Consider the following 61,864-nt stretch of genomic DNA (forward strand, 5'->3'; position numbering starts at 1 on the left):
ATATAAATAATTCACGTGAAAAAAGTAGGTTGTCCACGTCACTAGGAGATTAAGACCTTATAATATATATGTGATATAATATATATTTAACTTTTAAGAATATTATATTATAAGGTATTCTCTATTGGGAAAACCCTAATTTTTTTCCTCCAAATCATTTTTTTTCACTTTGTTTTTGCCTAGAGGTGGTGTTAGCCTCCAGGCTAGTTGCTGCCCGCCTTTTACTACTATCCATCAACCCTCTTTTTCTTTCTTCTTTTTATTCACTTCATACGTCTTCTCTCTTTTCAGTTTACAAATCTATTTTACGGGTATCTTTGTTGTCTTCACAAGTTGCGATGGACAAATGACCATGCCTATCATCGTTCAAACACCACTGACCACTGATAATTTCTTTTAGAAAGTGGGCAGCCCTTCGTTGGCTTCTTAATTTGTTTCTGTTTTGAGAGTTTCAGAATAATAAATGATTTCATGAGTTGGTTTGGACTTGTATTATCTCAAGTTTTATATGCTTTTTGTCTGTTTTTCCCTTGTTTAATAAGTATTCACTTTTAGAAGTTTTTGTCTACTCCTATAGTACACTTTTTAGCCTTGCTTAAGCATGCAGTCTTGCTTTTGCAAGTAATTTTAGAGTTGGTTTTGTCATCGTCCCCTCTAGTTTGGTAAATGCTCTATTCTTTTGCCAATTTATGCCCGTCGCTTTAGACCATTCGGGGTTGATTTTCTTATTATATTAAGTGTTTGCAATCACTCCTGATATGTTGTGCTTGAGTTGTGGCAGAGCCGATTGTCAACGTGCCGTAATGTTCAATAGATGCTGAAGCTAAAGCTTTTGTCGTAATGATGGAGCTTGTCCTTTAATGCGTACAATAGGTGTTTGTTATTGTTTTCTCCGAATTGTATGGTCTTATTCATTAAATAAATTAACGAATTTCTCTTAAAAAAGAATATTATATTATAATTCAAATTTATTATTTATAAAATTTTTAAAATTAGGTTAACAAGTGCCCATGGTTGTCACCGCAGTATAAGGGAGATGAACCTCTTTTAGAACATGGTGCATAAGGTGACTATGCAAAATCCAATAGGAAATGAGCATGATTGACAAGAATCAGACCTGGGAGCTAGTTGCAAGGCAAGCCAATAGGAAGGTCATAAGAGTGAAATGGGTGTTCCGAGCCAAGCATAATGTTGATGGAACTTTTAACAAGCTAAAAGTAAGGCTGGTAGTAAAGAGATTCAGTCAAAGGTATGACATTAACTACCTTGAAACATTTGCAACAATGGCTAGGCTTGACACAATTAGGCTGTTGATTGCTTTGGCTGCACAAAAGCAATGGCAAATACATTAACTAGATGTAAAATCAGCATTCCTCAATGTTTTTCTTAATAAGGAGATATATGTTGAGCAGCTTGAAGGATTCTGAAGAGGATAAAGTGTACAAGCTGAAGAAGGCCTTGTATGGCTTGAAATAAGCACTAAGAGCATGGTATGACAGAATTGACCGCTACTTAGCTAGCTTGGGATTTGAAAGAAGTGTTAGTGAGCCAACCTTGTATGTGAAGAAGGAAGGTGATGAAACTTAGCTCATAGTCTCCTTATATGTGGATGATCTACTGGTGACAGAAAGCAATAATACCCTGTTGGCCGATTTCAAAGGAAAAATGGAGAAGATGTTTGAGATGTCAGACTTAGGACAACTGTCTTACTTCCTTGGCATGGAAATGTCTCAAACTCAACAAGGGATCTTCCTAAGTCAGAAGGGATTTGCCTTGAAAATTTTGAACAAATTCTCCATGTTGAACTACAAGGCAACAAGCACACCAGTTGCTGTTGGAGAGAAGCTGTCAAGCCAAGGTGATTTTGAGAAAGTTTGTGAAACAACCTATAGGAGTTTGGTTGAATGTTTGCTCTATTTGACAGTTACAAGACCAGGCATCATGTTTGTTGTAAGTCTGCTATCTAGATTCATGCATTGCTGTAACATGAAGCATTTACAAGGTGCGAAAAAAGTTCTCAAGGACATCAAAGGTACACTAAGCTTTGGAATGATGTTCACCAAGGTTGATAGCATGAAGCTACTTGGTTATGCTGATAGTGATTGGGTTGGATCAGTGGATAACATGAAGAGCACCTCAGGGTATTTGTTTACCCTTGGTTTAGCCAGTTTTTGTTGGAGTTCGAAGAAGCAAAATGTTGTTGCTCAATCAATTGCTGAAGCTAAGTACGTAGTAGCTGCTAGTGCTGTTAATCAAGCTATTTGGCTAAGAAAGATCATGACAGACTTGAATCTTCACCAAAGGGAAGCAACAAAGATCAAATGTGACAACCAGTCTGCTATTGTAATTACAAAGAATCCAGTGTTCCATGAGAGAACAAAGCACTTCAAGATTAAGTTTCATTTTGTTAGGGAGATGGAACAAGCTCAAGAGGTGAAACTGATTCATTACAGTTCTGAGGATCAGCTTGCTGATATCTTGACAAATCCCCTTAGTGTGTCAAGGTTCATGCACTTGAAAGTTAAAATGGAAGTATGCATCATGCAAGCCAATGAGGAGTGTTGAAGTTGGCCTGCATGCAGCCAAGAAGTAGAGAACCAGCCCGAGCCATGCATGTTACAGCTGAAGATGGTGTTGCTGTTTTGTTTTGTTTTGTTACTTCAATTAATATTTTGAAACTTAATTAGATTCAAACCAAGTTGTTAATGTACTTGATGTAATTTTTCAATGTTTGAGTTGATAAATCAGCTTTACTAAGTATGGAAGTCATGTTTTATAAGTTTCAAGGTTACTTAGTGGAGTTAGCTGATGTTTAGATGATGTTGTCTCATTCTAACCAGCTTATTGACTGGTATATGTATTGGGATTATGACTCAATTCAAGTTAATGAAAAATACACATTTTCTTCTTCATTTCTGGTTTATTACTCAAGCATTTCTTTTCTCAAATTCTTGCCCGATTCTGTTTGTTTGCTCAAAAGTTCTTAGCTGAATTTTCTTGTTTGTTCAGCAAGCATCGAGCCTTCAAGCTCAAGTTTCTATCAAATTTCTTCATTCTGATTTCTAAGTTCCAACAACTTTTTAGTGAGAGGAGGTCCACAAAGATGATTGCCCACGTAAGACAAGTTTTCAAAGCTTTGAAGCTGAGTGCTTGTTGGGATTTGTCCTGTCAAATTGTTGTAGGACACGTTGAAGTGATTTAAGAAATTCAAATTGGAAAAACTTACAGGGATTTCACCATTCAATCAATTCATTGACAAATCAAGAGATTCTATCAACTCCATGTTGCCAATGTTGTACGGAATATTTCCTATTAGGAGATTCCCTGATAGGTTTAATGATTGTAGCTCAACAAGTCTACCAATTTCTTTTGGGATCTCTGCCGTGAGAGTATTAGTTGAAAGGTCCATGTTGGTAACAAACCCTAGTATGGAACTGTATTCATCCTTTCGCCCTTTCAGCACTAATCGTGCAGTTAAATGAACACCTCCCCTTCATACATATAGTTTCCTCGTTAGTTTCTGTTGGCCATTGAGCTCAATTTACCAAAACATTTTGGAATAGTGCCTGAAATGTTATTATGGGCCAGGTCCAAAATCAGAATATTTAGAAGATCACAAATCTTATGAGGAATACGGCCATCAAAATTATTTGATTGAAGGTTTAGAATATTAAGAAATGAGAACTTGTCTCCAATCCATGCTGGTACACTTCCATTGAAATGATTTTCACTAAGATCAAGCATAGTAAACTAGCATTTTGCAATGTGGATGGCAGTTCTCCATGCATACTATTGTTTCGAAGGATTAGCATGAAAAGTTTTGAATGCCCTAAAGATGGAATTTTTCCGATCAAATTATTGCCTCCCAAATTTAAAAACTCCAAATTCTGCCAACGATTCCAACAATCAGGAATTTCCCCTGAGATAAGATTTTTATCAATGTAAAGAACTTCCATCCATTCCCCACTTGATGAATTACAAACTAATTCAAAAAGATCAGATCCTAAAAATGAATTATTTGATAAAATTAAATATTGTAAAGTTCCTAATACTCTTGGCAATGGACTTCTGAATTGGTTTGAACTTAAGTCAACAAAATCTCTCACATTCAAATATGAAATCCCTCCAGTAAGTTGATTAAAGGAAATATTTAAATATTTAAATTGAGTGGGAAGGTGCCAAAACCAAGGGGGTATGAAATCTGAAATTCCTGCATCAGAGATATCTAACACAGACAAGTTCTTTTGGAATTTTAACCAATGGGGAAACTTTGGGCCAAGATGCCAGTGACCCAATTCAATAATTTGACATTGAAATGGGAGAATCCAGCTTGAGTTTGGTTCAAATCTAAGCCTATTGTGTGATGCCTTTAGAGTTGTCAATCTTGTGAGATTAGAAAAATGGGTTTCTAATACAACTCCTTCCAGTAGATTATACCCAAAATCCAGAGTTTCCAAACTTTCCAGTTGTCCAAAACACAAATATACATCAAATGCAAGAAAGTTTCTCCCGACAAAATGACATCGCAGATTTGGTATCAAGGAAAATTCTAATTAATTGCACTTAGTTTTCCACAAAATGTAATATGAATTTCTAATTAATTGCACTTAGTTTTCCACAAAATGTAATATGAATTTGGATTATTAAATTAAAGAAATGTTATAAAGTTCAGCCAAACAAAACAGCTGATGCCGTGGTCCCTTAATCCTAGCTTGAATTTTCCACAAAATGGATGCTAAAAGCCTATGAAGGAAGTCCCACTCCCACCTTCTTTTAAGACTTTTTAGGTCTTAAAAGCAAAAGGATACAAAAAGAAAGAAAAGAAAATGGAAGACATGGAATTTGAATAACATTATTTTTCTCTATGTTTGGCTATCATTATTTTCTAATTAACTACATAAACTTTGTTTCTTTTGGTTAAATTGATATAAACTTCTTTCTCTCTCACTATTTAATGTGGAAATTAAGGGGCTTTAAAATTTCACAAATTCAGAAAGAGAAATAGGCATAAAGTTGTGAAGCAAGTCAAGTGAACTAATTCCCATCCCATGCTTTGTTTCTTTCTTAATATTTGCTAAAAGTATTATAGAGATCCACTTATTAGAAGTTAGATTATATTTTAATTGGATTAAAGAGTAAATTAGTCCTTTCTATTACAAATTTCATCCATTTCACTTATTAAAATTTGGCAAATCCATAGATTTTCTCTATATTTTCAACCCTGATTTTCAGATTTATGTAATATTGTACCCTCATAAAGTGGACCATCACCTTAATAATTCACTCTTAATTTTTCTTTTAAAACCAAATTATTTAACTAAAATTTGAAGATTAAAAGTCAAAGTTATACAAAAAGAATAGGGTTAAGGTGAAAAATGATAAATATTAAGGGCTAAAGTTTCTATTATGCCAATGATATGAGATTTCGTTACAAAAAAAAAAAATGAAACCTGGCATTAATAAATGGACGATAAGGGTGAAGCTAGAAAAGGACAAGCAGAAGCACACCAAAATGGAAAATGTTCCTTTTGTAATTTTAGAAATTATAAAGTTTTTAATTAATACAATGATAAAATTATATTTTCATCTCTCCTATAATATAAAATTACAATTTTTAACCACTAAATGAATTATATTATTATAAGAGTGTTTTTTTATATTTTTATATAAATTAATAAAAATTCACATATAATAAAATTTAAATCTAGGCTGTCGAAACCATTTTTTGAAAAACAAAAAATTTTAGGTTATCGAATGAAAATTGGGAGTCGCCACCAATCTTTTATTGAGGTGTGATTGGATCACCTAAAAAAAACGGCTTTGGTCTACGAGTTTTAGAAAAACGGATCCGGGAGTCGGTTACGTACGAGGAAGGATTAGCACCCTTGTAACGCTCAAAATTGGTACCTAGTTAATTAATTAGTGTCTTAATGTCGAAAATTTGAAAAATATTGTAACACCCCTTACCCGTATTCAACTCCGGAATAGGGTATGAGGCATTACTAGAACACTTACAGATGTAAATGTATTAAACCGAGTTACAAAATTTCATTCAAATTTAAACTCTTCAAATTTTTAACATGCTTTTATAATTCTTTACAACATATCCTCAAAATATTATATTCATAACAAATAAGGCCTACGAGACCCGATACTTACTCATGTAATTCAAAGCTCCATTTCCATTTTATTCAATTCACAATCTTTCATGTTCACAATTCAAATCAATTTCTCAATCAAATATATATATATATATTTCAATACCACACTCTCATATTATGAAACTTTATTTTCCCATATGAGATTAAACTATGATCATCACATATCAAAGACAAATGTTCTTGACATTTCCATCACATAAACCAAATTAATCAATGCAACTCAATGATATAATCATCCATATATCATTATTATCACACATATATATATGTCATGACTAAATTTCTTAAACATTTGATCAATTGCTTTTCAATACCGCAATAGTTCCTTCAGTACCAATACGTATTTACCATTCAATTTAACATTTACCGATTATAATCGGGCATATGACCATTACACACAATTCTTTCATACATTTTATTGTCCTCCTCCTCCTCTCCATTCCACATCCTTTATGTATAAAACATGCTTAAATAGCATTATACATAATTTCACTATTAACTTATATTTAAATTCAAAGCTGTCTATTTGAGTCAGAGTCACTAAATCATTTTTATCTGAAGCTACAGAGCTCCAAATTAAGATATGTTAATTTCCCTTGAAACTATACTCACATATCTTCTTTCCATAAAATTTTCAGAATTTTTGACTTGGCCAATTAGTACAGTTTATTCTTTAAAGTCACCCCTATTTCACTGCTCAACATCTCTGACCTCTCTTCACTAAAAATGAATTATCTCATTGTACAGAACTCGGATGATATTTACGTTTGTTACCTTTGAAAATAGACTCATTAAGGATTCTAAGTATATAAATTATAACTCGTAATCATTTTTGTACAATTTTTAATTATTTTCCAAAGTCAGAACAGGGGATTCCGAAATCAATCTGACCTTGCCTCACTAAAATTCAAATATCTCAAAATGTATAACTCATTTACTTTCTCTATTCCTTTTATGTAAAAATAGACTCTTTAAGATTTCATTTAATATCTTATTCACTCTCTAATTCAATTTTCACCATTTTTGGTGATTTTTCAAAGTCACACTATTGTTACTGTCCAAAACTGTTTTGTTGCTAATTCTACTTTTCATAATTTCACTTTTTCACTTTTAATCACTATTCAATTCAAAATTCACTTTTCCACTTTTATTGTGTAAAATAAAATCAAACAAAAAAATCCATCATAGGATTCATCTCTCCTAAGTATTTAGAAAATTAGTTTATGCTTGAAAATAAAAACATCCAAAACACAACATAATCAAAAGAAATAAAAAAAAAAACTCATGATAATCTTCGAAGTAACCAAATGAGAATATTCAATCTTGATGGAAATCTGCTTCAGAATCGGCTTCAATGATGTTTTTCGAGTTGTTTCTTGAATATTCTATGACGACTCACTCCTATCTTCTTATTTTGTCTTATATACGTCTTAAAATGCCCGAAAAACCTAAAATTATGATTTTCTACAATTTAGAGTGCAAATTCGCGAAATCGACATGACCTACCACATGGCCGTGTAGATCACACGGTCTTGTCGCCAGGCTGTGTGGCTTCTATAGCTTGCTCTGATATTTCAATTTTAGCTTGTTTTTCGTTTCTTTTGCTCCCAAATACTCTCTTAAGCATAAGAATATGAATTTAAAAATTAGAGGCATAAAATTCACAATTAACATCGAATAATCATCCAAAAACGCTTTAAAAATGAAGTCAAAACATGTTACTTTTAGCACTTATCAGTAAGAGACTAATTTAGTGGCCTAATTTTCCAACTTGTAATTACTAGCCTAATTTAGTGGACTTTTTGATGGCTTTTAATGCAACCAGCTTTGACTTGGCATTAAATTTTTATTTATATATTTTTTCTAGCTTACATTGTATTGTATGGAGTGTATAAGGAAAAGGTGGATTTATTTAGAGTTGTGAATCGATTAATAGAATATTTTCTTACTAACCAACCAAAGTGACCGACTGAAAGGTTGAATTGTCTAAGTCAAGATGTTTGCAATTTGCTAAGGCATTGGTTGAATACCAACAAACAGTCTCTCTCATTTTCCCTTTGAAGTGATGGATTAAAACTATATACGTGGAATAACTGGTAATTTATGCTTAATTTTTACTTAATTAATGTTAAGATAAAATTTGAATCCTTGTAACTTGCATGCCTAAGTAGATTCGTCTCAAGCTACCACGGGTTTAAATAAGGACGTAAGAAAGGGGTAGGCCGAGTCTACTTAGTATTTGGACGAAATAGCCAACGAGTTGTAGCCAATATAAAATTGAGATCTACCCAATGATAATTTATATGTAATTTGGACGAAATAGCCAACGAGAAAAGAGAGGAATCTTTGATTTTCTTAAAAAAAAATACTATTTATTCATACAACACATATAGTAGACATGTACATATCCAAATAAGCTTATACTATAAGAATCTTTGATCCCTTGGATTCCTAGGTAAGAAGCAAAGCCCTAAAGAGTGAAAAATATGGTCAATACTTTGATTTGGAAGCTTCAATCAACTAAGTTAAATTTTGGATTTGAAATCTTATTTCTTCGTATTCATTTTTCTCTATATTGTTGGTAGATATAAGAAGCAAAGACCCAAAGAGTGAACAACATTGCCAATACCTTAATTGCATTCGTTTTCTCCTTATAAAACACAACACCAACAACTGGAACAAATGGCAAACTAAGCATGCTCACAACATTCGAGAACAAAGATGACACCAAATCGATCAATCCCACTACTCCCACTGTACAAATAGATCAAAGTTACAGTATCTTGATCTTCGAAGTAATAACTGGTGGGATATCGAAGCTACAAGTCTTCAATGGATTTCTAGACTTGCTTCCTTGCATTACCTTGGTTTGGGTTATGCGGATCTTCGTAAAGCAACTTATTGGCTACAGGTAACATTCAAAACATCCTTCATTGTTAGAGTTGCACTTGTCAGCTTGCAGTTTCGAAGATGATCCATCCCCAGTCAGTTTTAATTATACAAAATCACTAGTTGTTCTTGATCTTTCTAGGAACCAATTATCTTCATTACCAAAGTCGATATTTTGTCTTCATGGTCTTGTGTCCATTGATCGTAGTCACAATTCTTTGGTAGGCCCAATTCCAAATTATTTCAAGAACATCTCGTTTCTTGAAGTTCTTGATCTGAGTTCAAATTGGCTTTATTCATCCATACCCAACCCCTTGTATAGTTTAAACCATCTTCAATTCCTTAGGGTGGGTTTGGATGGGCGATTGGGTGCGGTGCGGTGCGTTTAGCTTATTTTTTGTCTCACGCTACAATATCACTACAGTATCTAATCTCACCGCCACCGCTATTTTTACACTAACAGCAGGTAAACGCACCGCCCATCCGAACTCACCCTTAGTTTTGGCCATAACAAATTGCAAGGTGAAATTTTGAGTGTCATCGTAATCTCGAGCTCTATTGTTCACCTTGATCTTTCAAATAATATGTTGGAAGGAAGATTACCAACCTCTTTGTCTAGATGTAGTTTGGATTGCTTGGAGTCATTAAATCTAGCAGTAAACCAAATTTCTGGCCATTTAATCAATCAACTAGGGCAATTTAAAAATCTAGCTTACTTCTCCCCTTCTCAAAACAAAGTTTATGGTCCCATTCCGTTGTCGATAGGGGAGTCATCATCTTTGAAGTTCTTTGATGTTTCAGAAAATCAATTGAATGGTACTTTTCCTATAAGATTGGGACAATTGGCAAATTTAGAAACTCTAAATTTTATCAGAAACCCACTTTTTTAAGCTCACAAGATTGGTAACTTTGAAAGCATCGAAAAACATGTTGATATTTCAACCAAACTCAAGTTGGATTCCCCCATTTCAATGTGAAAGTATCGAATTGGGTGACTGGTATTTTGGCCCGAAGTTTCCCCAATGGTTAAAGTTCCAGAAGTTGTATCATTTAGATATCTCCTATGCCCACTTGATTTTTGAACCTTCTCACTCAATTTGAATATGTAAATCTTTCCTCTAATCAACTTATAGGAGAGATTTCATATTTGAATGTGAGAGACATTGTTGACTTGAGTTCAAACCGATTCACAGGTACCCTGCCAAGAGTATTCAAAACTTTAGATTTTTTAGTTTTGTCAAATAATTCATTCTCAGGATCCCTTTCTGAATTAATTTGTAACTCATCGGGAGAGGGATGGATGGGATCCCTTTACATTGATGCAAATCTTCTTTCTGGGGAAATTCCAGATTGATGGAATCATTGGTTTTTGAATTATTTAGATTTGGCAAACAACAATTTGACTAGAAAAATCCCACATTCTTTGTTACACAAAGATCTTAGAGTGCTCAACCTTCGGAAAAATAGCATGTTTGGAGAATTACTCTCCACATTGCGAAATTCTACGAGTTTGTTTATTCTTGATCTTAGTGAAAGTCATTTCAGTGGGAGTGTACCGGCACGGGTTAGTGATAAGTTCTCAAAACTTATTGTTCTACGCCTTCGATCAAATAAATTCGATGGCTATATTCCTCATAATATTTGTGATCTTTAATCTCTTCAGAAGCTGGACCTTTCCCATAACAACATTTCCGGAGTTATTCCACCTTGTTTCAGAAATTTAAGTGCAATGGCCATAAAAACCAAAACCAATTGTGAACTTGTTTCGTGGCCAAGCATTGGTCATTCATTAATTTTTTTGAGAGCATTATTGATGATAAAAAGAGTGAGAAGATGAATATGATACCACACTAGGACTTGTTACTAGCATGGACCTTTCTGCTAACAGTCTCATAGGAGAGATCTCCAAAGAAATTGGAAGTTTTGTTGCGCTACGATCATTAAATTTGTCGGGGAATCTATTAACAGGCAATATACCAAACAACATTGGCAACATGGAGTTAATAGAATCTCTTGATTTGTCGATGATTCAATTGAATGGTGAAATTGCTCCAAGTTTCTTCAATTTGAATTTATTGAATCACTTCAATGTCTCCTACAATAACTTGACAGAACAAATCCCAACAAACACTCAACTTCAAAACTTTGAAAACTTGTCTTACTTGGGCAGTCATCTTTGCGGACCTCCTCTCACTAAGAACTGCACCACAAAAGGTTTTTCAACTGATGTTATGAATAATGGAGGTAGTGATAAAGGAAGTAAAGTGAATTGGCTTTATGTCAGCATAGTTCTTGGCTTTGTAATGCGATTTTGAGTGTGGTGGCTCCCTTGTTTTTAATTAGATCTTGGAAGCATGCATACTATCGAAAGTTGAATCATGTTGGTCGAAAGCTATATGTGTCTTGGGCTAATAGGTATATAGTTTGATGAAAAGAAAAAGATTTGTGTGTGTTTATAATTGATTAATGAAGATTCAGATCTCAGATCTTATAATCAATAACTTTGAATTTAGATTTAGTACTCAGTACATGATTGGTGTTTTTCCTTTTGCAACAATAAATGTCATTTCAAGCTTGTATAAATTATTGAAAGTATGTTTTGATAATGTATGATTGTGTTTAACTGTATTCCAATATGAAGATGTTGTTGGGTTAAAGAGTGCAATAGGGTGAATTTTTACTAACTTTTGTGCAGCTGATTAACTTCAACAATTTACAAATCTAACATATCTTGTTAAATTTATGTGTTTCTAGAAAATTTTGTGAGGAATTCAAAAAAATCATGCTGGCCTTTCATTTAGTAAAATTTATTTTTTTTCCCTAGTGATGGGCATGATAGAAAAGCCAGATTTTAGGCAAAAAAAAAATAAAAATGACAACATTTTAAAATAAAATTAGTACTAGGGTCATTCTTAGGTAAAAGTATTTTAGCAGTTGCTCAACTAAATCTCGGTCTCGGATTACATTTTGAGCCTTCTACGAAAATGGGCCAATTAATCTAGGTACGATAGATGAATGAGTCTTTGTTAAAATTGTGATGTTAAATGTTTATTTTAATGTTCTATATATAAGACATAATAACAAATTTAACCCTCGACTTTTATGTCTTAAGTCAACTTGGTCTCTACTCTTTTATGTTGAGTAAATTAGGCTTCAAACTTTTCATTGTAGATGTGACATTATTTTGTATTTTATGTCACATTTAAAAATAATTTTAAAACTATAAAATAATGTTTAATACATCATAATTTATTTCAAAAATGAAATAAACTTGACAAGGAAGTCTAAGTGAAGTCTAAGCAGTGGACAAAGACTATGGAGTAAATCCAAGTCCCATGATATGACCAGCCTTCAAAATGAAAAGAAAGGAAAATGAAAATTTAGGAAAACATAAATTTGAATGAGTTATTATTCTTTTGGTTAAATTTTTATTTTGATTAAATCAAATCAAATTTTGATGTATAATTAATTAAAATTAAGCAAATTGTTGACAATGAATGTTGATTTAATTAAATTGATATTATAATGGTAAAAACTCAATTTAGCATTTTTTTATTGCGTTTTATTTAGTTCTCAAACTTTTATGATTTGTCAATTCAAATAAAAATAGATAAATCGTTTAAGTGTTTACGCAGGATGCCAAACATTGATGCGGCATCATATGCTATAGTATGTCTGTACTTCATGTTATTTTGACATTATATTACTTAATTTCTCATCTTCGCAAATAAATTTGAAATAAAAATATTAATTAAATCTTAATTATTTAAGGGTTGAGAATGAGTTATAAGTAGTTCTTAATTTTATATAAAAATATAATGAAAGAATATATAAAGTAAACTAAAACAACAAAATATTGTCCTCAGTCCCAACGAAAGAACTTTCTTCCAAGACCCCAAATTTCCAAACTTGAATTTTCCACAAGAATTATTTATAGTCCATTGAATATTTCCTTGCATTGAAATGTTCGGTCTATATATTCACCTTAAATTTATTTAAAAAATGTTTATATTGTGAATTGTGGTTAATATTTATATATTAAAATAAATAAAGTCTCTGTTTACTTGCTAATATTTTGTTCATTATATACAGTAAGCAAAGAAGAAAGACCATCTTTAATATATTAAAATAGCATTTTCGTTAATAAAACTTATCATTTTGAAGTGGAGTTTATTTTTCCTTTTTCTTTCTTTTAATCTTTGTTTTTTGGTTCAATTGACGAGTATTTGTCCCATTTGGTTGCTTAAAAGACTTGAAATTGTCAATTAGTTTAATAGTTGAGTTGATTATACTTCACATAATTTGTCAACAAATTTAATAGTTGTTGGCTTATGATTGATGGGGTTTTTTAAGGTAATTTTCTGTCACTGTGCAATACATGTATATAAGAAGAAAACAAAAGAAGGGCAATGTTGAAAGGATGAAAGAAGAAAGAGAGATCAAATTCATCACAAAACTACAATCAACTCTAAAATAAAATATTATTACATATGTTATTGAGGTTTATTATTAAGTAGCAACATTCTATTTCAATCTTATCTTGGTTCAAGTGGAGTGATGATTAAAGTCATTGTCAAACATTCATTTAGTACGAGTTCATATCATATTAACTCTATCTCTTATCTCTAATATTATATAAAAAATTACCTTATTACACTCTTTTAAATATAATTTAAATCTAAACTTGAAGTTGGGTTAAATTCTTTAATGTAATCTCTTTTAAAAATTTTGGACACTTTAAAAGTATTACATTAGAAAATTTGATAAAGTTGAATAAAAGAGTTGAAGGAGTCATTGTTGCAGAAATGAATGAAGTTGTCCCCCTTCTCTTGCAGCGTCAAATGTTGTTCCATTTCTATGGGAATAAATGTCGTATTCGTTTTATTTTTCAAACTTAATCAAATCTTACTCATATTCGTTATTGCACTCTTTAACCCAACAACATTTTCACTATTTACATACAATTAAACACAACCATACATGTTTCTTAATTTGCAAAAGAGAAAACATGAATCAAGCACTGAGTAGTTCAGATTAATCGATTCATGTAATCTTTTTAAAATATGGCATTTAATAGATTTGAGATCTGAGTCCTATATAAAAAAACAGACAAAACTTAATTATACATGTTTCTTTTCCCATTAAATTACCTACCCGGTGTAGCCCAAGACATATACAGCTTTCGACCAACATGGTCCAACTTTTGATAGTATGCATTCCTCCAAGACCTGATGAAAAACAAGGGAGCCACTACACCCCAAAATCCCATTACAAAGCCAATAACTATGCTGACATAAAGCCAATTCACGTTACTTCCTTCACTTCTGCTTCCATTATTTGCAACATCAGTTGGAGTACTGTTTGTGCTGCAATCTTTAGAGAGAGGAGGTCCGCAAAGATGATTGCTCATGTAAGATAAGTTTTCAAAGCTTTGAAGTTGAGTACTTGTTGGGATTCGCCCTGTCAAGTTGTTGTAGGAGACATTGAAGTAATTTATGAAATTCAAATTGGAGAAACTTGAAGGGATTTCACCATTCAATTGATTCATCGACAAATCAAGAGATTCCAATTCCATGTTGCCAATTTCGTCCGGTATATTTCCTATTAGGAGATTCCTTGATAGATTCAATGACTGTAGCTCAACGAGACTTCCAAGTTCTTTTGGGATCTCTCCTACGAGTCTATTAGTTGAAAGACAAATGCTCACAACAAGTCCTAGTGTGGTACTGTATTCATCCACTCGTCCTTTCAGCACTAACAAAGTTCTCATACAAAACAAATTAGTGAGGGTAATCGACCACTGAAACATATAGCTATTTTGGTTGCTTTTGTTAGCCATTGCACTCAAATTACTAAAACATTTTGGAATAGATCCTGAAATGTTGTTATTGCCAAGGTCCAAGATCCGAAGAGATTGAAGTTGACAAATTTTTTGAGGAATGTGTCCGTCAAAGTTATTTGATCGAAGGCTTAGAATCTCATGTTTTGAGAGTTTGTCCCCAATCCATGTTGGTACACTCCCACTGAAATGATTGTCACTGAGATCAAGTATAATCAAACTCGTAGAAAGTTGCAACGTAGATGGTAATTCTCCAAACATGTCATTGTTACGAAGGTTTAGCACGGAAAGATTCAAATGTCCCAAAGAAGGTGGGATTTTCCCAGTCAAATTGTTGTTTTCCAAATTTAAGTAAACCAAACCTCGCCAATGATTCCAGCGATCAGGGATTTCTCCAGAGAGAAGATTTCCTTTAATGGAAAGACATTCCATCGGCCCCTTTCTTAATGGATTACAAACTAATTCAAAAAGTGGACCTGAAAATGAATTATGTGACAACATTAAAAATTTTAAAGTTGGGAATACTCTTGGCAATGGGCCTGTGAATCGGTTTGATGCCAAGTCAACAAATTCTCTCACGTTCAAATGTGAAATCCCTCCCGTAAGTTGATTATATGAAAGATTTAAATATTCAAATTGAGTGGACAAGTTCAAAAACCAAGTGGGCAAGATATCCGAAATTCCTGCATCGGACATATCTAAAACAGATAAATTTTTTTGGAATTTTAACCATCGGGGAAACTTCGGGCCAAGATGCCATTGACCCAGTTTGATAATTCGACATTGAAACGGGAGAATCCAGCTTGAGTTTGGTTGAAATCTGAGCCTGTTCTGTGATGCCGCTAGAGTTGTCAATCTCGTGAGATTAGAAAAATGGGTTTCTGATACAACTCCTTCCAATTGGTTACACCCCAAATCCAGAGTTTCCAAACTTTTCAGTTGTCCAAAACATTGAGGAAAAGTACCATTTAATTGATTTTCTGAAACATCAAAGAACTTCAAAGATGATAACTCCCCTATGGACAATGGAATGGGACCAGAAATATTGTTTCCAGCAAGCGACAAGTGAGCTAGGTTTTTAAAGTGCCCAAGTTGATCAATTAAATGGCCAAAAAGATGGTTATGTGCCATATCCAATGACTCTAAGCAATCCAAACAACATCTAGACAGACTCAGAAGTATTTCTGATACGTCTTGATCAATTTCATTGCTCGAAAGATTAAGGAATTGAAGATGATTTAAACTAAACAAAGAGTTGGGTGTGGATGAATTGAGTGAGTTCCCACTAAGATCAAGAACTTCAAGAAATGAGATGTTCCTAAAGTAATCCGGAATTGGGCCTTCCAAAGAATTGCTACTAAGATCAATGGACAGAAGACCTTGAAGACCAAATATGGACGTAGGTACTGAAGAAAAGCTGTTCTCAGAAAGATCAAGAACAACAAGTGATTTTGTAGAATTGACATTGATCGGGGATGGATCATCTTCCAAACTGCAAGCTGACAAGTGCAACTCTAACAATGAAGGGTGTTGGAATGTTACCAGTAGCCAATCAGTTGCTTTACGAAGATCCGCATAACTCAAATCAAGGTACTGCAAGAAAGAAAGTCCAGAAACCCATTGAAGACTTTTTGGTTTGAGATAATTACCTCCAAGATCAAGATACTGCAACTTTGAGAGATTCCCAAGGTTATGAGGAATTCCTCCCTGGAATTGTGCATGAGAGAGGTTAAGATATGTTAAACTCCCCAGCCTACCCAAAATTTCGGGATGTTGCTACGAAAATTGTTATTGCTCAAGTCCAGGGAACTGAGATGCTTCAACTCCAGCAATGAAGAATTTATTTTCCCTCTTAGCGAGGAATTGTTCTTTGATCGATGGTAAGCTTCCCATTCAGTAACTGGTGCATCAAAATGGGGCACTGAAAGAGGAGCAGCCAAGTGCAGTTGGTTGATATGGCCTGTTGAGTTATGGCACACGACACCGAGCCATTTACAGCAATCCCCACCTTCGACCCAAGAAGCAAACCTGTTTGAAGGGTCAACGAGATCATTCTTGAACTTCAGAAGGGCATTTCTCTCACTTTCAATGCAAAGCACATTGGAATTGGCATCACAAAAGCTAAAACAGATAGCTACAATGGCAAGAAGAAATGGGAATAAGGTAATTGCAACACTTTCCATGGTTGCGATGGTACCAACCATTGCTTGCAACTCCAAATATATAGAGTAAGCTTAGCCAAAACAAAAATATTGTGCACATAAATGAAGCACAAAGAAGTTTCTTCCAAATTTCCACAAAATGTATTTAATTGATAATAGTCTATCAGAAATTTCCAGTAATTTAACATTATTTTATTTTACATCTCACATCAATACATAATTTAACAAAATTATAGTCAGTAATTGCTTTGAAAGTTGTACAGCAATGGAAGAGATCGATGGGTTTGACTTTGGAGATAGGAAGGAAATTTCTTTTTTGACCCAAGCAAAAAATAAATGGAATTTATGTTCAATTGCTATATAATTATATAATACACGTGTTGATAAATAATTGGAGAGGCACAATAAGAGACAAAAGGATTGAGGAATTTGCTGACTTTAGGGCTCTTACTTACTATCCTTTTATTAATAAAATTTTATTTTGGCTTAGAAAAAATAGGATCGAAAGTTTGTAAATATACATTTTCACACACTTGAATATATAGAAATATCGAAAAATATGTAAAAATAAAAATTAATAAGAGTTATAAAATTTATTAAATTTTAATAAAATAATATAAAAACATTTAAAATTAGAAAAAGTTATAAAAAGCATAAAAATTATAAAAATTGTAAAAATTATAAAATTATAAAATATATAGAAATATAGAAAAAATTATAAATTTTCATAAATTCAATAAGAAAATTATGAAAAAATGTAAAGAAATATAAAATTCATTAAAAATTATTGTACCACAAGAAACATTTTATAATTTTTCTATAACTTTTATTATTTTTATTTTTTATCATTTTTCATCATATGTCACGTTGTGTTGCTATACTGATGGCTTTAATTGAAAAAAATCGGGGATCATTAACTTTAATGGTCAACAGTTAAAACTAATGGTTAAAGGACCTTTTTTATGATTTTTATAAAATTTTACAATTTCTTTTATGATTTTTATATTTTTTTTTTCTAATTTTTAATAAATTTATGGTTTCTAGTTACTGTTAAAGTTAATTGTTTCTAGTCTTGCTTCCTTGCATAACCTCGATTTGAGTTATGCGGATCTTCGTAAAGCAATTGACTGGCTACAGGTAACATTCAAACATCCTTCATTTTTAGAGTTGCACTTGTCAGCTTGCCGTTTGGAAGATGATCCACCCCCTATCAGTGTTAATTCTACAAAATCACTAGTTGTTCTTGATCTTTCTAGGAACCAATTATCTTCATTACGCAAGTCGATATTTTGCCTCCATGGTCTTGTGTCCATTGTTCTTGAATTGGTAGGCCCAATTCTTATTTTAGAAAGTACATCCTAGAACTCCTCTATTTTTCTGACTTGGAATTGTATTTTTACTAGATTTTGGGCTGCGTCTTGCTGTGGCTTTTTCTAAACATATTTGAAACAGAAACATATAAATATGAATGGTGGTTGAAATTGAAAGAAATTTATGCAATGATAAGTGCAAAAGTAAGTACTTAAGTAGAATAAATTAGGATTTATTTATTTATGACACTCATAGCATATCATACATTAACCCTGAATGGATGATGAACTGCATATGCGTGAATTATATACTTCGATGTAAGTAAAATCTTGAATTTTAATAGATAAGCAACTAAAAGTTGATGAGTTGGGTATACAACTTTTGCATGATGTAACATCATTCCACAATAGTAGATTTTATAGCCCAAAAATGATATCCTCTCATCGACACTACATGATAGATGAAAAGTAACATGGTCACGAGTCATTTGCCTTAGTAACAAATTAAATGCATTAATTACTATTTGTTAGTAATTGTCTTTTCATGAAAGAAGATGAAATAATTACAATGAGATAAAATATGATCATATTAGAGGAATGAATTTATACTAAAAAGATTAAGCATATCCTACGAGGGTAAAATACTTATAACTAGGTTATTAGACCATACTTAACGAGTAGCTTTCGTAATGATATAATAATGAATAACTCAATCATGATATTTTAGTGAAATACTTTATGACTAAATAATATTGTAATTAATAGGCGAAGTGCTGGAAGATCAAGTTGAAGCTCTTGAGATTAGAGTTGACAATCAGTCAACTGTTGCCATAGCAAAAAATCCAGTACTTCATGGCAAAACCAAGCATTTTAAGATTAAATTTCATTTTGTTAGAGAGGTTGAACAATCAAATTAAGGAAGTTAATTTGATTCATTGCAGCTCAAAAAATCAGCTCTGATATTTTAACTAAGTCTCTCGGTGATACAAGATTTGAAAACTTAAGAAAAAGTATTGGTGTTTGTTGCATACAGTCCAAGGAGGAGTGTTGAACTTTGGCCTGCAATGCAACAGCAGAGAAGCATTGAAGCTCAACCAGTACAGCAGCAACATTTTGTACATATGTAACTAGCTTTATTTCTTTTGTAATTTGTCTTTAAAGTTAGTAAGATTAGTTGCTGATTTGAATGATGTTCAATATGATGTAATAGCTGATATGTCAGCTAGATTTTGTGTGTAGTTTAAGCTATGTTTTAGTCAAGTAATTAGTGGAAGCAGGTAACTGCCTTGTAACATATATGTTTCAACTTAATAAAAATACGTGTGATCAGTTTTTTAGTCGTCTTCTTGTTCAAATTTCTTTTCATCCGTTTCTTTGCTTTTTTTCTCCTTTATTTTTCTGTTAATACACCAACAAAGATCAATGGACACAAGACCCTGAAGACCAAATATCGACATAGGTACTGAAGAAAAGTTGTTCTCAGAGAGACCAAGAACAACCCGTGATTTTGTAGAATTGACACCCATCGGGGATGGATCATCTTCCAAACTGCAAGCTGACAATTGCAACTCTAACAATGAAGGATGTTTGAATGCTACCTGTAGCCAATCAGTGGCTTTACGAAGATCCGCATAACTCAAATCAAGGTAATGCAAGGAAGAAAGTCTAGAAATCTATTCAAGACTTGTAGCTTCGATATCCTACCAGTTATTACTTCGAAGATCAAGATACTGCAACTTTGAAAGATTCCCCAGGTTATGAGGAATTGCTCCCTGGAATTGCTCTCGAGAGAGGTTAAGATATGTTAAACTTCCCAACAAACCGAAAAATTTTGGGATCTGTATGCTGCTGAAATTGTTATTGCTGAAGTCCAGGGAACCGAGATGCTTCAACTCCAGCAGTGAAGGATTTATTTTGCCTCGTAGTTTTGACCGCTCGTAAGCTTCCCATTCAGCTGGTGGTGCATCAAAATCAGGGGCTGAAAGAGCAGCAGCAGCCAAGTGCAGTTGGTTAACGTGGCCTGTTGAGTTATGGCAGACGACACCGATCCATTTACAGAAATCTCCACCTTCAACCCATGAAGATAGCTTGTTTGAAGGATCAATGAGATCATTCTTCAACTTCAAAAGACCTTCTCCCTCACTTTTAATGCAAAGCACGTTGGAGTTGGCATGACAAAAGCTAAAACAGATGGCTGCAACAACAAAAAGAAATGGGAATAAGGAAATTGAAACAGGAGTTGTCATAGTTGCAATTGCTTAGTACCGACCATTGCTATCAACTCCGAATATATAGATCAGTAAGCTTTAGCTAAAACAAGAAATGCATTTAAGTGATAATAGTCTATCGGAAGTTTCCTTTCACTGGAAGTAAGGCGAAACAGAAAAATATTGTCCATCGGGCACATGGAACTTTCTTCCAAGGTCCAAAGTTTCCAAAGTTGAATTTTCTACACGAAGCTTTTATAGTCTTTTGAATTTCTTGTTATACAACTCAGATTCGAAGTTAAGCTATTCCCAAAGAAGGTAAACACCCTACCAATAAACTACCGCTTGAGATTCAATCTGTTAATTATTTCTTTGCATTAAAATTTTGGCCAGCTCATGTTTTAACAATATATATTTAAATCTATTTATTAAAATGTAATTAAGCTATTTAACATAAATTTTGCAGGTTTGTTAAAGCAATGGTGGCTTACCTGCGCCGCTTCTTTTCTTTGGTTCATTTGGTTGGCTCGCAACGAGCTCGTGTTCAATAAGAAGAGATTATCGATTGATGAAATTATGTTTCTTGCTAATCTTCACTCTTTTTATTGGGTAAAAACATCCAAGGAAGGGTGTGTTGTGATTGAATCCCAATGGTGGCCGAATCCAAGATGTGTTGTGATTGAATCCCAATGGTGGTCGAATCCAAGATTGTGTGTGCCGTGTTCGAAGGGGTTGGGACCTAGATTGGGGATTGTATGGCATGCTCCTCCTTGTGGCGTTATCAAGTTTACCGTCGATGGAGCAGCGCGTGGAAAATCGGGGCCTGCTTGTTGTGGAGGGGTTCTATACGTGATCACAGTGGTAAGATTTTAGTAATTTTTTCAGGGCTTTTGTGTATTTTGGAGTCGAAAGAAGCTGAATTGAGGCCAATTATATTGGCTCTTGAAAATGCACAAAAAACTCATTGTGGAATCAGATTCTAAGGTGGTGATTTTGTGGTGTACAAGTACTAAAAGAGACCATGCAAATATTGAGATTGTTTTAAATTGATAGAAAAATTTTGTACGAGTTTGAATGTAATTGTTTTTTGCATGTTTTTAGGGAGGCTAATAGTTGAGCGAATGCGCTAGTTAAAGGAGGTGTCGATAGATAATCAATTGTTCCGTGTGTTTGCACTTACTAGTGTTAATAAAATTGATTTTGCTAATCAAAAAAGAGAAAGAGAGAAAGTAGGATTCGAGAGAAAAACAATATATCTAAGCTTAAAAATGAGCCAAGGAGAATTTTTCGCAAACATTCTTTCTTGGTTGGTAGCTACATTACTGGAGCTAATTCAAAGGCATTAAAGGTGCTAAATCAAAAGGAAGTATATGTTGTGACAAGGAAGAAAAAGGGATAAAGATAGCCTTCCTTATGCGTAGGTCTGAGGCATTAGCTATCTTTTCTTCAACCCCAAACTTGTTGAAGGTGTGGGATCGTTGTTCCACCTGTAGTTCCTTCCCTTTCTTCGCCAATTCCTCCTCCTTCCGGTCTAGAGTTTCTTGGGCTAAATCTCGCTCAGTTGTGTACTTTTCAGCCTGATCGCATAGGTAATCCAATATATAGATAGCATGGTACCGACCATTGCTAGCAACTGGGAATATATAAAGTTAGCCGAAACAAGAAAATATTGTTCACATACATTGGACCCATATTTCCAGAAAAGAAAAAGGCATTTAATTGATAGGCTGATGGAAATTTCGTTTCAAGACAAGTTTCTAATTAATTGCATTTAAAATTTGGGGCCACATATTTTGACTATATACACCTTACCCTGTTTAGTATTTATGAAAAGAACAAAAAACATAAAACCATCAAAGGAAAAAACTCATATTAACAATTAAATATATAAAATCACAGATGTAATATGAATTTCAATTGAAGAAATAATCTCCATTTTCATTTTAAACTTTTCCAACAAAAATCGAGCTTTCAAACAGGGGTGATGGCAGATCAATTTTTTAGGGGTACCAGATGAAATTTTAATTTTTTATAGTCTATATCTTTATAATTTTTAAAGAATTAAATAGAATTTTTATAATTTTAAGGGGGCCAAAGTATAGTTTTACATTTACTAATTTAAATTTTTTTAAAAAATTTAAAGGCTTAAATAGAAATTTTACATTTTAGGGGGGTCGGGGCCACTGCCAGCCCCCCCTAGATTCGCCATTGCTTCCGAAGAAGAAGAGAAATAAAGTTGAGAGCCAATTTGGAAAGGAAAAAGATTTAATAGAAAATTTTTAATATGATTTTTTAAATTTAAAAAGTATAAGGACTTATTTCCTAAATATACAAATTTAGAACATTTTAACCTACAAATTTTAACATTATACTTTGACCTAAAACTAATCAATCCAATGTAAAACATGAATAGAAAACCATACTACTAATAAAGTAGTCTTCTAATACAGCCAATCATTTTCTGTTTTCTCTTTATAATTTTATTTTTAAAAATAAATAATTGTAAAAAATGACTTACAAATTCTTCAAAGTAGAGTGTTGTAATAAAGCCAACAATTTACTCTTATTTTTTATTTTTAGAGTTAAGATTAAAGTTTACTTTAATGGAATCGGATTCAAATGAAGACTTAGTACAGGAACCAAGGTGAAGGGTTTGATGGAAGTTAAATTATTGGATCAAAACAGATGGTTTGACCTGAAGTTTTTTTGGGAATTTCAGTGAATAGTGAAAGATTCAAGCTTTCACAACAAAGAAAAATATAACAGCTCTGGGTTCTTATTAGCTTATCCTTCTAACAGGATGACAAGTTAAAAGGGTAGTCCAAAGCTACCCTATAAAATATATCTTCGTTAGGTAAGTGACAGAACGTTGGTATAGAATATAATAAACATTCATCATTTAGGATATAGGATCTATTTAAAATTTAAGAATATTATAGTATATTTCAATTTTATTATTTTTAAATTTTGTAAAATTAGGTTAACAAGTGCCCAAGGTTGTCACCGCTGTATAAGGGACATGAACCTCTTTCAGAGCATGGTGCATAAGGTGAATACCAGACTGATGCAATATCCATATTTCATAAATAATTCCAAGAATTAATTCAAAACAAGACCTCTATGGTTTAAGAATAAATTCAAATTAACTAAGTCATTCGTTGCATATTGGGGTAGTCCAAAATCAAAGTGATATGGGGTAACATAAATCTAAGATAATGAATAGATGAGGGAAAAAATTGTTTTGGATTAATTATAGAGAGTTCCCTAAGTTTTCATCAGAAGTCAAAAGAAAGTGTCATGTGTCATGTGTCATTATTCAATTGGCTAATATGTCACATAAACAATCCATTAGTGGATTAATGAAATTTTTAACGGTAATGACTAATTCGAACAATTATTTTAATTAGAGTGACTAAATTGAGAAAAAAATTTAAAGTGATCAAAGTAGGACAAACCCTATTTTAGAATGACCTTAGGTGTAGTTTACCTTAATAATTTTATGTATGTATAAAATTACTAATTTTGTTTTGAGAGAAAAGAAATTCATTTATGAGAAAGTAACAAAATAAAAGCGAACACAAAGAGGAGAGAGACTACTAAGCCCGAGCCAATAGGCTCACCCCATACACCCAAACCTATTGTCCGCAATCCTCATTCATATCAACATAAGACATAATTTCAACATTCTTCAAAATAGATACAAGCGGAAAAGCATCCCATTACGTGTGGGTTGCATATAACAAAGACGCTTAGACAAGTGAGTGGACTGCCTTATTAGCACATTGATGAGTCCAAAAAAAAAAAAAGACAGACGCTAAAACTAATCTTTCAACACTAGATGATCATGTAGCAGCACACCTAGCTTATATGCATCAATTATACATGTTTTTTTTTCCGTTAAACTACATACCCATAGTAGCCCAAAACACATACAGCTTACCACAGATTTGGTCCAGCTTTTGATAGTATGCAATCCTCCAAGACCTAATAAAAAACAAGGGAGCCACTACACTCCAAAATCCCAATACAAAGCCAAAAACAATGCTGACATAAAGCCAATTCACTTTACGTCCTTTATTTCCAACATCAGTTGGAATATTTTTTGAGGTGCAGTTCTTAGTGAGAGGAGGTCCGCAAAGATGATTGCCCACATAAGACAAGTTTTCAAAACTTTGAAGCTGAGTGCTTGTTGGGATATGTCCTGTCAAGTTGTTGTAGGACACATTGAAGTGATTTAAGAAATTCAAATTGGAGAAACTTGGAGGGATTTCACCATTTAGTCGATTCATGGACAAATCAAGAGATTCCATTAACTCCATATTGCCAATGTTGTCTGGTATATTTCCTGTTAGGAGATTCCCTGAAAAATTTAAAGATAATAGTCCAACGAGACTACCAATTTCTTTGGGGATCTCTCCTCTAAGACGATTAGCTGAAAGGTCCAAGCTAGTAACAAGTCCTAGTGTGCTACCATATTCACCCTCTCGTCCTTTCAACACCAACAATGCTTTCAAATAAAATGAGTAATCAATGAAATACGGTGTAGAAAGTTCATTATTGGTTTCGTTTTTTGTGGCCATTTCACTTAAATTACTGAAACATTTTGGAATAACTCCTGAAATGTTGTTGTGGCCAAAGTCCAAGTTTTGAAGAAATTGAAGATCACAAATTTTGTGAGGAATATAACCATCAAAGTTGTTTGATCGAAGGCTTAGAACCACAAGGTTCGAGAGCTTATCACCAATCCATGTTGGTACACTTCCACTGAAATGATTTTCACTAAGATCAAGCATAACTAAACTCCAAGAATTTCTCAACGTGGAGGGTAATTCTCCAAACATGCTATTGTTTCGAAGGTTTAACATACAAGGATTTGTATATCCCAAAGTAGGTGGGATTTTTCCTGTCAAATTGTTGTTTCCTAAATTTAAATAAGCTAAATTTTCCCAATGATTCCAACAATCTGGAATTTCTCCAATGAGTAGATTTATATCGATGTAAAGAGCTACCATCTCCTTTAATGATGGATTACAAATTAATTCAGAAAGGGATCCTGAAAATGAATTATTTGACAAAAATAAATATCTTAAAGTTGAGAGTACTCTTGGCAATGGACCTGTAAAGCGGTTGGAACTCAAGTCAATAGAGTTTGTTACATTCAAATATGAAATCCCTCCAGTAAGTTGATTATAGGAAAGATTTAAATATTCAAATTGAGTGGGAAGATTCACAAACCAAGTGGGCATGACGTCTGAAATTCCTACATGGGAGATATCCAAAGAAGACAATTCTTTTTGGAATTTTAACCACAGGGGAAACTTTGAGCCAAGATGCCAGTGACCCAATTCAATAATTTGACATTGAAATGGGGGAATCCAACTTGAGTTTGGTTCAAATCTAAGCCTATTGTGTGACGCCTTTAGAGTTGTCAATCTCGTGAGTTCAGAAAAATGGGTTTCTATAACAACTCCTTCCAATAGATTATACCCAAAATCTAGAGTTTCCAAACTTTCCAATTGTCCAAAACATAGAGGAAAAGTACCATTTAATTGATTTTCTGAAAGATCAAAGTATTTCAAAGATGATAACTCCCCTATCGATGATGGAATGGGACCAGAAATGTTGTTTTGAGCAAGGGACAAGTAAGATAGATTTTTAAATTGTCCAAGTTGATAAGTTAAATGACCAGAAAGTTGGTTATCTGCCATATTTAATGACTATAAGGAACCCAAACAACATCTAGACAAACTCTGTAGGATTTCTGATATGTCTTGCTGAATTTTATTACTAGAAAGATGAAGAAATCGAAGATGGTTTAAACAAAACAAGGAGTTGGGTATGGATGAATTGAGTGAGTTCTGATGAAGATCAAGAACTTCAAGAAACGAGATGTTCCCAAAGTAATCAGGAATTCGTCCATCCAAAGAATTGAATCTAAGATCAATGGACACAAGACCATGAAGACTAAATATTGACTTAGGTACTGAAGATAAGCTGTTCCAAGAAAGATCAAGAACAGCCAGTGATTTTGAAGAATTAACACTGATCAAATGTGGATCATCTTCCAAAATGCAAGCTGACAAGTGCAACTCTAGCAGAGAAGGATGTTTAAATGTTACCTGTAGCCAATCAGTTGCTTTAGAGAGATTCGCGTAGCTCAAATCAAGGTACTGCAAGGAAGAAAGTCCAGAAACCCATTGAAGACTTTCTGATATGAGATCATTACCTCGAAGATCAAGATACTGCAACTTTGAAAGATTCCCCAGGTTATGAGGAATTGCTCCCTGAAATTGTGCTCGAGAGAGGTTAAGATATGTTAAACTCTCCAGCAAACCGAATAATTTCGGGATATGTATGCTGCTAAAATTATTATTGCTCAAGTCCAGGGTACTGAGATGGTTCAACTCCAGCAGTGAAGGATTTATTTTGCCTCCTAGGGCTGACTGCTCGTAAGGTGAAAGAGGAGCAGCCAAGTGCAGTTGGTGGACGTGGCCCGTTAAGTTAAGGCAGACGACACCAATCCCCTCCTTCAACCCAAGAAGATAACCTGTTTGAAGGATCAATAAGATGATTCTTGAATTTCAAAAGAGCTTCTCTCTCACTTGGAACGCAAAGTAGGTTGGAATTGGCATGACAAATGGTAAAAAAGATAGCGGGAACGAGAAGAAGAAAAGGGAAAAAGGAAATTGGAAGAGCAGTAGTCATGGTTGCAATTGCCATTGCTCACAACTCCAAATATATACTAAGATTAGCTAAAACACAAAAATACATGAAGCGCAAGGAAGTTTCTTCCAACAAAATGCATTTAATTGATAATAGTCTGTCGGAAATTTGCTATCAAGGGAAATTTCTAATTAATTGCATTTAATTGTCCATAAAATGTAATATGAATTCTATTATTAAATTAAAGAAATGTATGCTATCAAGGAAGTTTTTACAATACCCTAAAAGTCTATGAAGAAAGTCCCACTCCCACTTTCTTTAAGACTTTTAGGTCTTAAAAGCTAAAGGATTAAAAAAATAGTTTCCAAGTTTCGTGTTGATTATTTATTTATATCAAATTATAAAGTATAATTTTGAAGAAGGTTAAAATATGCTTTTAAGTTACTATACACTTTTATATATTTAGACTTTAATTTCGTATTTTTAATTTTAAGAATTTATTCCATATATTTTAATTTTAAAATTTAGGTGCAATAGTTATTAACATTAAAATTATTCTATTAAATATTCACTTGGGAGTCCTATAACAATAAAATTAATATTAAAAATTCTAATTAATTTTTTTCATAAAAACACTTATTCAAACTCAACTTAGTTTATGGAATAAATCTCACTCCCATGGTTTACTTGCTACTTAAAAAAAATTGATACATCAAACTAGCTCTCGAAGCATTTTTCATTTAAGAAAAATCTACGTTAAACTTGATAACGCCACAAGGGAAGCGTGTCGTACAATTCAAAGGTTATCTGGTTGACACTTATCCATTACTTTCATTTATATCCTTAACAAAATAATGGCATAGGATGTTTGTTCAAAGGGTTAGTAATTAAGTTCGTCTCTAAATTATAGTTCACTTTTAGAAATTTTTGAAAATAATTCCAAAAATCTATAAATTCATTATTTATTTGATAAAATTTTAATATTTTAAAAATATAATTATAGAAAAATTTAAAATTAAAAAAACTCAAAAATTACCCAATTCAACGAGCACCCATTGGAAAATTTACATTATGTTTTATATTATATTAGTATCTTCAAACCAATTATATGTTACAAAATTATAATTAAAAATATTTTTTATAAAATTAAAAAGTGAGAATATTTTTAGTATGATTATAGGTGTCTTTATTCATTTTAAAACTAGAGTGTAACATCCCGAAATAAGGCCTAGGAGTTTGGGCCAACAAATCCTTATTTTCTATTAAGGGCTAAGATCGATTGGTTAACAATTAGGGATTGATTTCTGAAAAGGGTAAAAGTAGGAGTACTTGAATAGTTATTTGTCCAAAGAGTTGAGGAAACAATTTCCTTCCTTAAATGAAATAGAGTCATGCATGTAAGACTTCCTCTGTCATGAGGAGACCCTTAGGTTCTAAACTACCCTAGTTACATATGAATTAAACACTGCCAACAAAAGTTTTAAACCTATATGCATACCAAAATCCTACCATTAGCCAAACCTCCATTGAATTGTTTCTCTATGTTTTCTGTCAAGTTTCTGCAAATAAAAAACCAAGCCCTTTTTTCTTAAAGGTTCAAGGTAAGACTCTGTTTCTCTATTGGATTAGACATTTATAAGTAATTTTAGAACTTTTAAGAAAGCTTGCAACAAAAGAACTAGGTTCACCAAATGATTAGCATGTGCGAACCTAAGCTTGCTTGTGTTTATAAATGAGTTTTAATGTGCTTTGACTATTAGTGACTTGTGAATATTTGTGAAGTTGCAAACTTGACAGAGCCGTCTACAAGCAAAGACATGGGAAAGGCAAAGCTTGTTTAAAGCTTTCGACAAATTGCTAAGTGTTCAGGGATTCCCACTTGTATGTGCGGACCATAGTGTTAATCAGGAGCTTAGGGTCTTAACCTAAGTTTTGAGAGTAAGTTTTCTTTAAAACTCTGTTTTATTATTGTGTTTGAATATGTGCTTTTAAGAATAGTGATGTGCGAGCTCTATGCTGCAAGTTGGTTATGAATAGCATTTTGTGAGCTCTTTATGAATTGTGAGCTCTATGTTTAAGTAAATGTTTTGATATTATAGTTTTTGTAACCGTTTGATATAATGGCATGTCATAGAATTGTGAGTACTCACCTCTGTGTTTTTTGATTTGGGGGAGAGGCATTGGGACAAGTTAGGAGAAATAAAGGAATGACAAGCTAAGCTCCATTCGTTGAGATATACTGGTGTGATGGAAAGTGTTAGCTTAACACTACATTTATCAGATATGTCAAAATCTTTTAGTCAAAGAGGGGAGTCATAAAGAGATTCACTTATCCAATAGAAAAAAATAAGTGAATGAGATAGTATTGTTTTTCAAAATATTATGTTTTACTAACTTATACTAAGTGACAGAGTGTATCTGCGAACCAAACTTCGTGTAAGTATGGAGAACCCAGTTCATAGAGCAGAAACCTTGATAAAACTCTTGTTTAACTTATGTTTTTGTGCGTGCTTTGTGGTTTTTCTGTTCATTGACTAAGTTGTCCCAGTACGACCTGAACTGAACTGGCAGCAACTGAACCTACTTGGGGTGTCGGTGGCAATGGTTCTTCGATGGTTGAGTAATGAAAGAATTATACTCCTACTAGGACTCTACCAGAGAATTTAATTTTAGATTAACTATTCCAGGAATAATATTATTTTAATATATTTAATATTAAATTAAATTTAATACTTATTTTAATAGTATTTTATTAATTTATTATTAAAATAATTATCTAATATTAAATTAAATTAAATGTTTATCTTGTAGATAAATATTCTATTAACTTAATAAGATCTAATATTAAGGTGATTAAGTTTAATCATAGTTGAACTCTCTAAACTTTTCACTCTCTAAACTTTTTCTATATAAAGAGAGCATTAGGTTATCATTTTTACACACTTAAATTTAAGAGAAATTTGTAGAGAGAAATTTTCTGAAGAAATTATTTTAGAAAATTTCTAGAAATATTTTTCTTATTTACAACACGGTCCAAAAGTTTTCTAATTCAAAGTAATGTTTGTGAAAAGTTTTCTAATTCAAAGTGAGCCCACACTCGATAGACGTGAGCTTGAGGATAACGGAGAAGACTACTCAATTAAAGTGTTCATCCTAGACGAATAAAAAAAGGTACAATTTGATTAAGTATTTATTAGTTTAGATATAACAACCAAGTTCTTGTTTTAGAAAAAAATTAAAAAACTCTGATTTTATCCTAAATTTATTTTCTGCTACGTTTTTCAAACCCGGTTTTCCAACATTGTAGGTGTCCCTTAATGGTCCAAGGACATGTCTTTTTCACCAATCTGATGGAACTACCCTTTTATGGTTTCAGCGTAATCCTTGGAATGGACTGGTTAATTGATCATAAATCCAAGATAGACTTTGAATCGAAACGAGTCACTTTACGGTAAGGTGATGGGATGAAAATTACTGTGGTTGGAGAGTGAGCCCAAGTTTTTTCTAACATGGTCTCGACAATTAGAACTGAGAAGATGATGGGAAAATGTTGTAAAGCCTACTTAGTGTACGTACTAAATTCAAACTGTAAGAAACTAAGTGTACATGATATTCACACTGTTGTCGATTTTCTTGATATGTTTCCTGATGAGCTACCTATTATACCACCAGATCGCGAAGTAGAATTCAACATTGAGCTTCATCTTAGAATTGTGCTAGTGTCAATTGCGACATATCACATGGAACCAAAAGATCTTAAGGAGTTAAAGCTCCAATTACAAGAGCTGCTTGACAGAGGCTTCATTTGACCTAATGTTTCTCCTTAGGGCTCGCCAGTCCTATTTGTAAAAAAGAAAGATGGTTCACTAAGTCTATTTATAGACTACAGATAGCTTAACAAAATAACCATAAAAACAAGTACCCACTGCCTCGAATCGACGATCTGTTGACCAACTTCGAAAAGCTACAATGTTCTCAAAAATTGATTTAAGATCAGGATACTACCAACTTAAAGTGAAGGAGTTCGGCATTGAAAAGACAATGTGTAGGATTCGATATAGGCATTATGAGTTCTTGGTTATGCCCTTTGATCTCACAAATGCACCAGTGGCATTCATGGACTTGATGGTTCCATGAATTTTTGGATCAATTCATAGTGATTTTCATAGATGAACTTCTATAGTACTCACAAACCAAAGGAGAGCATGACATCCATCTGCAAGCTGTGTTGTAAGTACTACGGGAAAAACAACTATATGATAAGCTAAGTAAGTGTGAGTTTTGGTTATGCAAAGTATCGTTCTTAGGACATGTGTTCTTAGCAAAAGGAATTCATGTAGACCCAAGGAAGATCGACACAATTGTAGAGTGGAAGACACCAAAGAGCATTATTGAGGTTTGAAGTTTCTTAAGATTAACTGGATACTATCGATGGCTTGTTGAAGAGTGTGTCATCCCCTATACTTTGATTTTAATCTTGGTGGTAGGTGCGGTAAGCATCTCTACCATCTCACTACTTTCCAGATTAGGCATATTGCCCAAAGAATAAGGCTCAGCTCGAAACCCTCTACGATGTCCACCATGCCCTCGTGTACCATGACCTCACATACCACGTGTGCTCATTTAACTTATCTAAAGTTCAAAAATCTTAAATTTAGCTTAGATTATTTTTAAATCCCAAGTCTAAAGTTTAGTAGAAGCACTTATCTTAAAGCAAAAATTATTTTATTCTATAGTCTTTAAAGGTTAGCAATTTTACTAAAGTAACTATAGTAAGAGTAATTATAGTAAAAAATTTCTTACTTGGATTGGCATTGGAGTCTCAAATTCTTTTTACGAACTCAAACATCAAAATTAATCCAAATTTAAATTTATTGTTGTTAAAAATAATTTTCATAAAATATTACCCAAAAATAACAGCCTGAGTTTAGAACTTGGCTCTAATACCACCAAGTATAACACCCCAAACCCGTCATAGTCGTTATGGCGAAATCTTGAAGGTTACATTAATGAGTTGAAACTTGGTCATTTATTTTTAAAATGTATCTTTTTCCAAACCCGAAAATAAGAGATTTTATAGAAACTTGCCTCAACTCTTTGGTAAGAGAATTTGCCAATCATAAAAATGTATATGTACAAATTTGAAACATTTGCTTAAAAAAATTGATTTTTATAAATTCATGATGCTATCGACTTTATTTACTTACTTTGAAAAACGATAATCCCGATTAAAATTTGTAGCGAAAAATTTCTTATAATTGTTTAACCTTGAAAATTGATTGTTTAAGTTAAATTATTAGAAATTGTGCCAATTTTAGAATAACTAATTAAAATACTCAACAAATCCCAAAAACAAAAGTTAAAGTCAGAAAAATAGTCCAATAGTCCATATGTCCATAAAATCTAAATTTTTTTTTTGAAAGAGTTTAACATAGAAAAAGTGAATTGAGCTCCCAAGCATTGCCAAATCCTAAGTTTGAGGATTACCTGAAATATATTTATCAAACAATGTGAGATATAAAGGTTAGTGTGTGCCTTGGCCCACAAGCTAAAATCACAAACAGAATCATACTTAGATGCAAATACAAAAGTAGACATATAAAAAAATTCTACATGCATAGCATGACATAATCAAACAGAATAATCCTACCTCCATCAGCTACACACTAACTCCGTCCAACTAATCACACCAAATAAGGCTACAAGAACTCATCCATCCATCACATTATAATATGGTTCTATGTCACTTAGATAATATGTAGCTATGTTGCCAGAATATATATTGTGGGTATAATGCCAGAATCATGTAATGCAGTAAATTTGCCAAAATCACACTTCATCACATCCATATATCCCACCCCAAATGCACATGCAAAGTCATACTAAAAGATCATGCATAAGTATCATAACATGCCATGCCTACTTATAAATAGTCAGATACATGTTTTTCATACATACGAGATAATACGACATATCATACAGGAAATCTTACTCAGAGTTTAACACCTTTATTGAGTGAATGCAAATTAGATTTAGAAAACTCACACTCGGCCTGCACAATGCCCAATAAATTGCACAAACTGGGCTCACACGCCATGTGGCCCACACACCCTACCATACAATCTAGCACACAACCAATTAGATGCCCGTGTGACCCATACAACTTGTCATATGGCCAAACAGACGACCATGCGGTGATATCTACCAGTTTCAATTTTTCACAAAATTTCCATATTATTGACCTTTCATAGTATCTACAAGTTTAGAACACACTTGATTACTGTTGGAATGTAGGCACCATACCAACAATAATTTTTGCACACAACATTCACAACTAGACCCAATTCGCAACCAATATTGAAACTGATAGGTGTCGAATCCACCAATATAAACCTACGCCTTAAATTGCAAATTATGCAGTATAGGGAGTAGGGTTGATCCCTCAAAGACTGGTTTACTGTAAATTGTTGCTCTCTTGACCAGATTTATGTTGGGGCAATTGTCGTGCCCAAGAAATTCGGGGGGATAAAATTTTAAGTCCTGAAAATAAATAAATAAAATGCGTGAAAAGAAAAAGTTGAAAACATAATAATAAAAACAGTGAAATAAATATTAAGAAAAATTAATTAGAATAAGCTCAACTTTAGGCACGAATTTTCCTCGTCTTTGAACCGATCCTCGAAATTGGATGAACTCCTCTTTTCCAATAAGCTAGTTATAGCTACCAAGGACGCCTCGGATACCAACTCTTCCTTGTGTAAATTAGTTAAGGAACGTCCAATAACTAACCCTTACCAATCGAACAACCATGAAACGTTCGTGATTTAGAACTCCGGCAGCTTTGCGTTCTAGAAGAGCCTAGCTCGAACCAATGCCCTCAACCGCGTGGGACATTTACATCCGGTTACTACTTCCCTTGACGGAACCAAATAGCAATCTCCACTTGGCACGCCAATGTGTTCACAGAAAACTAATTAGAAACGTTCCTTTCGGAATTCCAACTGTACGTCTAATCACACTAAATCAAACGTCTTTTTTGACTTAGTGTTGACCTGACTTTGTGAGCTGACAAAATCATACTCTTAATCCGGAGAAGTAATAAGTACTGGAATTTTAGGAGTTAAATGACTCAGGTTCGTAACTCACGGGTTTTGACGAGGCTAATTTCGGCCTAAAACTGAAAATGGGTTTAGTTGGCTAAGGTTTGGGGCATGTTGGTTTTGGAATAATTAAATAAGATTGAATAAATGAAAAAAAATGAAAGTGAGTGGTGAAAGTGACGCAATGTTGGAAATTAATTGCTGGCAAAAACAAAGAAAGAAAAGATTGAATTGCAAGAAATAAAAGCTTAATTTAAAAACGAAATGATTAAAAACTTGATGGAAAATTTTATGAAAAGACTTGATGAAAAACTTAAAAAGAACTTGCTACAAAACTTGATAGAAAACTTGGTAATTAAAACCTTGATAAAAGAACTAAATGAAAAATATTTGAAGAAAGAAATAACACTTAATGAAAGACTTAATTGAAAGCTTGATTCATGAATTGATGAATTGATGAACAATGTAGCCTCTATTTATACTAGTGGCTTTACTAAATTAAGAGCCAACTAGTATAGAAAATCAAGGAAAATATTCTATAATATAAAAAATATCCCAAAATAATCTCCCACTAAGTCAACAATTTCAGCTAATTATTCTTGGAAAAATTCTGCTTTGGCCCTCCTTCTTTGCTTCTTTCTTCAATCTAGTCCAATTGTTTCCTTTTTCTTCTATTTAGCCCCAAATTGCATTCCTGCACAAAATTCAATAAATATGGCAAAATTAATGGTGCATTCTCATAAATTAACCAAATTAATTACATAAAATATGTAACTTTAGCATTTAATCAGAAACCAAAACTTGAATTCCATATTTAACACTTAATAAAACCAACCTCAAAACTAACATTTGGTCACTTACCCAGAAGAGGATTGATTCCACTACAATCAACTAGAAGAATGAGTAACCATTGTAGGATCCACCGCTAAAATAAACCCCCAAAAATAAAGATCAATAACGAAGATTAAAGAATGACTAAAACCCCTATCTGTCACATGGAACCAAATTAATTCACCTTATGAAGATTAAAGATTAAAGAATGCACTTACAAGACTTACACGAAAACGAAAATATGAATTCCTCGCTCAAAACACAACACCACAACCATAAAATGCCAGAAAATGATAACAGAGAAACAAAAATAGAGGAACAAAGATTGAGTTTGCAATTACAAAAACCAAACAAAAGAGAAAGGGAAAAGAATAGATGAAAAATGATAGAGAAAATTTGCAGAAACAAAAATGACCAAAACAGAAAATGGGGAGAGGGTGGAAAGAGAGGGACGACTGAATAAAGAGAGATTTTAGGGATATTTTTTATAATTAAAAAAATAAATCAGATAAAAATACTATCTAATCTAATTAGTAACCACCTATCAGATTACTCAACAGTTAAATTTGACAGAAACTCTGACAAGTATGGGCGGCAGCAACCGATATACAGCAAAAATTAATTTCTTTTACACACAACAGAGTTTAAACTTGGGAACTAAGGGTAAACTAAAGCCTTATTATTGAACCAGCAGACTCATTATTACCAGCAAACTAGCAAGACTAAAATATAAGCTACAAGTGATGAGCCAAATGAAGAAATAAAAATAATACAAAATTTGTAAGGAAAGGGATTCGAATATAAAGTCTCAGGCACATAAACAAAACCATTAACACAATAAACTAAATAAATTTACTTGTCATAATTAAGCGATTTAAATCTAAAAAATTTGGTGCGTTACAATTTCCTTCAAAAAGGAAGATTCAAGCCTGCAGGCACACAGAAAACATCAGCAACGCAAGCTTCCTTAAAAATACATGATAATTTAGTTTTTAGGGCACACCGTCGAATAAAGAGTCCAATACTCAACACCCAACGTCAGCTTTCAAAACGGATACATTTATTCAAGCTGCCATCTTTATTTAACTCAATAATATTACGCCAAACCGTGGACATTTTATGAGTATGATGCAAGGAAGGCAGCCATGAAAGTTTACCCAATCCATATTTCACTACCAATAGTTTTCTCCAAAGAGAATTATGCTCTGTACTATATCTCCACCACCATTCGGTTAGTAGAGAGCAGAATTTTTATCTATGAGTTTCCCAATGCCTAAAGCACCACATCTTTTAGATTTAACAATCAACGCCCATTTCTCATACAAAAAAGGAAAACCATCTCCCATTAATACAAATGACATGTCATCATTGTTTCATACAATCCTTTACCATTAATACAAGTGATTTAATTTAATTAATAATAAAAATTAAATAACCTAATTTGATTAAATTAAATATTGATGATGGATATGAAAATTAATGTAAGTTTAATGATTTAAATTGTAAATAACTCATTGGATAAATTTACATTGAGAGTCAAAGCATAATTAGACTATTAGAGATGATTAATTGTCTTCATACATTTTGTTTGAAACTTCTAGTTAATCTTACAAATTTCCATGCCTTCAATCCATTTTTTGACATTATCTAATGAAATAATATTTTGTTTGAAATTAAGCATTACTCCAATAGTAGATTTGACCACCATTAACCAGTTCAAACCATTTTATATTACTACTATGACCTTTGTGGCCAATGGTTGCTTCATTGCTGATGTTTTGAATAGTTATGGAATACCCAAAACATTTTGTATGTATCCTATTGTTCATTCCTTTTTCAATTTATTCAAAACTTCGTTTTTTTGTATAATACAGCGATAAGAAGCTTTGTTAATGACATATTATGTTTAGTTTGCTTTGCCTATATATGGATTGAATTAATTTAGGCTGATCACTCGCTAAACCTTCCAATTATGTCCATATTATTATGCTAAGTATTGTTATGATACTTGCTATCATTGGTCCAAAATCTAAAGGGGCTTGGGTCGGATTCTATTGAGCTCACACGTTGAGCTTGCAGACCAAGCTCGTAGGATAATGGATGTTCACAGGATAGGTACTTACATTCTCCTGCGAAATCATACGTGAGATCGTGTATGAGACCACATAAATATGTGTTAAGTCGAGAGTAGGATACTTGTTGATATGTATGGAACCTACCTAAAATGTTATATCAATGAACAGTACAAATATCATATAAATACACAAACACCGCTATCTAAGAGAGATAGAGAAAACACTCAACAGAATTTAGGTTTTAACTGGCTCTAATCATCACGTGCTTCTCTTTGACAGGTCTTTTCAATTTCTATTGAATAAGTTTAGCTTTCACTTGAAGCTTTCCTTCAATGAATATCTGCTTTTCTTCATCTTTGAGTTTTGTTTTCCTTCAATACCGATTACTGAATTATGAGTTTTGTTAATAGATTTGGAAAGAAAACTCATTGAGATCTTTTTTCTTATAGTTATAAATTAGGAATTTGGTGGCAAAGTAGAGTTGGAATGGCAAAGAGTAATAGGGCTGGGCTATCTACAGACTTGTTGACGAAGATTTGTCATGGTTGCAATCGCCATTGGTCACAACTCCAAATATATAGTGTAAGCTTAGCTAAAACACAAATATATTGAGCACATACATCAAGCGCAATGAAGTTTCTTACAACAAAATGCATCGGAAATTTGCTATCAAGAGAAATTTCTAATTAATTGCTTTTAATTTTCCACAAAATGTAATATGAATTTCGATTATTAAATTAAAGAAATGTTAAAAAGTTCAGTCAAACAAAATGGGTGCCGTGGACCCTTAATTATTTCATCACGCATAAAACAATATTAAATAAATTATAAAAATCTAAAATTATAATAACTAAAGTAAATTATACAACATCTACCCATTAATAGGCCTAAAAATACGAAAGATTGATCACTGTAACACTCAATTTCTTAGATATGGAATGTTAAATTATAACAAATAATTTAATTCTGTTTAGTGGATAAGTGTAGTGATTAAGTGGGTGAGGTTTTGGGTTTGAGTTTTTCTTTAGAATTTTGTTAATTTTGGTTCTATTTCTATCACTAATTATTTGATTTAAATCTTATTTCTAGATAAATTATTATAGAATAAATCTATTGGTTCAATGGTTAAGTTTTAACGTATTCTAGAGTTTAAATCTTGGTGTGGGCATATGAAATGTTTTTGTTGCTTGTTATTTGTCAATAGTTGAGTTCTTTTTAATCACATTGGATTATTATATAATTTTTTTTAAGTTATCAAAATAAAACATATCCCTAAATTTACTCTAATTTGCACGTCCAATTACCCTTCCCTTCTCACGTTCGTTTCTTTTTCTTTTTCTTGTATTTTCTTCTTTTGTTTTTGTAGCCTCTTTTCCATTATTCTTTTCTGCCGTACTTGCTTAATTTCTGCTATTCCATTTTACCCCTTGTATTCGTGCACGGTGAACGTGGAGTAAGTTTCATTTAATAATTTCTGTTCTTTTCCTTTGAAATTGTTTCTTGAACAAGATAGGAGTTGTGCTTATACCTAATCTTCTTTCTTAGTTTTGATAAGCGCTCTTGTGTTTTCGATTAGGCGAAGGGAGTGAGAATCTTATTCCTCCAGCAGAATAGTTCTCGTCTTTGGTGTTGTTTTTGAGCGGTGAGTATACGAATCTCGTTTTAGGGACTGAATTTTGACCAAAGAATGTCAATTTGGGTGGGTCTTTGATGATTAATTAGTATGATTTGTTAATTGATTGTAGGTTTTAATCAATTATCTCATCAGGTGTGTAATTAACCCCAAACATCATTTAAAACTCGAGAAAATTATAAAATAGGGGATGTTTTCGAAACTGCCCAGCGTCACACGGCCGTGTGGAGCACATGCTCTGTGAAATAACATGGACATGTGGTAGGTCATGTGGACCAAACGGACTAGCTTTTTGGGCTGTGTGGGAGCTTGTTGGGCCAATTTTGAGGCCCAATTAGGGCAGTTTAGGGGACTCAAAAATTGAGTCTATGGGCATTATGTAGGCCCGAAAAAACATAAGTTTCAATTTGCAAACATAGGTTTGTGTAGAAAGCATGTTAAGTAAGTCTCGATAAGTGTATTAATGTGATATGATATGCTTTATAAATATGTACATTAGATATGCAAGCTATATGATTTGTGAGTACCACATGCTGTGTTATGTTCCGTATGAAAATATGTGTATATGCATGCCATACGATTTATGTTATATGTATGTATGATATTATGCCTATGTTTTGGGGTGGGATTTGATATAATGAAGGAAGTTTTATATGGCAGTATTTACTGCAACTATGGTGGCTAGAATGCAAATTTCTGTCTAGTAGCTCAGCGGCATATTATGAGTGACATACCTCCACATATTGGTGTGATGGGATCGATGGATGTACTCTTGCAGTTCTAATTAGTGTGTTTGGTTAGATAGAGATGGTGTGTAGCCAATAGGGGTAGGATATGTTTTGTTATATGATATGCTTTGATATAAAATCTGGTATGATATGATATGTAATAAGCTATGCATCTATTTGATTTTGACATATACTATGATTTGTGGGCCAAATTACACGCTGGGTGTAAAGCTCACATGTTTGTTTTGTTTTAGGTAATCCTTAGGCTTAGGATTGAATGGCGACTCTAGAGCTTGGTTTTCACGTTTGGGTTTAGTATGTTATGGACTTTCAATTTTATGGACTTTTTATTCGGACTTTTGGACATTTAATTTTTTTCTAGGACGTTTAGAATTTATTTTGGTAGTTGTTTTGTTAAAGCTTTGGTTTTTAATCGGAGTTAAAAACAAGACGACTAACAACAAACTAAAGGTAAATAAGACAAAATTTCTATAATGTGTCGCAGCCAAATATTGTCAAAAATTGCTAGAATGTTTTATATCGCAAACGATTTAAGTAAAATAGGTTTGTTTTTAGTAAAACTATTAAACATGCTTTTTCCTCGAAGCACTCATGGGTTTTTGAGAATTGATACATTTTCAAAGAGTTATTCAAATCGATTTTCTTTACGTTGAAAGTGGGGTTTCATCAAAATTAAGAATTAATGTTTTCATGTACGATGTAATCTCCACATCCCGACAGTAACGTCTAAGTCGAGTTTGGAGTGTTATACTGAGCTTGCTCGAGTAGATACCTTGGGAAATTAAAATAAATTTAAGAAAATTATAATTAAATTATAAAAAAATTTGTTGAAATGTCATTAAATAATTGAAAAGGGATAATGGATGATATGGTGGGAAATGTCTACAAAATAATTTCTCCGACAAAACATATTCATACATTATCATAACACAATTTGATCCACTCTTCGGTAAATTATACCAACATAAAATGTCATTGCACAAGGGAAAACAAGAATAAATAAAGAATAATAAATCTAAACTCAGAGTTTAGTTCAATTGATCCATGTAATCCTTTTTAAAATGTTACATTTAATAGATTTGAGAACGGAATCCTATATAATCAATACAAACACACAAACCTTAATTATACATGTTTTTTTTCCATCAAACTACATACCCATAGTAGCCCAATACACATACAGCTTTCGACCTGGTCCAACTTTCGATAGTATGCATGCCTCCAAGACCTGTTGAAAAACAAGGGAGCCACTACACCCCAAAATCCTATTACAAAGCCAAGAACTATGCTACATAAAGCCAATTCACTTTACTTCCTTCACTGCTACTTCCATTATTTGCAACATCAGTTGGAATACCTTTTGTGTTGCAACTTTTAGTGAGAGGAGGTCCGCAAAGATGATTGCCCATGTAAGAAAAGTTTTCAAAGCTTTGAAGCTGAGTGCTTATTGGAATTTGTCCTGTCAAGTTGTTGTAAGACACATTGAAGTGATTCAAGAAATTCAAATTGGAGATGCTTGGAGGGATTTCACCATTCAATCGATTCACGGACAAATCAAGAGATTCCATCAGCTCCATGTTGCCAATTTCGTTTGGTATATTTCCTGCTAGGAGATTCGTTGATAGATTTAATGACCGTAGCTCAATGAGACTTCCAATTTCATTTGGAATCTCTCCCGTGAGACTATTAGTTGAAAGGTCCATACTGGTAACAAGCCCTAGTGTGGCACTGTATTCATCCTCTTGTCCTTTCAGCACTAATAATGCACTCAAATAAAAGAGAGTAGTTCTGGTACTTACCCACTCATAAATATAGTTACTTTGGTTGCTTCTGTTGGCCATTGCAGTCAAATTACTAAAACATTTTGGAATAGTGCCTGAAATGTTGTCATGGGCAAGGACCAAATTCTGAAGATATTGAAGATCACAAATTTTATGAGGAATATGGCCATCAAAATTATTTGATCGAAGGCTTAGAACCTTAAGTCTTGAGTGCTTGTCTCTAATCCATTCTGGTACACTTCCATTGAAATGATTTTCACTAAAATCAAGCATAATCAAACTGGAATTTTGCAATGTGGATGGCAATGCTCCAAACATGCTATTATTCCGAAGGTTTAGCATTGAAAGATTTATATGCCCTAAAGAAGGTGGGATTTTACCGGTCAAACTGTTGCTTCCCAAATTTAAATGCCCTAAATTCTGCCAATGATTCTAACAATCTGGAATTTCTCCTGAGATGAGATTTTTATCAATGTAAAGAACTTCCATCCCTCCCCTACTTGGTGAATTACAAACTAATTAAAAAAGAGATCCTGAAAATGAATTATCTGACAAAATTAAAAATTTTAAAGTTGGGAATACTACTCTTGGCAATTGGCCTGTGAATCGGTTTGAACTCAAGTAAACAATGTATGTCACATTCAAATATGAAATCCCTCCACTAAGTTGATTATAGGAAAGATTTAAATATTTAAATGGAATGGGAAGGTTCAAAAACCAAGTGGGCATGACATTAGAAATTCCTGCATCAGAGATATCTAACACAGACAACTTCTTTTGGAACTTTAACCATTGGGGAAATTTTTGGCCAAGATGCCAATGACCCAATTCAATAATTCCACATTGAAATGGGAGAATCCAGCTTGAGTTCGGTTCAAATATTGTGTGATGCCTTCAAAGTTGTCAATCTGGTGGGATTAGAAAAATGGGTTTCTAATACAACTCCTTCCAATAGATTATACCCAAAATCTAGAGTTTCCAAACTTTCAAGTTGTCCAAAACATAAAGGAAAAATACCATTTAATTGATTTTCTGAAACATCAAAGAACTTCAAAGATGATAACTCCCCTATGGACACAATTGAATGGGACCAAAAATTTTGTTTCGAGCAAGGGACAGGTAAGCTAGATTTTTAAATTGGCCAAGTTGATCAGTTAAATGACCAGAAAGTTCGTTACCTGCCATATCCAATGACTCTAAGGAACCCAAACAACATCTAGACAAACTCTGTAGGATTTCTGATATTCCATCTTCAATTTTTTTATATGACAAATCCATCTCCTTCAATTTGCACAGATATTCCAGAGAGGTTGATAATCTTCCCTTCAACATAAAATTTGAACAAAGATCAAGGTGAGTAATAGAGCTCAAGTTTCCAATGGTTCTCGAGATTGTTCCTTGTAACTGGTTTTCACCACGACTCAGGAACTGAAGACGGTTTAAACTATACAAGGAATTGGGTATGGATGAATTGAGATGATTCAAAGTAAGATCAAGAACTTCAAGAAACGAGATGTTCCCAAAGTAATATGGAATTGGACCTTCCAAAGAATTCTCACTAAGATCAAAGGACATAAGACTATGAAGACTAAATATCGACTTCGGTACTGAAGAAAAGCCGTTCCCAGAAAGATCAAGAATAACCAGTGATTTTGTAGAATTAACACTAACCGGAGATGGATCATCTTCTAAACAACAATTTGACAAGCGCAACTTTAACAAAGAAGGATGTTTGAATGTTACCTGTAGCCAATCATTTGCTTTAGAAAGATCCGCACCACTCAAATCAAGGTACTGCAAGGAAGAAAGTCCAGAAACCCATTGAAAACTTTTTGGTTTGAGATAATTACCTCCAAGATCAAGATAATGCAACTTTGAGAGATTCCCAAGGTTATGAGGAATTCCTTTCGGGAATCCAGCTTGAGAGGTTAAGATGTGTTCAACTCCCCAGCATACCAAAAAATTTCAGGATATATATGCTGCTAAAATTGTTATAGCTCAAGTCCAGGGAACTGAGATGCTTCAACTCCAGCAGTGAAGGATTTATTTTGCCTCCTAGATTTGACCGCTCGTAAGCTTCCCATTCAAAACATGGTGCAAATTCATCAGGCTCTGAAAGAGTAGGAGCCAAGTTCAGTTGGTGGACTTGGCCTGTTGAGTTATGGCAGACGACACCAATCCATTCACAGCAATCCCCACCTTCAACCCATGAAGATAGCCTGTTTGAAGGATCAATAAGATGATTCTTGAATTTCAAAAGACCTTCTCTCTCACTTTGAATGCAACGTGCGTTGGAATTGGCATCACAAATGGTAAAACAGATAGCGGCATTGAGAAGAAGAAAAGGGAATAAGGAAATTGGAAGAGGAGCTGTCATGGTTGCAATTGCCATTGCTCACAACTCCAAATATATTGAGTAAGCTTAGCAAAAACACAAAATCATACATGAAGCGCAAGGAAGTTTCTTCAAACAAAATGCATCGGAAATTTGCCATCAAGGAAATCTCTAATTGATTGCATTTAATTTTCCACAAAATGTAATATGAATTTCGATTATTAAATTAAAGAAATGTTATAAAGTTCAGTTAAACAAAATGGATGCCGTGGTCCCTTAATTATATCTTCATGCATAAAACAATATTAAATAAATTAAGAAACTAAAAAAATTAAAGAAAATTATAAGAAAATTTTATCTAAAAAAATTAAAGAAAATTATAAGAAAATTTTATCTATTTTATTTTAAATTTTAAAGAGCTTACTTTTTTATATATTTTTTGAAAATCTTTAAAATTTTAAATTTCTAAATTTTATATATTTTTTAATTTTTAAAATATTTTAGATTTTTAAATTTTTAAAAAGTGGCATATAAAATAAAATAATGTTAATGTAAACAAAAATATTGTCCACGTACATTAGGGGCAAGGGATGTTATCAAAATTTTCCACAAAATGTAATATGAAACTCGATTATTAAATTTCAGTCAAACAAAATGGATATGATGAAGGAAGACATGGAATTTGAATAACATTATTTTCTCTATGTTTGGGTATCATTAAGCCAAAATTTGAAAACGATTATTGAAAATAATGATTTTTTCTTGCCCTCAAACATTTACTGAAAATAAATCAATTTATCTTTTACTCTCCTTTATTTAACTCTTAAATATGTTTTAAAGACAACCATAAAACTTATATATATATATATATATATATATATATTAGCATATTTTCAAATTTCGTGTTAAGTTTTATTTGCTTGTATCAAATTATAAAGTAAAATTTTGAAGGTTAAAATATGCTCTATGTGCTTTAAATTTGGATGGTAGTTTTGTACTTTTATTTTAAAAATTTAATCCATTTTAAATTTAAAATCTCAAGTCCAATAATTATTGCCATTAAATTATTCTATTAAATTTAATGGTGTGACGTTTAAACTTTAAAAAATACATCCACTTAATAGTTCTATAACAATAATATTGAAAATTCTAATTAATATATTTTTTTTCTTAAAAGACACTAGTTTGAACTCAACTAAGTCTATGGAATAAATCCCACTCCTGCTGTTTACTTGCTATTTAAAAGAAATTGATACATCAAAATAGCTTTCAAAGCATTTTCATTTAGGAAAATTCGACGTTAAACTTGATAACGCCACAAGGAGGAGTTATCAAATCTAGCAGTTAACCAAATTTATGGACATTTAATCGATCAACTTGGCAATTTAAAAATCTAGCTTACTTGGCCCTTGCTCAAAACAAAGTTTATGGTCCCATTCCGTTGTCGATAGGGGAGTTATCATCTTTGAAGTTCTTTGTTGTTTCAGAAAATCAATTGAATTGTACTTTTCCTCTATGATTGGGACAACTGGCAAACTTAGAAACTCTAAAATTTGGGCATAATCTATTGGAAGGAGTTGTATTAGAAACCCACTTTTTTAATTTCACGAGATTGATAACTTTGAAAGCATCAAAGAACATGTTGAGATTTGAACCAAACTCAAGTTGGATTCCCCCATTTCAATGTGGAAGTGTTGAATTGGGTGATTGGTATCTTGGCCTAAAGTTTCCCCAATGGTTAAAGTTGTATCATTTAGATATCTCCTATGCAGGAATTTCAGATGTCAAGCCCACTTGGTTTTTGAACCTTTCCACTCAATTTGAATATGCAAATCTTTCCTCTAATCAACTTAGAGGAGAGATTTCATATTTGATGTGAAAATATTGTTGACTTGAGTTCAAACCAATTCACAGGTCTACTGCCGAGAGTATTCCCGACATTAGATTTTTTAGTTTTGTCAAATAACTCATTTTCAGGATCCCTTTCTGATTTAGTTTGTAACTCATCGGGAGAGGGATGGATGAGATCTCTTTACATTGATGCAAATCTTCTTTCTGGGGAAATTCCAGATTGTTGGAATCATCGGTTTTTGAATTATTTAGATTTGGCGAACAACAATTTGACTGGAAAAATCCCACCTTTGTTACATAAAGATCTTAGACTGCTCAACCATCGAAAAAATAGCATGTTTGGAGAATTACCCTCCACATTGTGAAATTCTACGAGTTTGTTTATTCTTGATCTTAATGAAAATTATTTCAGTGAAAGTGTACCAGTATGGATTGGTGATAAGCTCTCAAAACTTATGGGTCTATGCCTTCGATCTAATAACTTCAATGGCCATATTCCTCATAACATTTGTGATCTTCTATCTTTCAAAACTTGGACCTTGCCCATAACAACATTTCAGGGGTTATTCCACCATGTTTCAGAAATTTAACTGCAATGGCCACAAAAACCAAAATCAATAGTGAACTTATTTCGTGGCCAATCCTTGGCCATTCATTAATTTTAGAGCATTATTGGTGATGAAAGGGCGAGAAGATGAATATGAGACCACACAAGGACTTGTTACTAGCATGACCTTTCTGCTAACAGTCTCACAGGAGAGATCTCCAAAGAAATTGCAAGTCTCATTGGGCTGTGATCATTAAATTTGTCAGGGAGGCGACATGGAGTTAATAGAATCTCTTGATTTTCTGATGAATCAATTGAATGGTGAAATCCCTCGAAGTTTTTGAATTTCTTGAATCACTTCAATGTCTCCTACAACAACTTGATAGAATAAATCTCAACAAGCACTCAACTTCAAAGCTTTGAAAACTTGTCTTAGGTGGGCAATGATATTTGTGGACCTCTTCTCACTAAGAACTGCACCACAAAAGGTTTTTCAACTGATGTTACAAATAATGGAGATAGCAATAAAAGAAGTAAAGTGAATTGGCTTTATGTCAGCATAATTCTTGGCTTTGTAATGGGATTTTGGGGTGTGGTGGCTCCCTTGTTTTTAATCAGAACTTGGAGGTATGCATATTATCAAAAGTTGGATCATGTTGGTCGGAAGTTGTGTCTTGAGCTACTATGGGTACGTAATTTGATGAAAAAAAAACATGTATAATTAAGATTTGTGTTTTATAATTGATTATATAATCTTCAGATCTCAGATCTAGGAACTAATAATTTTGAGTTTAGATTTTAGTACTCAGTACATGATTGGTGTTTTTCCTTTTGCAATAATTAATGTCATTTCAAGCTTGTATAATTTAATGAAAGTGTGTTTTGACAATGAATGATTAGGTTAAAGAGTGCAATAGGGTAAATTTTTACTAACTTTTGTCCAGCTGATTAACTTCAACAATATACAAATCCATCATATCTTGTTAACTTTATCTGTTTCTAGAAACTTTTGTGAGGAATTCAAAAAATCATGCTCGCCTCTCATTTAGTAAATTTCTTCTCTCTTTTTTTCCCTAGGGTGTCAAAAACCTTTTTTTAAACGATTTATATTTCGAAAACGAAAATGGGAGTCACCACCAATCTCTTTTATGAGGTGTGATTGGATCACCTCGTAATTTGATTGTTTTAATAAAAAGGCTTGATCCACTAAAACAATGATTTTTGGTCTACAAAATTCAGGAAATGGGTTTGGGAGTCGGTTATGCACGAGGAAGGATTAGCACCCTCATTACGCCCAAAATTGGTACCTAATTGATTACTTGATGTCTTAATGTCGAAAATTGAAAATTTTAAGAGAATTTAAAATGTGATCCCTTCGTATTAAGATATTTTAATAGAAAGGGTTTTATTCTGAATTAATCGAGAAGAAGGATCATGTCCCGTCAATTAGGACATGACACCTTTAGTTTTCGAAAATCAAAATACTCGCTGTGTAAATCGTTACTTAAATGGATATTCGACTATTTCAGTTTTAGAAAGAAGCCATACTCCATAAGTTTGGAGCACGACTTTTCTAATTTCAAAAACAATGAACATTGCCACGATTTGAAAATTTTACCTTTTTTGTGCAACGTGCAAAAAAAACAAACGTAATACTTAAAACGATATGCATTTTACTTATTCGGGCATAATATACACGTGGATAAATGCTTAAATTTAACGTATGATATGGTGATAGCGAAATAATATAAGATTGCCTATGTGGGTAGATAACAAAACAAATAAAGTAACTTATTTGAAAATAAAAATAAAAATAAAATGAAAGGGAAGTATAAGTAATATCAAATTTAAATATTTAAAATATAAAAGAATAATAAATAAATAGGAAAAATTAGAAATATAATATTAAATAAATAGGCAAAACAAATAATGTTAAATTTAAGTATTTAAAAAGTAAAAGAATAAATAAATAAATAAATAAATAAGTAATATTAAATTTAAGTATATGAGAAATATACTTAAAAATAAAAAATAATAATGACAATATACATAAATGAAAAGAATATAAACAATATTTTTTAAATATATGAGAAAGAATAAAGAAAGAATAAATAAATAAGTAGATAAATATAAAAGAAAACAATTTAATAAAGATTAAAAATAAAGGACTAAATCGAAATTTAAATGAAATTAAGGGCATAAATTAGAAAAAGAAAAAGAAATATATAAATAAATAGGCTAATAAGGACTCAAATGGAACACGCTAAAAGAGACAGGGACCGAGTGGGAAAATATCCCAAACTTTCCTATGCGCATCATTTAAAAGGACCAAAATAAAAAAATTTAAAATTTAAGGGGATAAATTAAAAAGAAAAAAAGAAATAGGACTATATTGAAAAATTCTTAAAAAGTAGAAGGACAAAAAGCGCAAATATCCCCCTTTTTAAAAAAAGCCAGATCTTGAGGCCGGTCGGGTCGATAATTGTGTCGATCTTCAAAACGACGTCGTTTTGGCGTCTGTGACTTAAGCCCAAAATTACGTCGTTTTGAAGGGCTATATAAGTGAAAAAATTAATTAAAAAATCACTTTTGTCTGTTAAAAAAAACTTTTCAGCCTTTTTTTTCTCTCAGTCTTCCCCACTCCGGCCACGGCACTTGCGAGCTTCTGCCGACGGCCATTGGTCGCTAATGACTGCTCTGCCATTCCCAGTGGCCGAAAAACCTAAAATGCCCCTTTTGCTTATATTTTTTGTAGAACTCCGATTTGGAGTTAAAACTACCAAAATCAAAGCCAAAGTTCCAGAAAAATGAGAAGACTCCTCGGCTCCAGTGGCAGAAAACAACCACCAAGTGAGATTTTTTTTCTTTTCTTTATATTTTATCTTTTTATATATATAAAAATACATTCAAAGAAAAAAGGAAAAGAAAAAAGATCACCTTTGAATTTTTTTCGATTGCTTTGTTTTTTTTTTATTTCTATTTTTTTGATGAAAAAAAACCACATACAATCGATTTTTGTAAGCTTTTTATAGCCAAATTACAACATTATTTTTCTATTTTTTTCTACTGTTTGCTACTGTTCTTGCATGTTTTTTGCAAGGGTAGTTGACGAAGCAATTGGTGGCAGGTGCTAGGAGCGGCGGGCAAAGGCTAGGGTGCGCTAGGGTTTTTGTTGTTTTTTTTTTCTTGAAAATTGTTTAGTTTGTTGGGCCATTGGGCCTTTAATTAGACTTCAAACTTTTCATTATTGACGTGACATTAATTTATATTTATGTCACATTTACAAATAATTTTAAAACTATAAAAAATATTCAATAAATTATAAACTTGACAAGGAAGTTGGACAAAGTCTATGGAGTAACTTCAAGTCCCATGATATGACCTGCCAATTAAGATTTTTTAGGTCTTTAAAATGAAAAGAAAGGAAAATGAAAATTTTAGAAAACATATAATTTGATTAAGATTTTTATTTTTACATTTATATTTTGGTTAAATCAAATCAAATTTTAATTTATAATTGACTAAAATTATGCAAATTGTTCAACAAGCTCATGCCCGAAGTCAGTGAGGATCTAAATAAACGTATCAAGGAACTACCTATATTAGCACATTTAGTGATGTGATCTGCAACACCAAGAGTTTTTGGGATATGTCGGATACGAATCTCCCATTTCCAACGCAATACTTGATGTAACAGCCACAGTTCCACTAAATTACTACTAGCTCCTTCACCAGACAAAAACAATTCAACCAACAAAGCATTATCACACTCAACTTCAACTTTCCGAAATCCTTTATCCCAAGCTAAGAATAATACTTCCAACATTGCTCTTGTTTCAACTTTAAAGACTGACTCATATTTAATTTTTTTTAAATGTTTATATTGTGAATTGTGGGTAATATTTTTATATTTGTGTGCTCATATTACATTTCATTTTCATAAGATTATGAAGGATATTGAAGTTTTAGTTACATTCTAATACGAATTTCAATCATCCAATTGAATTTGCTACTTTCTTTCTCTACCTAACGTGGAATTTAGCAAGCTTTAAAATTCCTCAAGTAGCGTTGATGAAGTCAAGTCAACAAAGTCTATGGAGTAAGTCTCACTCCCTCGGCATGCTCTGTTTACTCGCTGATATTTTCTTCATTATATACAGTAAGCAAAGAAGAAAAACCATCACTAATATCTTTTCAATTTAATAGCTTTCATACCATTTTCATTAATAAATATTATCTTTTACTCCGTTGATTGTGCTTCACTGAATTTTTCAATAAATATGATTGATGGGGTTTTTTAAAGGTAAATTTCAGATATAGGAAGGAAAAGGAAAAAGAAAAAGAATGGCAATGTTGGGCATGAACAAAGGAAAGAAGATGGAGAGATCAAATTCATCACAAAGCTACAAACAACTCTAAAAATAAAATATTATTAAATATGTTATTGAGGTTTATTATTAAGTAAAAAAAGCAATGATTAAAGTTAGGGGTGAAGCCAAAACAACTTTTCAGAGGGGCCGAATGAAATTTTAATTTTTTATAGTCTATATCTTTATAACTTTTAAAAGAGTAAATCGAATTTTTATAATTTTAGGGGGTCAAAATGTAATTTTACATTTATTAATTTAAAATTTTAAAAAAATTAAGGACTTAAATAGTAATTTTATATTTTAAGGGGGCCGTGCCCTTGCCAGCTGCCTAGATTCGCCGCTGATTAAAATTCTTGTCAGATGTTTATTTGGTACGGATTCAAACCATATTTTCCTTATCCCTTACCTTTAATATTATAATAAAAAAAAACCTATTGCAGCGTCAAATTTTCTTCCATGTCTTAATGAATTAGTTAATCAAATTTTACTCATATTCGTTTAGATTTTGCTAATCAAAATTAATTATTGTTTTAAATGGTTAAATATAAACACATTATAATTGTCGGAACTATAAAAATGCTAACAGGTTACGATATATTTTATTTTTTTATGTTTATTAAATGCACCTTATTGTACTCTTTAACCCAACAACATTTTCATTATTGACATACAATTAAACACAATCACACATCATGAAAGCTCTAAGTTCAAAAAATTGAACAAGCTTGAAATGCTATTCAGTTTTGCAAAAGGGTCTAAACTCGAAGTCAAGATCGATTGATTCATGTAATCCCTTTTAAAATATAGCATTTAATAGATTTGAGATCGAAATCCTATATAATCAATTACATACACAAACTTTATTTATACATATTTTGTTTTTCATCAAACTATATACCCATAGTAGCCCAAAACACATATAGTTTACCATAGACATTGTCCAGCTTTCGATAGTATGCATGCCTCCAAGACCTGATGAAAAACAAGGGAGCCACTACACCCCAAAATCCCATTACAAAGCCAAGAACTATGCTGACATAAAGCCAATTCACTTTACTTCCTTCACTGTTACTTCCATTATTTGCTACATCAGTTGAAAAACCTTTTGAGGAGCAATTTTTAGTGAGAGGAGGTCCGCAAAGATGATTGCCCACGTAAGACAAGCTTTCAAAGCTTTGAAGCTGAGTGCTTGTTGGGATTTGCCCTATCAAGTTGTTGTAAGACACATTGAAGTGATTCAAGAAATTCAATTTGGAAAAACTTGGAGGGATTTCACCATTCAATTGATTCCTCGACAAATCAAGAGATTCCATCAACTTCATGTTGCCAATTTCGTCCGGTATATTTCCTATTAGGAGATTCCCTGATAGATTTAATGACCGTAGCTCAACGAGACTTCCAAGTTCTTTTGGGATCTCTCCAATTAGTCTATTAGTTGAAAGGCACATGCTCGTAACAAGCCCTAGTGTGGCACCGTATTCGTCCTCTCGTCCTTTCAGCACCAATAATGCACTCAAATAAAGGAAATTAGTACTGATACTCGACCACTGAAACATATAGCAGTGCTGGTTGCTTTTGTTAGCCATTGCACTAAAATTACTAAAACATTTTGGAATAGCTCCTGAAATGTTGTTATGGCCAAGGTCCAAGATCCGAAGAGATTGAAGTTGACAAATTTTTTGAGGAAGGTGGCCATCAAAGTTATTCGATCGAAGGCTTAGAATCTCAAGTTTTGAGAGCTTGTCCCCAATCCATGTTGGTACACTTCCACTGAAATGATTGTCACTAAGATCAAGCATAATCAACCTCGTAGAATGTTGCAACGTAGATGGTAATTCTCCAGACATGCCATTGCTACGAAGGTTTAGCACTAAAAGATTTAAATGTCCCAAAGAAGGTGGGATTTTTCCGGTCAATTTGTTGTTTTCCAAATTCAAGTAACCCAAACCTCGCCAATGATCCCAGCAATCTGGGATTTCTCCGGAGAGAAGATTTGTTTCAATGGCAAGAATTCTCATTGGTCCCTTTCTTAATGAATAACAAACTAATTCAACAAGCCGGCCTGAAAATGAATTATTTGACAAAATTAAAATTTGTAAAGTTGTGAATACTCTTGGTAATGGGCCTGTGAATCGGTTTGAACTCAAGTCAACAATTTCTGTCACGTTCAAATATGAAATCCCTCCAGTAAGTTGATTACAGGAAAGATTTACATATTCAAATTGAGTGGACAAGTTCAAAAGCCAAGTGGGCAAGATATCCGAAATTCCTGCATCCGAGATATCTAAAACAGATAAATTCTTTTGGAATTTTAACCATCGAGGAAACTTCGGGCCAAGATGCCATTGCCCCAATCTGATAATTCGGCATTGAAACGGGGGAATCCAGCTTGAGTTTGGTTCAAATCTCAGCCTGTTCTGTGATGCCGCTAGAGTTGTCAATCTCCTGAGATTAGAAAAATGGGTTTCCGACACAACTCCTTCCAATTGGTTACACCCCAAATCCAGAGTTTCCAAACTTTTCAGTTGGCCAAAACATAGAGGAAAAGTACCATTTAATTGATTTTCTGAAACATTAAACAACTTCAAAGATGATAACTCCCCTATGGACAATGGAATGGGACCAGAAATATTGTTTCCAGCAAGCGACAAGTGAGCTAGGTTTTTAAAATGCCCAAGTTGATCAATTAAATGGCCAAAAAGATGGTTATGTGCCATATCCAATGACTCTAAGCAATCCAAACAACATCTAGACAGACTCAGAAGGATTTGTGATATGTCTTGATCAATTTCATTGCTCGAAAGATTAAGGAATTGAAGATGATACAAACTAAACAAAGAGGTGGGTGTGGATGAATTGAGTGAGTTCCCACTAAGATCAAGAACTTCAAGAAGTGAGATGTTCGTAAAATAATCTGGAATTGGGCCTTTCAAGGAATTGCCACTAAGATCAATGGACACAAGATCATGAAGACCAAATATCGACATAGGTACTGAAGAAAAGTTGTTCTCAGAAAGATCAAGAACAACCAGTGATTTTGTAGAATTGACACTGATCGGGGATGCATCATCTTCCAAACTGCAAGCTGACAAGTGCAACTCTAACAATGAAGGATGTTGGAATGTTACCTGTAGCCAATCTGTTGCTTTACTAAGATCCGCATGACTCAAATCAAGGTACTGCAAGGAAGAAAGTCCGGAAACCCATTGAAGGCTTTTTGGTTTGAGATCATTACCTCCAAGATCAAGATACTGCAACTTTGAAAGATTCCCCAGGTTATGAGGAATTGCTCCCTGGAATCGTGCTTGAGAGAGGTTAAGATATGATAAACTCTCCAGCAAACCGAAAAACTTCGGGATCTGTATGCCGCTAAAATTGTTATTGCTCAAGTCCAGGGAACTGAGATGCTTCAACTCCAGCAGTGAAGGATTTATTTTGCCTCCTAGCAGGGAATTGTTCTTTGATCGATGGTAAGCTTCCCATTCAGCAACTGGTGCATCAAAATGGGCCACTGAAAGAGGAGCAGCCAAGTGCAGTTGGTTGATATGGCCTGTTGAGTTATGGCACACGACACCGAGCCATTTACAGCAACCCCCACCTTCAACCCAAGAAGACAACCTGTTTGAAGGGTCAACGAGATCATTCTTGAACTTCAAAAGGGCTTTTCTCTCACTTTCAAAGCAAAGCACATTGGAATTGGCATCACAAAAGCTAAAACAGTTAGCTAGAATGACAAGAAGAAATGGGAATAAGGTAATTGTAACACTTTTCATGGTTGCGATGGTACCAACCATTGGTTGCAACTCCAAATATATAGAGTAAGCTTAGTAAAACAAAAGTATTGTGCACATACATCAAGCAGAAAGAAGTTTCTTCCAAATTTCCACAAAATGTATTTAATTAATAATAGTCTATCAGAAATTTCCAGTCAAATATAAACACCACTTTATCCAAAATGAAATTACATATCCATAGTGCTGGACTGAGATAGAGTAAGCTAAAACAAAAACATTGTCCACATCATAGGCAAGGAACTTTTTTTCAGTACCCCAAAATTCCAACATGAATTTTCCAAAAAGAAAAAACTATAAATTTGTCAATTTTAATAAATTTGGACAGAAAAAACAAAATAGAATTATTAATTGTTCATGCGAGATGCAATGTTGATATGATGTCACATTATTAATTTATTCCTAATTATAAATAATTTAATAGATTTAATCCTCTACTTTTACAAATTCTATTAATTTGATACGTAAACACATATAATTAAATACAAATATAATTAAATAATTATTATATATTATGAAAAGTATAAAATGTAATATTATTTACATTATTTTATATCAACACATACTCTGTATCTAATACTTACACCTGAGTCCAATAACATGATCCCAAACAATATTATTAGATTAGTGACTTGTGCTTTCAGGAATCAAAGAACGAAAAAGCAAAAACAACATATAGTGACTGAAAAACACAAATAACCACACAATGAATGATGAAAGACTCTACTAAATTTAACTTGCAAAAATAAGAACTTCAATTAAATTCTTTGCTTTTAAGAGATTAGTGTGTTGTTAAGCTAGTTATGAAGCTTGCTAAAGAATGTGATTTTGAGGAGATTAAGGTTAACAGTTCAGTAATTCTTGATGCTGAGAAAGCTAAAGTCACCATGTTGACAACAAAAAAGTTTACAGAAGCTTCAATCATCCTTAGTTTCGTGCTTATAAATTTCGTATTTAATAAGGTGCCTTAAAAATTTTGCACTGATTATATATAATAATATTATAATTTTCCTTAAAATAGATTCAAATAATATTATATATTTTACATTTTTATAATTATATAAAAATTATTTAATTATATTTATATTTATTTATATGTATTTAAGGATCAAATTGATAAAAGTTATAAATATAAAAACTAAATGTGTCATTATCCAATTAAAAAAGACTATATCTTCACTTTGGTGACCAAACATAAATTTTTCTTCACTACCCCAAATTTCCAGCTTAAATTTTCCGCAGAAAAGCTATAGATTTGTCAAACTTGATAGAGAAATTGTTCACGCGAATAATTCATATGTATTTCATAATATTTTGAAATTATATTATTTTATATCGAAATGATATCATAATATTATTGTATTTTATATTTCAGGTATTTAGCGAAATAAAATAAAATTATAATCAATTGAATGTTTCTTTTTGGGAAGTTCTAATTAATTGCTTTAAAATTTTGATATGTCGATATTTAATATATATAATATGAGAAATAAATAATTATGATTACGTTACATTTTTTATTTGAAACACATATTTACAATTTGAGAAATTTACTCTTTTCTTCCTTGTCACCTGTAAACAAGAGAAGAAAATAAGGAAAAACTAGGAGTAACGAAGGCTAGCTTACCTGTAAAGATCGAGAGCTAGAATAAGGACAAGAAGACAGACCGATTAAGAGGATAAGTGTTTAGAGTAACTCAGTCCCCTTGTCTATTGGTATGATATGACTAAATAAGTATTCAATTTTGTTAAATGTGTAATGGATAACCATAGGTGCATTTAAGGGATTCTATTAATATGAGGTAGTCAAGCTTAAATAGACTCCTTAATATCTTGAAAATATGTTCAAATTAGGATAGTGTCCTCTTTTAAGCTCGGGTGATCCTACTTAAGAAGTCAATATAGAATTAACCATGCTATGCTGACACTTCGTTTGTTTTAGTTGAATATTGATGAGTCTTTGTCCTATTTGGTTGCTTAGAAGACTTAAAATGGCATACTTGTGTAAAGATAACGATGAATCAGTCATCATCAACCTGTTTACTATATTACTTAATTTGTCAATAAAATTGAATTGTAGTTGGCTTATGATTGGATGGGTTTTGTCTTTCTTTGGGACATAAATTTCAGTCACTGTGCAATATGGGATAAGATACCTGTTGATTATATTACCTAATTTGTATGAAATTGAACTGTTGTTGGCTTATGATTGGATGGGTTTTTCTCATTGGGAGGTAAGTTTCAGTCATTGTTATAACAGGATTTTGCTTCTTAGACCTGGCACACACTTACATGTTCTTTTTGCATTTCATGAAAAAGTTAAATTATCTAATTAAATTGATAAAATGTGTAAATATAGAAAATTAAATGTGTCATTATCCAATTAAAAAAAGACTATATCTTCACTTTATTGACCAAACATAAATTTTCTTCACTACCCCAAATTTCCAGCTTAAATTTTCCACAGAAAAGCTATAAATTTGTCAAACTTAATAGAGAAATTGTTCAGGCGAATAATTTATATGTATTTCATGATATTCTGAAATTATTTTATTTTATATCGAAATAGTATCATAATATTATTTTATCTTATATTTTACGTATTCAACGAAATAAAATAAAATTATAGTCAATTGAATGGGAAAGTTCTAATTAATTGCTTTAAAATTTAAACATGTCGATATTTAATATATATTATAATAATATGAGATTACAATAAAGAGAAATAAATAATTATTTTCACGTTACAGTTTTTTGACACATGACATTTGTCATTTGAAACACATATTTACAATTTGAGAAATTTACTCTTTTCTTCTTTGCCTTTTAATTTTTAAGTCATTCCATACTTTTTTTATTTTTTTCTTAATAATTTTTTGTTAAATATATAATTTATTTTAAATAAATTATTTATTTATTTTAATACCTTACTTAATTGAATTAAATTTTAATGTTATCATATTAAAATTAATGAATATTAATTTGTTAAGTTTAAAATATAGTTTTAAAAAAGAAACATATTAAGAATATTTATTAAATTAAATTTTTATTTTCAAATATAATAAGAGTTAATTATATTAATTGATTAAATTAGAAAAAAGATAAATATAAAATTACAAATATTGAATATTAACAATTTTGACATTAAAGTAAATTAATTTTAACAATATATATAATAAATAATAGGTAAGAAACTATTAATAATATTATTTAAATTATAATATATTAATATTAATATTCATGATGAATTTTTTGTATTATTTTAATATTAAATATTTTTAAAACCTAACTAATTGCAATATAATTAATTCTAAAATAAGTAGATATTTGCCTTTGTTGATACAGATCGAGAGCTAGAATAAGGACAAGAAGACAAACCGATTAAGAGGATAAGTGTTTAGAGTAACTCTAGAGTGTCCCAGTCCATAGTTTTTCAAGGTACTTATAGGAAACGTCCCCTTGTCTACTGGTATGATATGACTAAATAAGCGTTCAATTTCGTTAAATGTGTAATGAATAACCATAGACACATTTATAGGATTCTATTAATATGAAGTAGTCAAGCCTAAATAGACTCCTTATTATCTTGAAAATATGTTCAAAGATCCTACTCAAAAAGTCAATATAGAATTAACCATGCTATGCTGACACTTTATTTGTTTTAGTTGAATATAGATGAGTCTTTGTCCTATTTGGTTGCTTAGAAGACTTAAAATGGTATACTTGTGTAAACATAATGATGAATCAGTCATCATCAACCTGTTTATTATATTACTTAATTTGTCAATAAAATTGAATTGTAGTTGGCTTATGATTGGATGGGTTTTCTCTTTCTTTGGGACATAAATTTCAGTCACTGTGCAATATGGGATAAGATACCTGTTGATTATATTACCTAATTTGTATGAAATTGAATTGTTGTTGGCTTATGATTGGATGGCTTTTTCTCTTTGGGAGGTAATTTTCAGTCATCGTTATAACAGGATCTTGCTTCTTACACCTGGCACACACTTACATGTTCTTTTTGCATCATGAAAAAGGTTAAATTTTAGTTTTGATCCTTTTAATATGCTTAAATTTATAACATATATGTAAAAGAAGTGGAAAGGACCTTCCTTGACATCACTTACATGTTCTCTTTTTCTTTTCTTTTCATAAAAAAGGTTCAAATTCAGTTTTGGTCCTTTTAATATGTTTAAACTTAAAATTTAGATCCAAAGGACCTTCCTTCTAACACGTGGCACACACTTACATGTTCTCTTTCTTTTTTATTGCATTTCATAAAAAGGCTAAGTTTCAGTTTGGTCCTTTTAATATGTTTAAATTTAAAATTTAATTCATATATTTTAATTTTTAATATAATTTGATCATTATATTTTAATATTATTAATTTATACTTTTTTGCATTTTTACATTATAATATAATGGTCAAAATTCAATTTGGACATCTATATTATGCTGAAACTTAATATTTAATATTCTATATACTTTAATTTTTATTTAATTTGATTCTCCTACTTCTATAATGTCGTTATTTAGTCTAAATAGTTAATTTTGTTAACAATTTCAATCAAAATGGTATCGTCATTTTTCTTAAGAACACTACAACAAAATATTAATTTATCATAATGAGTTTGAATGGGTACTTTAAAAAAATATATTGATTGCTATTTTCAATATTATTTTCTTGTTACAAGAGTAATAAGAGAACTTTCTTTCTTCTTCTTTTTCGTTTCTAAATGTCACACTAGTAAATTTAGTAGATGAATTTTAACACAATGCTGATTATCGCACTAAATTTTTAAATTCAAAAAATAAAAAGACAAAATCCTTAAAAAGGGGACTGAATTCCAAATGTGCGATATGTATAAAGACTTAAAACTTAGTTTAATCTTTAAATTTTTACTTCATAATTTAATAAAACAATTCATCAATCAGACGCAAAGCGTTAAAACCATCTAGTAGGAAAAAGAGAAGAACCATGTTGGGTTTGAACAATGGTGTTGTTGAGATGGACCATATAAAAACAAAGATCGCGGTTGTCAATTCATCAATAGGGCAAGATTTATTTTTAGATTTATAATGTCAACTTTGTCAATTTCGTTCTTGCCTTATTGCCCTCTTTAACACAATAGCATCTTCACTATTGAAATACAATAAAGCAAAACCATACAATACATCATCAGAGCATACTTCCAATAAATTATACAAGCTCGAAATGTCATTTATTCTTGCAAAAAAGGGAAAGCATGAATAAGTATCGAGTACTATGATGACATAAAGCCAATTCACTTTACCTCCTTCATGGCTACCTCCAATAATTGTAACATCAACCATAATATCCTTTGTGGTGCATCTTTTAGTGAGAGGAGGTCCATGTAAGAAAAGTTTTTAAAGCTTTGAAGTTGAGTGCTTGTCGAGATTTGTCCTGTTGTAGATCAAGTTGAAGAGATTTTAGAAATTTAAATTAGAGAAATTTGGACGGATTTCATCGTTGATTAATCGACAGATCAAGAGATTCCATTAACTTCATGTTGCCAATGTTGTTTGGTATATTTCTTATTAGGAGATTCTTTGACAAATTTAATGATAGTAGCCCAACTAGAGTTTCAATTTCTTTGGAGATCTCTCTTGTGACATTATTAGCTGAAATGTCTATGCTGGTAGCAAGTCTTGGTGTGGTACTCTATTCATCTTCTCATCCTTTCAACACCAATAGTGCACTCAAATGTATTTATGTCCCATTTTGATAATTCAAATATAGAAATAATTTCGTTTTAACAAGACACGAACCGAGCAACAACTTTCACAAAAAAAAAAATTTTAAATTAGTACCTAACTGAAAGTACATAAATTTTAATTCATAAAATATTATATATTACAATAGTTAGAGATTGTATATGTATTTTCTATTGATATTAGGATTTAAATTTTATGCTATGCTTTTATTTATATTTATATTTTAACTTTATATTTTATATTAGTATAATATAGTAAAAATTATTTTAATCATATTTCAACAAAATTATCAAATTAGATTATCATATCATAATTTAATAATCGCATGAGAGGTCAAAAGTAGTGCATATAAAAGAACAAAGAAAAGAAAACCTAACCAACATCACTAAATATAAACACGTCCTTACATTTTCATAATTTCCTATTGTTTTAATCACTACAATATATGTATAAAGGTTTATATTATGCTTTAGTTAAATTACACCCAAATTCACTTTAAAATATGGTTTTCATATTTTGATCATTTTAAATTTTTTAATTTAATCACTCTAATTAAGATAATTATTTGAATTAATCACGACATTAAAATTCTATCAATTTAATAAAAATTGTTAATCGACATATTAATCAATTGAAAGATTCATAGGTCAATTTTTTTTGACAAAGCTTACATACCTCTGTATGATTAATCAAAACATTTTTTTCCTTTTATCTTCTCTCCATAACTCAAAATGGAGAAATCAAAATAGGGCATCTCAAAGCTACCTATGTTTCACCATTCTTTCAACAATAAATCTATGATAACGGTTAGAATTAAGTGACCCGAATCCTTATTAAAATAAAGTACAGTGGTAAAATAAAATAAAAGTAAAATCCATATAGAACTATACTTTTATTTTATTTTAGAATAAGATTTTTCAACTTTATTACACTTCATCTATTGATATTGATTAGAATTAGGTGTTTAAATCTTTCTACACTCTTTTTATTAGAATATGGTTTTACAAGCCTATAAATAGACACCTCTTCTTGTAATTATTCGAATTCGACATAGCGAATTATCTTCTCCCCTGCCTGTTGTTTTTTCTCAAAAAGGATTCCACGTAAAATCTGTTTGTTCTTTATTTTTATTTTTACTCTTTTCTTTATGATGCATTGTCATTATCAACGTTATATTTATCACAGCAACTATCAAGAATAACCCACCATACATCCACAAATAATTAAGGAGGAATGAACATATATAAAAACCCCAATCAAAATCTACACGAATCTGACGGTCATCAAGGATTGTCCCACTAATGTAATTAACAACATCCTCTGCATCTTCCCTAGAATGATTCCTGATGGAAAATAAAAAACCCAATAACCAATTAAGAGCTTTAAAATAAATATTAACATGATTTAAAGGAGGAAAACAAGAGAGAGAGAGTTACAAGACAAAGCAAAAGCCACAAGGTGTTTTAGAGGTCTTGTTAAGGCCCATGTTTATTTTCTTGATTTCACCGGATGTAGAGAAAAGCTCATAAACTTGTTCTTTAGTAGTGTAAAAAGACACGTTTCCGATGTAGACAGTTGTCGAAGTGAGGAGTGCTTGCTCGAATCCCTCTTGCGAACCATTAAACCTTCCGTCTCGGTACGCTAAAAGCTTAGCTGAGTCCTATGATTTAACAAACCCCCCAAAAAAGAGAGAAAAATTATCATTTAACTGATGTACATTGAAAGCAATTAGGAAGCAATAAGAAAAGAAAATATCTTGAACAGAGAATCCATTACCTTCTTCAAAAGCTCCCAAAAATTCGAATTGCCTGCATATAACGAATTATAAAGG

The 61,864-nt window shown here is 32.2% G+C and overlaps 1 protein-coding gene across 1 annotated transcript; it reads right to left on the reverse strand.

The window, feature by feature from the left end:
* Nucleotides 1-13,981: 13,981 nt before the first annotated feature.
* Nucleotides 13,982-54,281, reverse strand: LOC105761413 (receptor-like protein EIX2). The gene is made up of 2 exons (XM_052623855.1): nt 53,739-54,281; nt 13,982-16,538 (listed from the first exon to the last, which is right to left on the reverse strand). Exons 1-2 carry the CDS (start codon nt 54,274-54,276, stop codon nt 14,197-14,199), a joined length of 2,880 nt encoding a protein of 959 aa, XP_052479815.1. The 5' UTR covers nt 54,277-54,281; the 3' UTR covers nt 13,982-14,196.
* Between the last annotated feature and the right edge of the window lie 7,583 nt (nt 54,282-61,864).

The sequence above is a fragment of the Gossypium raimondii genome, chromosome 11 (genome assembly GCF_025698545.1).
Source record: "Gossypium raimondii isolate GPD5lz chromosome 11, ASM2569854v1, whole genome shotgun sequence".
Lineage (NCBI taxonomy): Eukaryota > Viridiplantae > Streptophyta > Magnoliopsida > Malvales > Malvaceae > Gossypium > Gossypium raimondii.

Coding starts and splice junctions, on each gene's coding strand:
- LOC105761413 (XM_052623855.1), bottom strand. CDS start 54,276: ATGAAAAGTGTTACAATTACCTTATTCCCATTTCTTCTTGTCATTCTA. Junction 16,539..53,738: donor GCAGTATCTTGATCTTGGAG/GTAATGATCTCA, acceptor TTGATCTTGGAG/GTAATTATCTCAAACCAAAA.